This window comes from Triticum aestivum, chromosome 2A (genome assembly GCF_018294505.1).
Source record: "Triticum aestivum cultivar Chinese Spring chromosome 2A, IWGSC CS RefSeq v2.1, whole genome shotgun sequence".
Classification (NCBI taxonomy): domain Eukaryota; kingdom Viridiplantae; phylum Streptophyta; class Magnoliopsida; order Poales; family Poaceae; genus Triticum; species Triticum aestivum.
In genome coordinates this window covers 57,305,367-57,377,455 of record NC_057797.1, presented here as the reverse complement: position 1 = coordinate 57,377,455, position 72,089 = coordinate 57,305,367, and the positions used below count along the sequence as shown (strand labels likewise).

At 46.4% G+C, this 72,089-nt stretch overlaps 1 protein-coding gene and 1 pseudogene across 1 annotated transcript; both read left to right on the top strand.

Annotated features, from left to right (window-relative positions):
• The first annotated feature begins 8,052 nt into the window (after positions 1 to 8,052).
• Positions 8,053 to 10,673, top strand: LOC123187434 (protein ETHYLENE-INSENSITIVE 3-like 2). The gene is made up of 2 exons (XM_044599304.1): positions 8,053 to 8,271; positions 8,522 to 10,673. The coding sequence occupies exon 2, from the start codon at positions 8,626 to 8,628 to the stop codon at positions 10,480 to 10,482; it is 1,857 nt and encodes a 618-aa protein (XP_044455239.1). The 5' UTR covers positions 8,053 to 8,271; positions 8,522 to 8,625; the 3' UTR covers positions 10,483 to 10,673.
• Positions 10,674 to 30,655: 19,982 nt separating this feature from the next.
• On the top strand, positions 30,656 to 68,339 carry LOC123184692 (imidazoleglycerol-phosphate dehydratase 3, chloroplastic-like; annotated as a pseudogene).
• Positions 68,340 to 72,089: the final 3,750 nt, after the last annotated feature.

Genomic DNA, 72,089 nt, shown 5'->3' with positions numbered 1-72,089 from the left:
TCATGAGCAAGGTCTATGCGTAGTTTCTATGCACGAGTAGAACACAAAGTAGTTGTGGGCGTTGATTTTGTTCAATATGCTTGCCGTTACTAGTCTTATCTTGATTCGGCGGCATCGTGGGATGAAGCGGCCCGGACCGACCTTACACGTACTCTTACGTGAGACTGGTTCCACCGACAAACATGCACTAGTTGCATAAGGTGGCTGGCGGGTGTCTGTCTCTCCCGCTTTAGTCGGATCGGATTCGATGAAAAGGGTCCTTATGAAGGGTAAATAGCAATTGGCATATCACGTTGTGGTCTTTGCGTAGGTAAGAAACGTTCTTGCTAGAAACCCATAGCAGCCACGTAAAACATGCAAACAACACTTAGAGGACGTCTAACTTGTTTTTGCAGGGTATGCTATGTGATGTGATATGGCCAAAGGATGTGACGAATGATATATGTGATGTATGAGATTGATCATGTTCTTGTAATAGGAATCATGACTTGCATGTCGATGAGTATGACAACCGGCAGGAGCCATAGGAGTTGTCTTAATTTATTTATGACCTGCGTGTCAACATAAACGTCATGTAATTACTTTACTTTATTGCTAACCGTTAGCTGTAGTAGTAGAAGTAATAGATGACGTGACAACTTCAAGAAGACATGATGATAGAGATCATGATGATGGAGATCATGGTGTCATGCCGGTGACAAGATGATCATGGAGCCCCAAGATGGAGATCAAAGGAGCTATATGATATTGGCCATATCATGTCACTATTATTTGATTGCATGTGATGTTTATCATGTTTATACATCTTATTTGCTTAGAACGACGGTAGTAAATAAGATGATCCCTCATTACAATTTCAAGAATGTGTTCTCCCCTAACTGTGCACCGTTGCTAAAGTTCGTCGTTTCGAAGCACCACGTGATGATCGGGTGTGATAGATCCTTACGTTCACATACAACGGGTGTAAGATAGTTTTACACATGCAAAACACTTAGGGTTAACTTGACGAGCCTATCATGTGCATAGACATGGCCTCGGAACACAGAAGACTGAAAGGTCGAGCATGAGTCATATAGAAGATACGATCAACATGAAGATGTTCACCGATGTTGACTAGTCTGTCTCACGTGATGATCGGACACGGCCTAGTTGACTCGGATCATGTAATCACTTAGATGACTAGAGGGATGTCTATCTGAGTGGGAGTTCATAAGATGAACTTAATTATCCTGAACATAGTCAAAAAGATTTTGCAAATTATGTCGTAGCTCGCGCTTTAGTTCTACTGTTTAGATATGTTCCTAGAGAAAAAAAATTAGTTGAAAGTTGATAGTAGCAATTATGCGGACTAGGTCTATAAACTGAGGATTGTCCTCATTGCTTCATAGAAGGCTTATGTCCTTAATGCACCGCTCAGTGTGCTGAACCTCGAACGTCGTCTGTAGATGTTGTGAACATCTGACATACACGTTTTGATGACTACATGATAGTTCAGTGTGTAATGCTAAATGGTTTAGAATTGAGGCACCAAAGACGTTTTGAAACGTCGCGAAACATATGAGATGTTTCAAGGGCTGAAATTGGGATTTCAGGCCCGTGCCCACGTCAAGAGGTATAAGACCTCCGACGATTTTCTTAGCCTGCAAACTAAGGGAGAAAAGCTCAATCGTTGAGCTTGTGCTCAGATTGTCTGAGTACAACAATCGCTTGAATCGAGTGGGAGTTGATCTTCCAGATGAAATAGTGATGGTTCTCTGAAGTCATTACCACCAAGCGGCTAGAGCTTCGTGATGAACTATAATATATCAGGGACATATATGATGATCCTTGAGATATTCGCAATGTTTGACACCACAAAAGTAGAAATCAAGAAGGAGCATCAATTGTTGATGGTTGGTGAAACCACTAGTTTCAAGAAGGGCAAGGGCAAGAAGGGATACTTCATGAAACGGCAATTCAGCTGCTGCTCTAGTGAAGAAACCCAAGGTTGAACCCAAACCCGAGACTAAGTGCTTCTGTAATAAAGGGAACAGCCACTGGAGCAGAATTACCCTAGATACTTGGTAGATGAGATGGCTGGCAAGGTCGATAGAAGTATATTGGATATACATTATGTTAATGTGTACGTTACTAGTACTCCTAGTAGCGCCAGGGTATTAGATACCGGTTCAGTTGCTAAGTGTTAGTAACTCGAAATAAAAGCTACGAAATAAACGGAGACTAGCTAAAGGTGAGCTGACGATATGTGTTGGAAGTGTTTCCAATGTTGATATGATCAAATATCATACGCTCCCTCTACCATCGAGATTGGTGTTTGCGTTGAGCATAGACATGATTGGATTATGTCCATCGCAATACGGTTATTCATTTTAAGGAGAATAATGTTTACTCTGTTTATTTGAATAATACCTTCAATGGTCTTACACCTAAAATGAATGGTTTATTGAATCTCGATCGTAGTGATACACATGTTCATGCCAAAAGATAGTAATGATAGTACCACCTACTTGTGGCACTGCCACGTAAGTCATATCGGTATAAAACGCATGAAGAAGCTCCATGTTGATGGATCTTTGGGCTCACTCGTTTTTGAAAAGTTTGAGACATGCGAGCCATGTCTATTGGTGTGTATGCATGAAGAAACTCCATGCAAATGGACCGTTTGGACTCACTTGATTTTGAATCACTTGAGACATGCAAATCATACCACATGGGCAAGATGACTGAAAGCCTCGTTTTCAGTAAAATGGAACTAGAAAGCAACTTGTTGGAAGTAATACATTTTGATGTGTGCAGTCCAATGAGTGCTGAGGCGTGTAGTGGATATCGTTATGTTCTTACTTCACAGGTGATTTGAGTAGATGTTGAGTACATTTACTTGATGAATCACGAGTCTGAATTATTGAAAGGTTCAAGTAATTTCAGGGTGAAGTTGAAAGATCATCGTGACAAGAGGATAAAAGATCTATGATATGATCATAGAGATGAATATCTGAATTACGAGTTTGGCACAGAATTAAGACATTGTGGAAATTGTTTCACAACTAATACAGCCTGGAACACCATAGTGTGATAGCGTGTCCGAACATCATAACTGCACCCTATTGGATATGATGCATACCATGATGTCTCTTATCGAATTACCACAATAATTTATGGGTTAGGCATTAGAGACAACCACATTCACTTTAAATAGGGCACCACATAATTCCGATGAGATGACACCGTATGAACTATGGTTTAGAGAAACCTAAGCTGTCATTTCTTAAAAGTTTGGGGCTGCGACGCTTATGTGAAAAAGTTTCAGGCTGATAAGCTCGAACCCAAAGCGGATAAATGCATCTTCATAGGACACCCAAAACAGTTGGGTATACCTCCTGTCTCAGATCCGAAAGCAATAAGGGATTGTTTCTAGAATCGGGTCCTTTCACGAGGAAAAGTTTCTCTCGAAAGAATTGAGTGGGAGGATGGTGGAGACTTGATGAGGTTATTGAACCGTCTCTTCAACTAGTGTGTGGCAGGGCACAGGAAGTTGTTTCTGTGGCACCTACACCAATTGAAGTGGAAGCTTATGATAAGTGATCATGAAACTTCAGATCGAGTCACTACAAAACCTCGTGGGATGACAAGGATGTGTACTACTTCAGAGTGGTACGTAATCCTGTCATGGAAGTCATGTTGCTAGACAATAATGAACCTACGAGCTATGGAGAAGCGATGGTGGGCCTGGATTCCGATAAATGGCTTGAGGCCATAAAATCCGAGAGAGGATCCATGTATGAAAACAAAGTGTAGACTTTGGCAGAATGGCTCGATGGTCGTAAGGCTGTTGAGTACAGATGGATTTTAAAAGGAAGACGGACAATGATGGTAAGTATCACCATTAAGAAAGCTCGACTTGTCGTTAAGATGTTTTCCGACAAGTTCAAGGAGTTGACTACGATGAGACTTTCTCACTCGTAGCGATGCTAAGAGTCTGTTGGAATTATATTAGCGATTACTGCATTATTTATGAAATCTTGCAGATAGGATGTCAAAACATTGTTTCCTCGACGATTTTCTTGAGGAAAGGTTGTATGTGATACAACCGGAAGGTTTTGTCAATCCTGAAAGATGCTAATAAGTATGCAAAGCTCCAGCAATCCTTCTAAGGACTGGAGTAAGCATCTCGGAGTTGGAATGTATGCTTTGATGATGATCAAAGATTTTGGGTGTATACAAAGTTTATGAGAAACTTGTATTTCCAAAGAAGTGAGTGGGAGCACTATAGAATTTCTGATGAGTATATGTTGTTGACATATTGTTGATCAGAAATGACGTAGAATTTCTGGAAAGCATATAGGGTTATTTGGAAAGTGTTTTTCAATGGAAAGCCTGGATTAAGCTACTTGAACATTGAGCATCAAGATCTATAAGGATAGATCAAAACGCTTAATAGTACTTTCAAATGAGCACATACCTTGACATGATCTTGAAGGTGTTCAAGATGGATCAGTCAAAGAAGGAGTTCTTGCCTGAGTTGTAAGGTATGAAGTTAAGACTTAAAGCTCGACCATGGCAGAATAGAGAGAAAGGACGAAGGTCGTCCCCTATGCTTAAGACGTAGGCTCTACAGTATGCTATGCTGTGTACCGCACCTGAAGTGTGCCTTGCCATGAGTCAGTCAAGGGGTACAAGAGTGATCCAAGAATGGATCACAGGACAGCGGTCAAAGTTATCCTTAGTAACTAGTGGACTAAGGAATTTTCTCGATTATGGAGGTGGTAAAAGAGTTCGTCGTAAAGGGTTACGCCGATGCAAACTTTGACACTAATCCAGATTATTCTGAGTAGTAAACTGGATTCGTATAGTAGAACAGTTATTTGGAATAGCTCCAAATAGAACGTGGTAGCTGCATCTAGGAGATGACATAGAAATTTGCTAAGTACATACGGATCTGAATGTTGCAGACCCGTTGACTAAAACCTCTCTCACAAGCAACATGATCAAACCCAGAACACATTGAGTGTTAATCACATAGTGATGTGAACTAGATTATTGACTCTAGTTAACTCTTTGGATGTTGGTCACATGGCGATGTGACCTGTGAGTGTTAATCACATGGCGATGTGAACTAGATTATTGACTCTAGTACAAGTGGGAGACTGTTGGAAATATGCCCTAGAGGCAATAATAAATTAGTTATTATTATATTTCCTTGTTCATGATAATCATTTATTATCCATGCTAGAATTGTATTGATAGGAAACTCAAATACATGTGTGGATACATAGACAACACCATGTCCCTAGTAAGCCTCTAGTTGACTAGCTCGTTGATCAATAGATGGTTACGGTTTCCTGACCATGGACATTGGATGTCGTTGATAACGGGATCACATCATTAGGAGAATGATGTGATGGACAAGACCCAATCCTAAGCATAGCACTAGATCGTGTAGTTCGTATGCTAAAGCTTTTCTAATGTCAAGTATCATTTCCTTAGACCATGAGATTGTGCAACTCCCGGATACCGTAGGAATGCTTTGGGTGTGCCAAACGTCACAACGTAACTGGGTGGCTATAAAGGTACATTACAGGTATCTCCGAAAGTGTCTGTTGGGTTGGCACGAATCGAGACTGGGATTTGTCACTCCGTGTGACGGAGAGGTATCTCTGGGCCCACTCGGTAGGACATCATCATAATGTGCACAATGTGATCAAGGAGTTGATCACGGGATGATGTGTTACGGAACGAGTAAAGAGACTTGCCGGTAACGAGATTGAACAAGGTATCGGGATACCGACGATCGAATCTCGGGCAAGTATCGTACCGCTAGACAAAGGGAATTGTATACGGGATTGATTAAGTCCTTGACATCGTGGTTCATCCGATGAGATCATCGTGGAACATGTGGGAGCCAACATGGGTATCCAGATCCCGCTGTTGGTTATTGACCGGAGAGTCATCTCGGTCATGTCTGCATGTCTCCCGAACCCGTAGGGTCTACACACTTAAGGTTCGGTGACGCTAGGGTTATAGAGATATTAGTATGCGGTAACCCGAAAGTTGTTCGGAGTCCCGGATGAGATCCCGGACGTCACGAGGAGTTCCGGAATGGTCCGGAGGTAAAGAATTATATATAGGAAGTGCTATTTCGGCCATCGGGACAAGTTTCGGGGTCACCGGTATTGTACCGGGACCACCGGAAGGGTCCCGGGGGTCCACCGGGTGGGGCCACCTGCCCCGGGGGGCCACATGGGCTGTAGGGGGTGCGCCTTGGCCTACATGGGCCAAGGGCACCAGCCCCAAGAGGCCCATGCGCCAAGAGAAGGGGAAAAGGGGAGAGTCCTAAAGGGGGAAGGCACCTCCGAGGTGCCTTGGGGAGGATGGACTCCTCCCCCCTTGGCCGCACCCTTCCTTGGAGGAAGGGGCAAGGCTGTGCCCTCCCCCTCTCCCTTGGCCCTATATATAGTGGGGGGAAGGGAGGGCAACCATACCTAAGGCCTGGCGCCTCCCTCTCCCTCCCGTGACACATCTCCCTCCTCCCGCAGCGCTTAGCGAAGCCCTGTTGGAATCCCGCTACTTCCACCACCACGCCGTCGTGCTGTTGGATCTCCATCAACCTCTCCTTGCCCCTTGCTGGATCAAGAAGGAGGAGACGTCGCTGCTCCGTACGTGTGTTGAACGCGGAGGTGCCGTCCGTTCGGCGCTAGGATCATCGGTGATTTGGATCACGACGAGTACGACTCCATCAACCCCGTTCTCTTGAACGCTTCCGCGCGCGATCTACAAGGGTATGTAGATCCACTCCTCCCTCGTTGCTAGATCTTTCCATAGATAGATCTTGGTGACACGTAGGAAAATTTTGAATTTCTGCTACGTTCCCCAACAGTAGGACCCCTAGAGAGTGACATTTGGGTGCTAAGAACATATGTCTAATCGTCTAGTGGTTGTATAGTCCACAAGAGTAATAGGCTGAGATCAGCTCAATCTAACTCTTCAGTGATCCTCAATCACTTTAGCATTTTAGGCTTTGGGTTTTTCCTCACTAGGATTCTCTTAGATCCGTGGGAGAAAAATGGGTTGCTCACACAATCACTTTTTCACTTCGCGTGGAGCAGCCAACTGTCTAAGGATAAAGTGGGTGTTCTATTTATAGCCGATGGAGCAAGCCCGAGGGCCGATACGATCATTGGAGGAGCACTCACAATGTCAACACGACACGTGGCTAACCGTTGGATTTCAAAGCAGCTCTCTCTCTCTCACATGGTTTGTCTTACCGTGCAAGACGGACAACTTATTGCGAAGCAAATTCTCTAGGGAGTACCGAAGATTAACATTTGTACTTAGAAGCCAAATGCACTCGATGTACCACTCAAAGTCTTCACTCGAAGATTTTAGGCTTGGATTGATCATACGCCAGAAGTCTTTAATCTAGCTTTCACTCTGAGCCCCCCTTGATAGTACGGTTTGGCATGCATATTGACTTGGATAGAAGCAAAATAAACTAGTAAACAAAAGTTCCTTTCGATGTAAAGTGGCGGCAGGGGAGGTGGAGGATGCGGATTCAAAGTAAGGGGGAGAAGTAACAAAATGGAAAAAAGAGAGGCCGAGAGAGTGTATTTAGTGGGTCTGCGGTGTCGGAGTCCAACGTGGCTGATGTCCGGACTCCCGCAAACACCTGACCCCCTCCCCCCTTCCCCACACACATACTTTGTCTTCATTTTGCGGGAGAAATTGCGTCTGGACAGCCGAGCGGACAGATACAACTCGTGTTGGATGGCTTCCGTATAGGTGCCTACGCGGGCGGTTTGGTTAAGAACTTTCTTAGTGTTATGGTTGCCTTTAGAGTAGGCCGCAACGAGTTTACCAAAACGCTGTAAACTTCCAGTCGGTTGTACACGCCCTTGAGCGAAAGCAAAACCAAAAAGGAGCACACTCACGCCACCATCACCAGGCACGGAGGAGCATGAGCATCCACCACGTGTGCAACTCAAACCCACCATGGAGACGGGGGAGGCGGGAGACCCGGGTGGATGGCTCGACCGATGGAACCAACTTGCAGGTCATCGCCAAAATCGTCGGTCAAAAAGATCCAGACGCCCGCCATTATATAATGGCCACCCCACTCGCCGCTCTTTCCCCATGCCCATCTCCTGTTTCCGCCCCCAACAAAGCGTGTCCCTCCTCGCCTCCTTCCTCCTTCCTCCTCACCCTCCTCATCCGGCCGCGAAGCCAAGGGAAAGCAAGCAGAGCAACCAGAGATGCAGCGATAGACGCTGTAAAGAGGTACGATCGATCTCACTTTTCGCCTCCCGATCCAACCGAGATCCCGCTCGCTTCACTTTTCGGCTGCTCGATTGCGGTCACGGGGCCTCCCGATCCGTCAGTTCGGCCATTTGTGGGTTGTGGCTCGCGAACTCTGATCCGTGTCCGTTTCTTGGATGCTCTGCTCTGCTGCTGCATGGGCGCGTGTTCTTCCCGCTCTAGAGTCCGTGCTCACTTTTGTTGCTTGCTTCGTCGTGTTGCTTGCGCGCAGGTGGCTATATAGACTTTGGTGCTGCGAGCCTTGCTGAGGAGTGCGGGAGGGGTTGCTTGATTGCTTGCTTCGGGGTCGGTGTGCGGGGTCGGTGAGCGGTGGAGATGATGGGGGGAGGGGTGGCCATGATGGATCGGCGCATGGCGTTCGCGGCGGATGGGGAGGCCGAGAAGGGCTTCGGGTTCTTTGGAGCCGGCTGCTTCGTGGGGGCGGGCGACCTCGTGGACCCGGCGCCGGAGCTGCCGGCGCGGGACAGGTTCCCCGACGAGGAGGAGAGCGAGGAGGAGGAGGAGGACGATGACGTGGACGGCATCGAGGAGCTGGAGCGCCGCATGTGGCGCGACCGCATGAGGCTCAAGCGCCTCAAGGAGCTGCAGCAGCGCCAGAGCCAGAGGCCCGACGGCGGCGCGGCGGCGAGCAAGGGGCGGCCGAGGCGGCCGGCGTCGCAGCAGGACCAGCAGGCGCGGCGCAAGAAGATGTCGCGCGCGCAGGACGGGATCCTCAAGTACATGCTCAAGATGATGGAGGCGTGCAGCGCGCAGGGCTTCGTCTACGGCATCGTCCCCGAGAACGGCAAGCCCGTGGGCGGCGCCTCCGACAACCTCCGCGCCTGGTGGAAGGAGAAGGTCCGCTTCGACCGCAACGCCCCCGCGGCCATCGCCAAGCACCGGTCCGACAACGCCGCGCCGCTCTGCGGCGGGGAAGATGGGGCGGCCGCGGCGGCCGGCCCGCGCTCCCTGCACGAGCTGCAGGACACCACGCTCGGCTCCCTGCTCTCCTCGCTCATGCAGCACTGCGACCCGCCGCAGCGCCGGTTCCCGCTCGAGAAGGGCGTGCCGCCGCCGTGGTGGCCGCAGGGGCCGTCCGAGGCGTGGTGGCCCGAGGCGGGCGTGCCCGACGACCTCGGCCCGCCGCCGTACAAGAAGCCGCACGACCTCAAGAAGGCGTGGAAGGTCGCCGTGCTCACCGCCGTCATCAAGCACATGTCGCCCGACGTCGACAAGGTCCGCCGCCTCGTGCGGCAGTCCAAGTGCCTCCAGGACAAGATGACCGCCAGGGAGATCGTCACGTGGCTCGCCGTGCTCAAGGCGGAGGAGGAGCTCAGCCACAAGCTGCACCCCGGCGCCTGCCTCCCCCCGCGGCCCTCCGCCGGGGCGCTGTCGTTCGACGCCAGCTCCGGCGAGTACGACGTCGACTTCTTCGGCGAGGAGGCCGCGAACCAGATGAAGGCGCGCTCCGAGGCAGCCCCGTTCGTCGACCTTACCATGGACGCTTCCTCGAGCAACGAGTTCATGATCATGCCGCCTGCGCTGATGAAGGAAGAAACCACCGACGCCGACTTCACCCGCGCCCAGAAGCGGAGCGCCGCGGACGCCGAGCCGGAGCTGATGCTGAACGGAAACGCCCGCGTTTTCACCTGCGAGAACGTGCAGTGCCCGCACGCCGGCCACGCGCTCGGCTTCCTCGACCGCAACGCGCGCAGCGCCCACCAGTACGCCTGCAGGTACAACCACCCCGCCGCCGCCGCCGCCCAGAGCAAGCCGCCGTCGGCCTTCTTCCCGGGGGCGCCCTACAGCCCGCAGAGCCAGGCGCTCGGCGGGTTCGACTTCGGCCTGCCCGCGGCCGACCAGAGATGCCTCGCCGGGCTGATGAGCATGTACGAGACCGGCGTGGCCGCGCACAGAGGTGCAGGCGCAGTCAACGACGCCGCCGATCCCAGCATGCAGCTCGGCAGCGGCAACCTTCTGGCGCCGCGTTCGCTTTCTGGCGCGAACAACGTGATGCAGCAGCAGCAGCAGCAGAGCGCGGCGTTCTTCATGGGCGACGACGCGCCGTTCGGCATGGCGGCGCCGGAGCTGGGCAGGTTCCCTCCGGGGTTCGACCTGTCAGCGGCGGACTACGCCGGCGCCATGCAGCAGCCGCAGCAGCAGAAGCACGTTGGGCCCAACTGGTTCTACTGAACACCCAAGGAGGAACCACCCATGATTAGCATGCAGTAGCTCTAGGCCATTAGAATTCATAAGGCTTCCATTCTCGATCAGTCCATGGCGTCTTGCAACTGTAAGGATCCGTCAAATCCAGGCCATGTTGAGAACACTGGAATTTTTTCACAAATCACACCGAAATCAAACTGTCCTTTTCTCTTTCGAAATTCTTCGGATCCGTACGTTCATCCACCTTAAAATCTTTCGAAAATCTTTGGATCCAAACCAAAACACCGACGAACTTTTTCTGTTCTTCTCCTCGCTCGTGAGAGGCGACTTTTGCTGATCTAGAAGACTTCAGCAAAGCGTGCCCTTTCATGGCCACCACGGGGTAGCTTTACACACGCACCCTCTCCCTTTCCGCTCCGCTGTTCATCGATGGCGTGCGGGTTGGTGGCGATCCATCATCCGTCACCTCGCTCGGCGAACATCTCACATGCTCGCCAGGGACGCCATGACAGCGACTTGTCACCTGAGGCAGAGGCCATCGCGAGCCGGGAGACGGGGGCGCCCGCACCGCACACGGCGACACGCGGTCGAAGACGCTGCTGACTTTGACTGACGGGCTCAACACGGCGAAGGATGGTTTCTGTGAAATTCTCGGGGATTTCAGTTGAATCCGGTTAAGTTTTTTGCAGAAATCTGAGAATTTTACTGAGTTCGTACAGGCAAACATAAACGAACAGTGTCAGATTCAGGGACCATCATGTAACTGGAGATGCCTCCGTGGACATTTCATGAGTGGTTTCTAAGCGAACTGGCTAAGCAGGCTTAGGCCACCAAATCTGGGCCCTGCCGGCTCCAAATCATTCTCGAGATCCACCTAATCCGCCCCTTATCTTAAAATAAAGCACCCCTGATTAGCACCTCTGTGCGTCCAGTTGGTTTCTGATGAAACACATGCCATCAGTTGTCTAATTACTGTAGTAGTAGTACCAGACTAAACAAATCAGGAGGCACGCCTGTTTGAAGATTCCCGCGACGTGCAAAAGGGAGGAGCTAACCAACTAACTGGCACCGCGTTGAACTTCTCTCAAGAACAATTCAGTTGGTCAAAGATATTCTGTTTCTGCTCGTCCGCGGTCCTTGTTAATCGGCTAGTGGGAGGAGGAACTTAATTAGGTGGGATCGCCGCTCTTGTGAAAGTAACAAAGCGAAAAATGTTGCTCGAAACATAGAGAGTATTCCACATATATGTTTTGGTTGCCTTTCTGAAACCTTTGACCGTGATATGCAGAATTCAGGCCATATGAAATCCACATCAACTCTGAGATTCGTCTGTTCATCAGCAAGTGTGAGATTTTCTACAGACATGGAGTACTCCGTACTAACCTTGGAGATTGTTTGCCAAATTTGTGTTTCTTCTTCTCTAGAATAGATACGACGCGGACCTCCATCCAAAACGACGATAATGTGGCTATTATGGGCCCGGAGTCTGTGCTGGTACTACGTCGAGAGAAGCAGTGTATCCATCAGCACTGCACTGAAGTCCCCGGCGGGACCCCGACAAACAGACTGAATAAATTCGCGGCAACGTGGGCGAGGACGATAGATGCCGCGTCAGAGACCAGCGGCGGGCTGCCGGCCGGCCGGCTCCACGAACGAAAGCGACGCCGCCCCGCCCGGTCGTCGACGCGGCAGGCGCGGAGGTCGCCGCGGTACAGCGGCGCGGTGGCCCATCAAGCTACACTGAACCTGTGAATCACACGTCGCCCGCCCGCCTGCCTGCGATTGGCGAGGAGGCCGGCGATCATCGACCCCATCGGCATAGCTTCACAGTGCACTCATCACCTGACTGACTGACGGACGGACGGATTGATTCTTGTGCTGTTCCTATCTCGAACATGCCGTGGCACTGTCCAAGCGGCGGCCCGCGATGTGATCGTGGGATGCGATGCGCCTGCACAAATGGAGAGGCAGGCTAGGCGACATCTTGGTGGGCTGAGGGTGAGGGCTCTGTTCCTGCTCTGCGTGATAAGATGAGGGCCTGCTTTCGCATCTCGTGGTAGAATGAAAACTGCAGTGACAATTATCGGTGCCAAGGTTAAAGGATAGGCTAGCCAGGCAGGCCATGAAACCCACCACCCTCCTATTGGCGATCTCCCCGCCGAGCGTGATCTGGTGGTTAGTGTACAACTTAGAGCATCTTCAACAGGTTGTATGTTAGTCTTGTTGATGACTATCATACAGCTAATTTAATAGGTTGTATCCAAGCTATCCAATAGATTGTGAGAAAATAAATGTGACTGCTTTCTATTTCACATTGGGAGCTTGTGCAAAGGTCGTTGTTTAATCTACATACAACTTTGCTCTCTCTCTCTCTCCACATTTAATGCATGCCACATCATCACTATATCCTAGGTGGCAAATTTACCAACACATATCTTACAACTGTTGGAGATGCCCTTAATACAACTGAGCGATCACACAGCTGCTCGACCATTTTCAAACACCGGATAAAAATCATTGAACCGCATAAGCGAAATTTAAGAAATACAAAACATATTTTGCAATTTTCTATACGAAGACTTGAGTTCTCGAATTTGATTTACATGCTCCTCTTCCCCGACACCTTTGTATCTTGTCGTTTCCTTTGCTGTCTTTGGGTGGTGTGGTGTGCCATTGTAGCGTTAGTTGTGATCTTGTAAGCCTGGTCGATTGATGACTTTGTTAATTGAAAGTTGGACTTCTCTCGAGTCTTTTTTCCCTTCTAAAAACAATTGATTTACAAGCAATATGTTTCATTTTCCGGAGCCAATAGATCAAGGGTCACACATAAGCTACATAAGTCTGGTCGCATGGTCGCAGGGGCGAATCCAACAGTCTCATGAAAAACATGGGCCAAGATTTGATTGTTTTGTGTAGTAAGTGTGATTCATAGTTCTATTTCAAGGAAAAAAAACATCATACTCTATCATAATTTCTTCGTTTGTTCTCCGCTATTAATGACTTTGGAGTGACTCTTTGTTGCATGTTGAGGGATAGTTATGTGATCCAATTATGTTAGTATTGTTGAGGGAACTTACATTACCGAAAGTATGAACCCTAGGCCTTGTTTACCATTATTGCAATACCGTTTACGCTTACTTTTATTACTTGTTACCTTGCTGTTTTTATATTTTCAAATTACAAAAACTATTATCTACTATCCATATTGCATTTGTATCACCATCTCTTCGCTGAACTAGTGCACCTATACAATTTACCATTGTATTGGGTGTGTTGGGGACACGAGAGACTCTTTGTTATTTGGTTGCAGGGTTGCTTGAGAGAGACCATCTTCATCCTACGCCTCCTACGGATTGATAAATCTTAGGTCATCCACTTGAGGGAAATTTGCTACTGTCCTACAAACCTCTGCACTTGGAGGCCCAACAAAGTCTACAAGAAGAAGGTTGTGTAGTAGACATCAACCAGCAGGAAAGCTCCTGGGCTTCATTGTCTCCAGTAAAGGGATTGAAGCTAATCCGGCCAAAATCCGAGCTCTGTCACAGTTGGCTATCCCAACGGACCTCAAACAAATCCAGAAACTGATTGGATGTGTGGCGGCTCTCAGCCACTTTATCTCCCGCTTAGGAGAAAAGGCTTTACCCCTTTATCGCCTCCTTCGGCGCACCGAACACTTCGAGTGGATGGACGCTGCCACAGCCGGATTGGAAGAAATAAAAGCCATTTTGGCAACCAACCCAATCCTGGCCACACCAAACATCGGCGAGCCAATGCTGTTGTATATTGCGGCAACTCATCAAGTTGTAAGCGCAGTGCTCGTCGTCGAACGAGAAGTTAACGGACATAAATTCTCTCTTCAAAAGCCGGTATACTATGTATCCACTGTCATCACTCCATGCAAATCACGGTACCCACATTATCAAAAGATAGCTTATGCGGTATTCATGGCATCCCGGAAGCTGCGACACTACTTTCAAGAGTTCGATTACAGTAGCCTCGGAAGTGCCACTTAATGATATTATAAACAACCACGACGTTACGGGCCGGATTGCCAAATGGGCCATTGAGCTCGTCCCGTTCGACATAACATACAAACCTCGGCGAGCCATTAAGTCGCAAGTATTGACCGACTTTGTCGCCGAGTGGACGGAGGCCGAAGTCCCTAAAGAGTATGGCGCATACTCCAATTGGATCATGCACTTCGACGGTTCTAAAATGTTGGCTGGTCTAGGGGCGGACGTCGTCCTGACCCCCAACCGGAGATACCGTTCAGTACGTACTGCAAATATTGTATACAGACTCCAACAACACAGCCAAATACGAAGCTCTGTTGCATGGTCTTCGGATGGCAGTCTCCATGGGCATTCAACGCTTGGAGGTGTGTGGGGATTCAAACCTTGCAATATCCCAAATAAATGGAGACTTTGACGCCAAGGATCTAAAAATGGCGGCCTATCGAAACGCCGTCCTAAAAATGTCAGCTCGGTTCGAGGGGTTCGAATTTCACCATGTGGCTCGGGAAAACAATCAGGCGGCGGATATCCTCGCCCGCATCGGCGCAAAACGCGATGCGGTCGCCCCAACATATTTTTGGAGAGGCTGTTCAAGCCATCCGTAGTATGGGAAGGGGACACCGGTAACAATAGTCCGGACCCGGCCAAAATACCCGATACCGAACACTCGGACACAATCGGAGGCTCCGCCACCGAAATAACACCTTCAGCCCACGTAATAATGGCTATCATTGCCCCGTGGACAGAACCATTCCTGGCCTACCTAACTAGACAGGAACTTCCGGAGGACCAAAATGAGGCACGCTGCATAGTGCGGCGATCCAAGGCCTACAGGGTCCATGAGGGAGAATTGTACAAGAAAAGCACTACCGGAGTCCTTCAAAGGTGCATCTCCGAAGAGAAAGGGCGGAACCTTTTGGCAGAAATTCACGCCGGACTCAGCGGTCACCACGCCGCAGCCCGGGCTCTTGTAAGCAAGGCCTTCCGTACATGATTCTATTAGCCAACGGCCCGGGCAGATGCACATGACTTGGTCCAACATTGCGCCGGTTGCCAGCTCTTTGCAAATCAAAGCCACATGCCACCCACCGCCCTCCAAACAATCCCCATTACGTGGCCCTTCGCGGTCTGGGGGCTTGACATGGTTGGTGTTGGGGAACGTAGTAATTTCAAAAAAATTCCTACGCACACGCAAGATCATGGTGATGCATAGCAACGAGAGGGGAGAGTGTTGTCTATGTACCCTCGTAGACCGTTCGCGGAAGCGTTATATCAACGCGGTTGATGTAGTCGTACGTCTTCACGTCCGACCGATCCAAGTACCGAAAGCACGGCACCTCCGAGTTCTGCACACGTTCGGCTCGGTGACGTCCTCGCCTTCTCGATCCAGCAAGAGGGGCGAAGTAGTAGATGAGTTCCGGCAGCACGACGGCGTGGTGATGGTGTTGGTGAAGAACAATCTCCACAGGGCTTCGCCTAAGCACTACAAAAACTATGACGGAGGATAAACTAGAGGGGATGGGGTTGCCGGCACATGGCTTGGTGTTTCTTGATGTGTCATTGGTGCTAGCCCTACCCCTCTATTTATATGTTGAACCCTGGGGTCGAAACTTGGAGTAAAAGCCTCCTCAAACTCGGTTTCACCCGAAAGGCAAGAGTCCTTCTCGGACTCCAGGGCTAGATGCCAGGGTTCCCGGCGTCTACCCCCTAGACGCCAGGGTTCCTGGCGTCTAGCCTCTGGTCTCCGCAAAACTTCCTTTTACACTTTCCAAAAGCCTTGTGGGCTTTCCCCTTTGGCCCAGATAAAGTGTTCTCGTGCCCAAACATTTCGGGAAACATCCGGAACCCCTTCTGGTGAATTCCGGAACCCTTCCGGAGATCAAACACTACTATCCCATATATCAAACTTTATCTTCGGACCATTCCGGATTTCCTCGTCATGTCCGTGATCTCATCCCGGACTCTGAACAACATTCGGTCATCAACATACATAACTCACATAGTACTATATCATCAACGAACGTTAAGCGTGCGGACCCTACGGGTTCGAGAACTATGTAGACATGACCGAGACACCTCTCTGGTCAATAACCAATAGCGGGACCTGGATGCCCATATTGGCTCCTACATATTCTACGAAGATCTTTATCGATCAGACCGCATAACAACATACGTTGTTCCCTTTGTCATCGGTATGTTACTTGCCCAAGATTCGATCGTCGGTATCTCAATACCTAGTTCAATCTCATTACCGGCAAGTCTCTTTACTCATTCCGTAATACATCATCCCGCAACTAACTCATTAGTTGCAATGCTTGCAAGGCTTATAGTGATGTGCATTACCGAGTGGGCCCAGAGATACCTCTCCGACAATCGGAGTGACAAATCCTAATCTCGAAATACGCCAACCCAACAAGTACCTTTGGAGACACCTGTAGAGCACCTTTATAATCACCCAGTTACGTTGTGACGTTTGGTGGCACACAAAGTGTTCCTCCGGTAAACGGGAGTTGCATAATCTCATAGTCATAGGAACATGTATAAGTCATGAAGAAAGCAATAGCAACAAACTAAACGATCAAGTGCTAAGCTAACGGAATGGGTCAAGTCAATCACATCATTCTCCTAATGATGTGATCCCGTTAATCAAATGACAACTCATGTCTATGGTTAGGAAACTTAACCATCTTTGATCAACGAGCTAGTCAAGTAGAGGCATACTAGTGACACTCTGTTTGTCTATGTATTCACACATGTATTATGTTTCCGGTTAATACAATTCTAGCATGAATAATAAACATTTATCATGATATAAGGAAATAAATAATAACTTTATTATTGCCTCTAGGGCATATTTCCTTCAGTCTCCCACTTGCACTAGAGTCAATAATCTAGTTCACATCGCCATGTGATTTAACATCAATAGTTCACATCACCATGTGATTAACACCCATAGTTCACATCGACATGTGACCAACACCCAAAGGGTTTACTAGAGTCAATAATCTAGTTCACATCGCTATGTGATTAACACCCAAAGAGTACTGAGGTGTGATCATGTTTTGCTTGTGAGAGAAGTTTAGTCAACGGGTCTGCCACATTCAGATCCGTAAGTATTTTGCAAATTTCTATGTCAACAATGCTCTGCATGGAGCTACTCTAGCTAATTGCTCCCACTTTCAATATGTATCCAGATTGAGACTTAGAGTCATCTGGATCAGTGTCAAAACTTGCATCGACGTAACCCTTTACGATGAACCTTTTGTCACCTCCATAATCGAGAAACATATCCTTATTCCACTAAGGATAATTTTGACCAATGTCCAGTGATCTACTCCTAGATCACTATTGTACTCCCTTGCCAAACTCAGGGCAGGGTATACAATAGGTCTGGTACACAGCATGGCATACTTTATAGAACCTATGGCTGAGGCATAGGGAATGACTTTCATTCTCTCTCTATCTTCTGCCGTGGTCGGGTTTTGAGTCTTACTCAACTTCACACCTTTGTAACACAGGCAAGAACTCCTTCTTTGACTGTTCCATTTTGAACTACTTCAAAATCTTGTCAAGGTATGTACTCATTGAAAAACTTATCAAGCGTCTTGATCTATCTCTATAGATCTTGATGCTCAATATGTAAGCAGCTTCACCGAGGTCTTTCTTTGAAAAACTCCTTTCAAACATTCCTTTATGCTTTGCAGAATAATCTACATTATCTCCGATCAACAATATGTCATTCACATATATTTATCAGAAATGTTGTAGTGCTCCCACTCACTTTCTTGTAAATACAGGCTTCACCGCAAGTCTGTATAAAACTATATGCTTTGATCAACTTATCAAAGCGTATATTCCAACTCCGAGATGCTTGCACCAGTCCATAGATGGATCGCTGGAGCTTGCATATTTTGTTAGTACCTTTAGGATTGACAAAACCTTCTGGTTGCATCATATACAACTCTTCTTTAATAAATCCATTAAGGAATGCCGTTTTGTTTATCCATTTGCCAGATTTCATAAAATGCGGCAATTGCTAACATGATTCGGACAGACTTAAGCATAGATACGAGTGAGAAACTCTCATCGTAGTCAACACCTTGAACTTGTCAAAAACCTTTTTGCGACAATTCTAGCTTTGTAGTAGTAACACTACTATCAGCGTCCGTCTTCCTCTTGAAGATCCATTTAATCTCAATGTCTCGCCGATCATTGGGCAAGTCAATCAAAGTCCATATTTTGTTCTCATACATGGATCTCATCTCAGATTTCATGGCCTCAAGCCATTTCGTGGAATATGGGCTCATCATCGCTTCCTCATAGTTCGTAGGCTCGTCATGGTCAAGTAACATGACCTCCAGAACATGATTATTGTACCACTCTGGTGCGGATCTCACTCTGGTTTACCTACGAGGTTTGGTAGTAACTTGATCTGAAGTTACATGATCATCATCATTAGCTTCCTCACTAATCGATGTAGTAGTCACAGGAACAGATTTCTGTGATGAACTACTTTCCAATAAGGGATCAGGTACAGTTACCTCATCAAGTTCTACTTTCCTCCCACTCACTTCTTTCGAGAAAAACTCCTTTTCTAGAAAGGATCCATTCAAAGTAATGAATATATTGCCTTCGGATCTGTGATAGAAGGTGTACCCAACATTTTCTTTTGGGTATCCTATGAAGACGCACTTCTCCGATTTGGGTTAGAGCTTATCAGGTTGAAACTTTTTCACATAAGCATTGCAACCTCAAACTTTAAGAAACGACAGCTTAGGTTTCTTGCCAAACCATAGTTCATACGGTGTCGTCTCAACGGATTTAGATGGTGCCCTATTTAACGTGAATGCAGCTGTCTCTAATGCATAACCCCAAAACGATAGTGGTAGATCGGTAAGAGACATCATAGATCGCACCATATCTAATAAAGTACGGTTATGACGTTCAGACACACCATTACACTGTGGTGTTCCAGGTGGCGTGAGTAGTGAAACTATTTCACATTGTTTTAACTGAAGGCCAAACTCTTAACTCAAATATTTTACCTCTGCGATCATATCGTAGAAACTTTTTATTTTCTTGTTACGATGATTCTCCACTTCACTCTTAAATTCTTTGAACTTTTCAAATGTTTCAGACTTGTATTTCATTAAGTAGATATACCCATATCCGCTCAAATCATCTATGAAGGTTAGAAAATAACAATACTTGCCGCGAGCCTTAACACTCATCGGACCGCATACATCAGTATGTATTATTTCCAATAAGTCAGTTGCTCGCTCCATTGTTCCGGAGAACGGAGTCTTAGTCATCTTTCCCATGAGGCATGGTTCGCAAGCATCAACTGATTCATAATCAAGTGATTCCAAAAGCCCATCAACATGGATTTTCTTCATGCGCTTTACACCAATATGACCTAAACGGCAGTGCCACAAATAAGTCGCATTATCATTATTAACTTTGCATCTTTTGGCTTCAATATTATGAAAATGTGTATCACCACGATCGAGATCCAACAAACCATTTTCATTGGGTGTATGACCATAGAAGGTTTTATTCATGTAAACAGAACAATAATTTATTCTCTTACTTAAATGAATAACCGTATTGCAATAAACATGATCAAATCATATTCATGCTCAACGCAAACACCAAATAACACTTATTTAGGTTCAACACTAATCCCAAAAGTATAGGGAGTGTGCGATGATGATCATATCAATCTTGGAACCACTTCCAACACACATCGTCACTTCACCCTTAACTAGTCTATGTTCATTCTGCAACTCCCGTTTCGAGTTACTACTCTTAGCAACTGAACCAGTATCAAATACCGAGGGGTTGCTACGAACACTAGTAAAATACACATCAATAATCTGTATATCAAATATACCTTTGTTCACTTTGCCATCCTTCTTATCCGCCAAATACTTGGGGCAGTTCCGCTTCCAGTGACCAGTCCCTTTGCAGTAGAAGCACTTAGTCTCAGGCTTAGGACCAGACTTGGGCTTCTTCACTTGAGCAGCAACTTGCTTGCCGTTCTTCTTGAAGTTCCCCTTCTTCCCTTTGCCCTTTTCTTGAAACTAGTGGTCTTGTCTACCATCAACACTTGATATTTTTCTTGATTTCTACCTTCGTCGATTTCAGCATTACGAAGAGCTTGGGAATCGTTTCGTTATCCCTTGCATATCATAGTTCATCACGAAGTTCTACTAACTTGGTGATGGTGACTAGAGAATTCTGTCAATCACTATTTTATCTGGAAGATTAACTCCCACTTGATTCAAGCGATTGTAGTACCCAGACAATCTGAGCACATGCTCACTGCTTGAGCTATTCTCCTCCATCTTTTAGCTATAGAACTTGTTGGAGACTTCATATCTCTCAACTCGGGTATTTGCTTGAAATATTAACTTCAACTCCTGGAACATCTCATATGGTCCATGACGTTCAAAACGTCTTTGAAGTCCCGATTCTAAGCCGTTTAAGCATGGTGCACTAAACTATCAAGTAGTCATCATATTGAGCTAGCCAAATGTTCATAACATCTGCATCTGCTCCTGCAATAGGTTTGTCACCTAGCGGTGCATCAAGGACATAATTCTTCTGTGCAGCAATGAGGATAAACCTCAGATCACGGATCCAATCCGCATCATTGCTACTAACATCTTTCAACTTAGTTTTCTCTAGGAACATATCAAAAATAAAACAGGGGAGCTAAACGCGAGCTATTGATCTACAACATAGATATGCTAATACTACCAGGACTAAGTTCATGATAAATTAAGTTCAATTAATCATATTACTTAAGAACTCCCACTTAGATAGACATCCCTCTAATCTCGTAAGTGATCACGTGATCCAAATCAACTAAACCATAACCGATCATCACGTGAAATGGAGTAGCTTTCAATGGTGAACATCAATATGTTGATCATATCTACTATATGATTCACGCTCGACCTTTCGGTCTCAGTGTTCCGAGGCCATATCTGCATATGCTAGGCTCGTCAAGTTTAACCTGAGTATTCTGCGTGTGCAAAACTGGCTTGCACCCGTTGTAGATGGACGTAGAGCTTATCACACCCGATCATCACGTGGTGTCTGGGCACGATGAACTTTGGCAACGGTGCATACTCAGAGAGAACACTTTTATCTTGAAATTTAGTGAGAGATCATCTTATAATGCTACCGTCAATCAAAGCAAGATAAGATGCATAAAAGATAAACATCACATGCAATCAATATAAGTGATATGATATGGCCATCATCATCTTGTGCTTGTGATCTCCATCTCCGAAGCACCGTCATGATCACCATCGTCACCGGCGCGACACCTTGATCTCTATTGTAGCATCGTTGTTGTCTCGCCAATCTTTATGCTTCCACGACTATCGCTACCGCTTAGTGATAAAGTAAAGCATTACAGCGCAATTGCATTGCATACAATAAAGCGACAACCATATGGCTCCTGCCAGTTGCCGATAACTCGGTTACAAAACATGATCATCTCATACAATAAAATTTAGCATCATGTCTTGACCATATCACATCACAACATGCCCTGCAAAAACAAGTTAGACGTCCTCTACTTTGTTGTTGCAAGTTTTACGTGGCTGCTACGGGCTTAAGCAAGAACCGTTCTTACCTACGCATCAAAACCACAACGATAGTTTGTCAAGTTGGTGCTGTTTTAACCTTCGCAAGGACCGGGCATAGCCACACTTGGTTCAACTAAAGTTGGAGAAACTGACACCCGCCAGCCACCTGTGTGCAAAGCACGTCGGTAGAACCAGTCTCGCGTAAGCATACGTGTAATGTCGGTCCGGGCCGCTTCATCCAACAATACCGCCGAACGAAAGTGTGACATGCTGGTAAGCAGTATGACTTATATATCGCCCACAACTCACTTGTGTTCTACTCGTGCATATGGCATCTACGCATAAAACCTGGCTCGGATACCACTGTTGGGGAACGTAGTAATTTCAAAAAAATTCCTACGCACATGCAAGATCATGGTGATGCATAGAAACGAGAGGGGAGAGTGTTGTCTACATACCCTCGTAGACCGTTTGCGGAAGCGTTATATCAACGCGGTTGATGTAGTCGTACGTCTTCACGTCCGACCGATCCAAGTACCGAAAGCACGGCACCTCCGAGTTCTGCACACGTTCGGCTCGGTGACGTCCTCGCCTTCTCGATCCAGCAAGAGGGGCGAAGTAGTAGATGAGTTCCGGCAGCACGACGGCGTGGTGACGGTGTTGGTGAAGAACAATCTCCACAGGGCTTCGCCTAAGCACTACGAAAACTATGACGGAGGATAAACTAGAGGGGACGGGGTTGCCGGCACGCGGCTTGGTGTTTCTTGATGTGTCTTTGGTGCTAGCCCTACCCCTCTATTTATATGTTGAGCCCTAGGGTCGAAACTTGGAGTAAAAGCCTCCTCAAAGTCGGTTTCACCCGAAAGGCAAGAGTCCTTCTCGGACTCAAGGGCTAGACGCCAGGGTTCCCAGCGTCTACCCCCTAGACGCCAGGGTTCCTGGCGTCTAGCCTCTGGTCTCTGCAAAACTTGCTTTTGCACTTTCCAAAAGCCTCGCGGGCTTTCCCCTTTGGCCCAGATAAAGTGTTCTCGTGCCCAAACATTTCGGGAAACATCTGGAACCCCTTCCGGTGAATTCCGGAACCCTTCCGGAGATCAAACACTACTATCCCATATATCAAACTTTATCTCCGACCATTCCGGAGTTCCTCGTCATGTCCATGATCTCATCTCGGACTCCGAACAACATTCGGTCATCAACATGCATAACTCACATAGTACTATATCGTCAACGAACGTTAAGCGTGCGGACCCTACGGGTTTGAGAACTATGTAGACATGACCGAGACACCTCTCTGGTCAATAACCAATAGCGGGGCCTGGATGCCCATATTGGCTCCTACATATTCTATGAAGATCTTTATCGGTCAGACCGCATAACAACATACGTTGTTCCCTTTGTCATCGGTATGTTACTTGCCCGAGATTCGATCGTCGGTATCTCAATACCTAGTTCAATCTCGTTACCGGCAAGTCTCTTTACTCGTTCCGTAATACATCATCTCACAACTAACTCATTAGTTGCAATGCTTGCAAGGCTTATAGTGATGTGCATTACCGAGTGGGCCCAGAGATACCTCTCCGACAATCGGAGTGACAAATCCTAATCTCGAAACGCCAACCCAACAAGTACCTTTGGAGACACCTGTAGAGCACCTTTATAATCACCCAGTTACGTTGTGACGTTTGGTGGCACACAAAGTGTTCCTCCGGTAAACGGGAGTTGCATAATCTCATAGTCATAGGAACATGTATAAGTCATGAAGAAAGCAATAGAAACAAACTAAACGATCAAGTGCTAAGCTAACGGAATGGGTCAAGTCAATCACATCATTCTCCTAATGATGTGATCTCGTTTAATCAAATGACAACTCATGTCTATGGTTAGGAAACTTAACAATCTTTGATCAACGAGCTAGTCAAGTAGAGGCATACTAGTGACACTCTGTTTGTCTATGTATTCACACATGTATTATGTTTCCGGTTAATACAATTCTAGCATGAATAATAAACATTTACCATGATATAAGGAAATAAATAATAACTTTATTATTGCCTCTAGGGCATATTTCCTTCAGTTGGACCCCTTAAAGGGGGAACCCACAAGAAAAAATACTTACTAGTCATGGTGGATATGATGTAGGGTAGAACCCTAGTGGCCCGATCTTTCACGACAGGAGCGGAATCCCGCGAAGAACATGAAGAACACGAGGTGTAAAGAGAGGGAAAACACAAGGGGAACACAAGAGAAACACTAGACCAACAAGAATAAGTCACACATGTGCTAGATCCTCGAATACATAAGAGAAGATACACGATCCACGGATAACTAAGGACGATACAAGGGTAGCCGGTCTTCTCCGTGAGGAGGTCTTGAATCCACGGGGGATCTTCCCTTAGAAAGGGGGCTTGAATCCAAGGGATCTTCTCTGAAGAGGCCGCGGTCTCTCGCACGGAGGAGATCCGATATAGATGAGCGTAGCTCTATCTCTCAAATGAGCTAAACCAACGCCAACCGTAGTATGGAGCTAAGGGACAAGTATATATAGTCCAAGGGGTAAGTTGAGGGATACATGGGGTGAAACCCCTTTCACTGCGCACAGGCAGGGCGGTAGTACCGGTCATGGGGACGGTTGTACCGCCGGACGCTCAGGTACGGGTTCCTGGAGGTGCTTCCGGATGTGCTCAGCGGTTGTACCGGTGCTTGGGGCAATTGTACCGATCAGGTGGCTGTTACGGGGATAAACCGGTGCTGCACCGGCCTTGCACCGCTCGATCACAGAAGCTTGGCCGGTTGTTGGGCGGTGGTCGAGCGGTTGTACCGCTTGTGGGCTTTCAGCGGTAGTACCGCTTGGTGTGGGCGGTAGTACCGCTCGGGCTGTAGCAGCTGGCTCTCCTTCCCTTTCTCCCGCGCACACTTGGCCTTGGTCCTTAGGCTCTCCATGGTCTCCTTGGATGGACCTGAGTATGCATAAGGTCAGCGCTTGAGGTAGCATCCATGTCTTACATGCGGAAAGGGAAGATTCGGAAAGGAGCGAGTTCACCTTGTGTCCAATGGTGTATGCTTGAGGTCTCAACATGTGGGCACTAGGGGCTTGGGGAGAAGTCGTAGTGTACATGGGGATGATCATAGGATGCTCCACATCAGGATACATTCACCAAATGGATAGAGGCCAAACCTGTTAAAACAGCCGAATCCGGACCGGTGATAGACTTCATATCCGGGGTCGTACACCATTATGGCGTCCCCCACAGCATCATCACTGACAACGGCACGAACTTCACGGCCGATGAGGTAAAACTCTGGTGCAGCAAAATGGGCATCAAGCTCGATTATGCTTCAGTCTATCACCCACAAACCAACGGCCAAGTTGAGGAAGCAAACGGTCTTATAATGAGCGGCATTAAACCCAGATTAGTGTGTTCCTTAACGGAGTCTAACATGCACTGGGTAGAGGAGCTCGACTCCGTAATCTGGGGGCTGCGGACCACGCCGAATCGTAGTACCGGATATACACCCTTCTTTATGGTGTACGGCACAGAGCCAGTCTTGCCCTGTGACATAATTCATGACTCACCTCGAGTGTGCATGTACGAAGAAAGAGAAGCCGAGCTCGATCGGCCGGACAATATGGACACCCTGGAGGACGAGCCCGACATAGCAAAAGCCCATTCCGCATTTTATCAGCAACAGGCTCGCAGATACCAAAGCAGAGAAGTACGGGCCAAAACTTATAACATTGGAGAACTAGTTCTACGCCTGCCGGATAAGAAAAAGAACAAGCTCGAGCCCAAATGGGAAGGTCCCTTCATTATTGACCAAGTTCTGACCGGTGGAGCGTACCGACTGTGGGATGCATCGACTAATCGACTCGAGCCGAACCCATGGAACACGGCCAGGCTCCGAAGATTCTACGCCTAGCGCCGGACTCTATGTTCGTCCCCTTCCTCTGTCCATTTTTTGCATATACATTATCTATCTTGTTTTCCTTTCTTTCTTTCTTTTTATTCTTTCTCTAGGCCTTCAAGGGCCAACTTGTGCCTCGCTTGCACATTATGGATGCACTAGCCGCGATCATCATACCTGGGGGCTTCTTTCACAGAATCTTAATTATTTATTTGGGCCTCATGCCCCACACATGTATTATACTTCCGCATGTACCTTTTTTCGCCATTATATGCATCGATATGACCTACGTTTTGGCCAAGATGGGTTGCCTGGCTCTTGTATTTATGCCCTACGTTCCCATTAATTCGGCTAGGGCATAAGGGGAGCACCTCTGTGATTGTTACTGCCGGGTTAGCCGGATGTGTACCTCAAACTGGGTGAAGCCAAAAGCTAGCGTTCTTAAGGGAATATTCGGTTGGTGAACAAAAGATGATTTCTATTTATTTTCCATATGTGCCCCCAGATGTGTTTTCCTGTGTTTCCTATCGCAGTCCGGACATGCACTTTAGGGCATGCATACCTAGGGAAAGGAACCCTTAACGGAACTATTCTCCCTGGAAGATGTTTCTTACTGCCCATGTAATATAACATAACTAGTTGGGCACTTGTCTGTTCAAGCACTAATGACCCCTACGCCTGGTCTCCACGCATACCCCGGTTCTTATATAACTGAGCGGGTATTCGGATACACTCCGGACTATCGGGTCCTGAGGTTGAAGCGAAAAGGTCCGCCATGACAAATGATCTACAATCCGGCTAGAAGGCATTACACATGTCACTTTAATTACATAGTCATGCAGACTGACTAAATTCCTCTTCTATACCATCCAACAGGCGGTCTAGCCTACAATCCTGTTGGGAATACTTTGCGGCTAATTCTACTTGCCCATAAACTAAGCAAACGGGGATCTCTTTTCCGCCGGGCCCCACAGGTCTGACCTCGGCCATGTGATTTGGGTCAGCCTTGGTATACCGCGTCTTCACCATGGCCCAGGCTTCTCTGGCACCTTGATGGCAGGCCGATATCTTCCATAATCGGAAGCGCCGCCGCGCTCCCTTGAGCTTCTCCGTAAGCTCTGCAACGCCTTTTGGTAGGGAGACGGATGGCCACAAGGCCTGAGCAACACCTTGCATCACCTGCCGAACTTGTTCGTGCAGATGTGAGAGCTCGGATAGAAGATCACCCGCAGACCCGGGCATTTCCTCCGCGGGACGACCCGTCAGCATACCTACAGACATAACGTTGTTAGTCGGCTTCTTCGCCGAACTCCTTCAAAAGGATTCGTTCAAGCACTTATTGAAAATGCCGCGTCAAAGCCACTTATTCTCCTTCTCGGAGTCTGCAAGCTGGGCTCGAACGTCTTTTAGTTCCACGCTCAGCTTGATATTGGCGTCTTGGAGATTGTTTTTCTCCTGCCTAACCTCAGTCAGCACGCATTTGCTAGCCTCTAGCTGTCGCACGACATGCTGGTCCTCCGGATTTTCTCCGGATTCATCTGCAACATCTATTGTTAGATCTGCAGCCACGCCACACACTATAAGGAAACCATCATTCTTTAAAGTAAATGTTACCAGCGGGCGACTTTTTCGGTTCCTTCAATGTGGCAACAGCGGCCCGCAGTTGGGTCTTGCATTCCTCCAGCTCCTGTGACAGCCTAGTATTCTTCTCTGTAAGAACCTGCACAATAAAGATGATCCTTAAATCAGTTCTGCTAACCGTTTCAAGTCTCAGGGGCTACTGATACACATAAATTGTCAGATTTACTTACCCGTACATCCTTTACATACTGATCCGTGGCTGTGGCTAGACCATCTTGAGCAGCACGGAGGTACGCCTCTCCAAAATTGAAGGCATCAAATGCCTCTGGTGAGAAACAAGCGTTGCGGAGTATGGCCCGGCAGCGCCTATGATTCATGGCGCTTTCCACTTCTGAGTTTGTAGCGGATAATCTATCCGCATCCTCTGTAGGGGGATTATCCGGCGCCCACCCCATATCGGCTTCCGTCTCTATGTCTGGTCCTAGCGCCCGACTGGTGGAAGCGTGATTAGCAACATCACCGGACATATTCCGGCGAGCATTTTTTTGGTTAAAGAAACACAGGAGTCGTTACATTTCGAGAAAGACGACAACCACGGAGCGGGGTTTCTATTATACCTTTGCGCCGACGTCTCCGTCCTGACCGCCTTCCTTTTTGGCCTGCCCGGCCTCGCTGCCTCTTGTTGGCGAGTTGCTGCGGGTTTGGCAGGGCGTCCCGAATGCCTTCCCTGTAAAAACGCCATATGCATATGGTAGGTGAAGTGTCTAACAGCGGATCCTAGTTTTTGGAGTTGGGATTTTTTGGTTTTCTTACGTGCGATGCAGGAAGCAGTCCGGGATAGTCGGCTGTAATGGCCACCATGGCATCATCGCAGCTTAACTGATAGAACTGCCGATCTATCAGCTCCACGAATATAACCGGATCTTCTTCGAGTCCGGAGTCGAGGGCCCGGTTAGGGTCCTCGGGTTGTGGAGAAGGGCTGCTAACCTCCTTTATGGCTTTTCGCAGTTCCTACCACAAAGTGGCAAGGTGAATATTTACGACAAAGAATGCGGGAAAAATGGGAGTAAGGAGATATAACTTACCCAGCTTGGAGGATTGTACATGGAGAATCCATCCCGTGGCTTGATGTGGATGAACTCCTCTTCCTCTCCCTTGAACAATTCGGACATAATTTTTGCTAAAGTGGCAGCATTGTCCGGACCCTTACGCCCGCAGCGGGTGGCATCATCCGTCCCGTTAAAACACCACAAGGGGTGCCCACGATATTGAAGTGGTTGCACTCCCCGCATTATGCAAATTGACATAACTTCGATTACTGTCAATCCTGATTGAGCCAGTGCTTTAATCCGGTTCATCAGGTAGAGGACTTCTCCATTGTCTTCCACCTGGGGGCTCCATTGGAGCCAACTTCGGCGTTTCTTCAAAGGGGCATTGCTGAACTCAGGAAGACCCCGCCGAACAGGGTCCGGAAGGGGAACGTCCTCCATATAAAACCATTCCGAAGGCCAGTCTTCGGACGACTTCTTCGGGGTGCCGGACAGGTATCCGGTACCGGCGATGCGCCATATTTCGGCTCCGCCCACTTGATAAAGTGACCCCCTCTGTGTGCGAGGGACGAGGCAAAATAGCCTTTTCCATAGCTCGAAGTGAGCCTCGCAGCCCAGGAACAACTCGCAGAGAGCAACATAGCCGGCGATGTGTAGAATGGAGGCAGGGGTGAAATTGTGTAGTTGGAGGCCGTAGAACTCCAGGAGCCCGCGGAGGAATGGATGAATTGGAAATCCGAGTCCCCTTAATAAATAGGGAACAAGGCAGACCCGCTCCCCCGTAGAGGGACTGGGGAAGCTCTCCGCTTGCTCCCCGCCATTGTAGGTGGCAAGCCCGGCTCGAACGGGCACCATGTATGCTGGAGGGAGGAATCCCTTAGTCTGTAGTTCAATTAATCGACTGTGTGGGATGGAACACCTCTCCCAATCACCAGGCTTAGGGCTACGGGGGCGGGAGGAGGAGCTACGGAGGTCGGCCATGCTGGAATGGACCTTTTCGAAGCATGCTCTGATGGATTCTCGCTGGGGGAGGATGGTGTGGATCGGATCTGAGAATCCCCGTCCTTTTAATAGACAATTTATTTATATGGCTAGGGGGGCGAATGTAAAAACGCCCTGGCGCCTCGTATTCATTCGACGCATGGAAAATAGCCCTTATTGGGCACAAAAGCCAAGAGGTCCAAACATTTATGGGGTCGAACACTGCTTTGCAAACGTTCGAAATATGGAGAAGAACCCGCCCTGCAATGCCGAAGACAACACTGCGCGCCAGACTCGTCGTCATTGAAGCCTGGTTTGGGGGCTACTGAGGGAGTCCTGGATTAGGGGGTATCCGGACAGCCGGATTATATCCTTTGGCCGGACTGTTGGACTATGAAGATACAAGATTTAAGACTTCTCTCATGTCCGGATGGGACTCTACTTGGCGTGGAAGGCAAGCTAGGCAATACGGATATGTATATCTCCTTCTTTGTAACCGACCTTGTGTAACCCTAGCCCCCTCTGGTGTCTATATAAACTGGAGGGTTTTAGTCCGTAGGACAACATACAATCATACCATAGGCTAGCTTCTAGGGTTTAGCCTCTCCGATCTCGTGGTAGATCAACTCTTGTAATACTCATATCATCAAGAATAAATCAAGCAGGACGTAGGTTTTACCTCCATCAAGAGGGCCCGAACCTGGGTAAAACATCGTGTCCCCTGCCTCCTGTTACCATCCGCCTTAGACGCATAGTTCGGGACCCCCTACCCGAGATCCGCCGGTTTTGACACCGGCAGCCGCCGACGACCCCTGTTCCTCCTCCGGTCCTCACTCGAGCACACTCCATCGCTGCCCCGAGGTTCTCCGGGCTCGATGCCGCCCCTCCCCGTCTCTCGACAGCCCCACCCCGTCTTCCCCAGCTTCGGATTCTGTCCCGTCACCGCGTTGTTGCCGAGCATATTCGATCCGAGCTTGAGCTCAGTGCAGCTTCGCCCGAACTGCCCGGTCACTAGCTCCAACCCCAGCCCAGGCCCGGTGGATTTCGCGCCCGCCGCGGGCTCTCGTTGATGACCACCACGACGTCTGTCTCCCCCTCCCTCTCCCTCTCCCCACTACACTCCGAGCGGGCCTTTCCGTTCCCCAGATCCTCGGCGAGGAGCCGAGCCGGGGTCGCCTTCCCCGCTCGGTCGTACGGGCCATTGCTTCACCGGAGGACGCCTGCCATGTCTGCCGGCGGCGTCGGCGTGAACGGCTCTCCGGTGGCGCCTGAAGACTACGCAGGTTATTTCTGTGCCATTGATTTGATTTCTCCTATTTCTGCTTTGCTGCAGCCTCATGATAAGATTTGTGCCTAGTTGAAAGCCTAGTTTATATTTGATCATCTACTTTGTGTCGTTCAGTTTCCCTACTAGCGTCTTCTTATTGCTTTTGAAAATTTCAGTCTCGCCTTGTACCTTGACGACACCGGCATTGCCAACTGCGGCACAGGGATATCGTTCTTGCATCACATGCTTGATGTGAGTATGATTTACTCCTTTTGTCTGCAGTTGTGGGGTGAGGTTTTCTTTATTGACGGCATATGCTTGTGGTAGCGTAGGTATTTTGTTTTTTGACCTTTGGGTTTGTTTGAGGCAAGAATTTGACATGTCTCGCATCTAGCTGAAAAAGTATAGTAACTTCTTCATGCAAAGAAGGGCAAAACGGAACTTCGTAATCATGAAATATATGGCCTTGTGTGACGCTCCCGATTTGACCGTACACTAATCATACATGCAAATGTGTATGATTAAGATCAGGGACTCACGGGAAGATATCACAACACAACTCTACAAATAAAAATAAGTCATACAAGTATCATATTACAAGCCAGGGGCCTCGAGGGCTCGAATACAAGAGCTCGATCATAGATGAGTCAGCGGAAGCAACAATATCTGAGTACAGACATAAGTTAAACAAGTTGGCCTTAAGAAGGCTAGCACAAACTGGATACAAATAGAAAGAGGTGCAGGCCTCTTGCCTGGGATCCTCCTAAACTACTCATGGTCATCGTCAGCGGCCTGCACGTAGTAGTAGGCACCTCCCGAGTAGTAGCAGTCGTCATCGACAGTGGCGTCTGGCTCCTGGACTCCAGCATCTGGTCGCAGCAATCGGGTATAGAAAGAGGAAAAAGGGGGAGCAAAGCAACCGTGAGTACTCATCCAAAGTACTCGCAAGCAAGGAACTACACTACATATGTATGCATTGGTATCAAATGGAAAAGGCGTAACATATGTGGACTGAACTACAGAATGCCGGAATAAGAGGGGGATAGCTAGTCCTATCGAAGACTACGCTTCTGGTAACCTCCATCTTGCAGCAGAAGAAGAGAGTAGAAGGTAAGTTCACCAAGTAACATCGCATAGCATAATCCTACCCGGCGATCCTCTCCTCGTCGCCCTGTTAGAGAGCGATCACCGGGTTGTATCTGGCACTTGGAAGGGTGTGTTTTATTAAGTATCCGGTTCTAGTTGTCATAAGGTCAAGGTACAACTCCGAGTCGTCCTTTTACCGAGGGACACGGCTATTCAAATAGATAAACTTCCCTGCAGCGGTGCACCACATTTCCCAACACGCTCGATCCCCTTTGTCCGGACACACTTTCCTGGGTCATGCCCGGCCTCGAAAGATCAACATGTCGCAGCCCTACCTAGGCACAACAGAGAGGTCAGCATGCCGGCCTAAATCCTATGGCGCAGGGGTCTGGGCCCATCGCCCATTGCACACCTGCACGTTGCGTACGCGGCCGGCGAGCAAACCTAGCATCCCTTATACAAGAGCAGGCATTCCAGTCCAACCCGGCGCACGCCGCTCAGTTGCTGACATCACGAAGGCTTCGACTGATACCACGACGTGAGTGCCCATAACTGTTCCTGCGTAGTTGGTTAGTGCGTATAGGCCAGTGGCCAGACTCAGATCAAATACCCAGATCTCGTTAAGCGTGTTATTTTGAAATAACCGCGGACGCCGACCAGGGCCAGGCCCACCTCTCTCCTAGGTGGTCTCAACCTACCCTGTCGCTCCGCCACAAAGATCCACTCAGAGGGCCGTCGGGACAAACGTCATTTCAGACCCAATCCGTGAATCACTCGCGGGTACTCTATGAGCCGACCCGACTTTAGTCACCACAAGTATCATATAATATGTACATAAGTATAAACCCATGATCACCTCCCAAGTGATCACGGCCCGATAGTATAACATGGCAGACGGACAAGAATGTAGGGCCACTGATGATAAACTAGCATCCTATACTAAGCATTTAGGATTGCAGGTAAGGTATCAATAACTGTAGCAACAATGACAGGCTATGCATGATACGTCCATTTTGCATCATGCTTTTATATCGATATTTATTGCATTATGGGCTGTTATTACACATTATGTCACAATACGTATGCCTATTCTCTCTTATTTTACAAGGTTTACATAAAGAGGGAGAATGCCGGCAGCTGGGATTCTGGGCTGGAAAAGGAGCAAATATTAGAGACCTATTCTGGACAGCTCCAAAAGTCCTGAAACTTCACGGAAGGTGTTTTCCAAATATATAAAAAATACTCAGTGGAAGAAACTCACCAGGGGGGCCACACCCTGCCCACGAGGGTGGGCGCGCCCTACCCCCCAAGGCGCGCCCCCCTACCTCGTGGGCCCCCCGGTGGCCCTCCGGTGGCCATCTTCTGCTATATGGAGTCTTTCGATGGGAAAAAAATCATAAGCCATCTTCTCGGACGAAACTCCGCCGCCACGAGGCGGAACCTTGGCGGAACCAATCTAGGGCTCTGGTGGAGCTGTTCTGCCGGGGAAACTTCCCTCCCAGAGGGGGAAATCATCGCCATCGTCATCACCAACGCTCCTCTCATCGGGAGAGGGCAATCTCCATCAACATCTTCATTAGCACCATCTCATCTCAAAACCCTAGTTCATCTCTTGTATCCAATTCTTGTCTCCATGTCCGGGATTGGTGCTAGTAGGTTGCTAGTAGTGTTAATTACTCCATGTAGTTGATGCTAGTTGGTTTAATTGGTGGAAGATCATATGTTCAGATCCTATATGCATATTAATACCCCTCTGATTATGAACATGTTTATGCTTTGTGAGTAGTTACTTTTGTTCCTGAGGACATGGGAGAAGTCTTGCTATTAGTAGTCATGTGAATTTGGTATTCGTTCGATATTTTGATGAGATGTATGTTGTCTCTCCTCTAATGGTGTTATGTGAACGTCGACTACATGACACTTCACCATTATTTGGGCCTAGAGGAAGGTATTGGGGAGTAATAAGTAGATGATGGGTTGCTAGAGTGATAGAAGCTTAAACCCTAGATTATGCGTTGCTTCGTAAGGGGCTGATTTGGATCCATATGTTTCATGCTATGGTTAGGTTTACCTTAATAATTTTGTTGTAGTTGAAGATGCTTGCAATAGAGGTTAATCATAAGTGGGATGCTTGTTCAAGTAAGGGCAGCACCCAAGCACCGGTCCACCCACATACCAAATTTCCAAAGTACCGAACGCGAATCATATGAACGTGATGAAAACTAGTTTGACGATATTCCCATGTGTCCTCGGGAGCGCTTTACATCATATAAGAGTTTGTCCAGGCTTGTCCTTTGCTACAAAAGGATTGGGCCACCTTGCTGCACTTTATTTACTTTTGTTACTTATTGCTTGTTACAAATTATCCTATCACAGAACTATCTATTACCACTTATTTCAGTACTTGCAGAGAATACCTTGCTGGAAACCGCTTATCATTTCCTTCTACTCCTCGTTGGGTTCGACACTCTTACTTATAGAAAGGACTACGATAGATCCCCTATACTTGTGGGTCATCAATGCATCAGGATAGGATTAACGGAAAGCGGTATCATGCTACACTACTCTAATGCAAGCAGTATAGAGAAGAGTAGGCGATATCTGGTGATCAAGGGGGGGGGGCTTGTCTGGTTGCTCTGGCAAGGAGGGGTCGTCAACACCGTCGTCGATCGGGGGTACCGGCAGCGGTCTCGGGGTCTACTGGAAAGAATTAACGGAGGGGGAACACAATAAATAACAGAGCAAACAAAGCAACACAAAGCATAACATGGCAATGTGGGGTGCTAGGGTGACCTAACACAGTATGAGGTGATACCGGTGAAGGGGGGAACATCCGGGAAAATATCCCCGGTGTTTCGCATTTTCGGACAGATGAACCAGAGGGGGAAAGTTGCATGTTCTCTATGCTAGGGATGCGTGGTGGATGAACGGGCGGCGTATCCAGATTCGTCTCATCGTTCTGAGCAACTTTCATGTAAAAAATCTTTCCATCCGAGCTACGGTTTATTTTATATTGATTTTAAAAAATTTAAATTAATTTCAGCATTTATTTAATTATTTTAATTTAACATTATCCAGAACAGTGCATGCTGATGCCAGCATGACATCAGCAGTCAACAGAGATGTTGACTGGGTGGCTGATGTGTGGGTCCCGCATGTCATAGGTATAATTACCTAATCAACCTATTAATCAGTTTAATTAGTTAATTAGGTACCTAATGTTTATTTAGTTTAATTAAACAGAATTAATTAAGTTAATTAATTTATTTATTTAACATTTTATTTACTTTTTATTTATTTATTTTTAATTTCTTTTTTTAAAATCGTTTTCGTTCTAGGCAAGGCCCACATGTCATTAGCACATGGGGGCGGGGCCCAGCCGTCATAGGCCCAGAGGGCCTTAGCGGATCGGGCGGTGCGGTTACGGGCGTGCGGCGCTAGCCGCCCGATGGGGCAAACCCGGGCACGAGGACGACGACCGCCGGGACGCGACGGGGTGCCGGAGTTGGTCGTCGGCGCGGCACCGGCGCAGGCGGGCGGCGGCGTGGCGCTTGGAGGAGGAGGCGGGTGCAGGGAGCGGCCCGAGCGGCAGAGCTCCGGCGGGCGCGGTCGCGAGGCAGAGGCGGGGCGCGACGGGCGGATGCAGCGAGCGGGCGCGGGATGGCGCAGGGGGGAGCGGGGCGTGATACGTCTCCGTCGTATCTACTTTTCCAAACACTTTTGCCCTTGTTTTGGACTCTAACTTGTATGATTTGAATGGAACTAACCCGGACTGACGCTGTTTTCAGCAGAATTGCCATGGTGTTGTTTTATGTGTAGAAAACAAATATTCTCGGAATGACTTGAAACTGCACGGAACATCTTAGATAAAATAATAAAAAATCCTCGCCAAAGATGAAGACCAGGGGGCCCACACCATGTTCACGAGGGTGGGGGGCGCCCCCCCCCAGGGCGCGCCCCCCTACCTCGTGGGCCCCCTGGATGCCCTCCGACGCCAACTCCAACTCTATATATTTGCTTTCAGAGAGAAAAAAATCAGAGAGAAGAAATCATCGCGTTTTACGATACGGAGCCGCTGCCAAGCCCTAAAACCTCTCGGGAGGGCTGATCTGGAGTCCGTTCGGGGCTCTGAAGAGGGGGATTCGTCGTCGTCGTCATCATCAACCATCCTCCATCACCAATTTCATGATGCTCACCGCCGTGCATGAGTAATTCCATCGTAGGCTTGCTGGACAGTGATGGCTTGGATGAGATTTATCATGTAATCGAGTTAGTTTTGTTAGGGTTTGATCCCTAGTATCCACTATGTTCTGAGATTGATGTTGCTATGACTTTGCTATGCTTAATGCTTGTCAATAGGGCCCGAGTGCCATGATTTCAGATCTGAACCTATTATGTTTTCATGAATATATGTGAGTTCTTAATCCTATCTTGCAAGTCTACAGTCACCCACTATGTGTGATGATCCGGCAACCCCGAAGTGACAATAATCGGGACCACTCTCGATGATGACCATAGTTTGAGGAGTTCATGTATTCACTATGTGCTAATGCTTTGTTCCGGTTCTCTATTAAAAGGAGGCCTTAATATCCCTTAGTTTCCAATAGGACCCCGCTGCCACGGGAGTGTAGGACAAAAGATGCCATGCAAGTTCTTTTCCATAAGCACGTATGACTATACAGAATACATGCTTACATTACATTGATGAATTGGAGCTAGTTCTATGTCACCCTATGTTATGGATAAACAAAACTACATTCCTTAATGGATTTACGAAAGAAGAGTTGTATACGATGCAACCAGAAGGTTTTGTCGATCCAAAGGGAGCTAACAAAGTGTGCAAGCTCCAGCGATCCATTTATGGACTGGTGCAAGCCTCTCGGAGTTGGAATAAACGTTTTGATAGTGTGATCAAAGCATTTGGTTTTATACAGACTTTTGGAGAAGCCTGTATTTACAAGAAAGTGAGTGGGAGCACTACATCATTTCTGATAAGTATATGTGTATGACATATTGTTGATCGGAAATAATGTAGAATTATTCTGCAAAGCATAAAGGAGTGTTTGAAAGGAGTTTTTCAAAGAAAGACCTCGGTAAAGCTGCTTACATATTGAGCATCAAGATCTATAGAGATAGATCAAGACGCTTGATAAGGTTTTTCAATAAATACATACCTTGACAAGATTTTGAAGTAGTTCAAAATGGAACAGTCAAAGAAAGAGTTTCTTGCCTATGTTACAAGGTGTGAAATTGAGTAAGACTGAAAGCCCGACCACGGCAAAAGATAGAAAGAGAATGAATGTCATTCCCTATGCCTTGGTCATAGGTTCTATAAAGTATGCCATGCTGTGTACCAGATCTATTGTATACCCTACCACTGAGTTTGGCAAGGGAGTACAATAGTGATCTAGGAGTAGATCACTGGACAGCGGTCAAATTTATCCTTAGTGGAATAAGGATATGTTTCTCGATTATGGAAGTGAAAAAAGGTTCGTCGTAAAGGGTTACGCCGATGCAAGTTTTGACACTAATCTAGATGAATCTAAGTCTCAATCTAGATACATATTGAAAGTGGGAGCAATTAGCTAGAGTAGCTCCATGCAGAGCATTGTTGACATAAAATATTTGCAAAATACTTATGGATCTGAATATAACAGACCCGGTGACTAAAATTATCTCACAAGCAAAACATGATCACACCTTAGTACTCTTTGGGTGTTAATCACATAGCGATGTGAACTAGATTACTGACTCTAGTAAACCCTTTGGGTGTTGGTCACATATCGATGTGGACTATGGGTGTTAATAACATGGTGATGTGAACTATTGCTATTAAATCACATGGCAATGTGAACTAGATTATTGACTCTAGTGCAAGTGGGAGACTGAAGGAAATATGCCCTAGAGGCAATAATAAAGTTATTATTTATTTCCTTATATCATGATAAATGTTTATTATTCATGCTATAATTGTATTAACCGGAAACATAATACATGTGTGAATACATAGACAAATAGAGTGTCACTAGTATGCCTCTACTTGACTAGCTCGTTAAGCAAAGATGGTTATGTTTCCTAACCATGGACAAAGAGTTGTTATTTGATTAACGGGATCACATCATTAGTTGAATGATCTGATTGACATGACCCATTTCATTAGCTTAGCACCCGATCGTTTAGTATGTTGCTATTGCTTTCTTCATGACTTATACATGTTCCTATGACTATGAGATTATGCAACTCCCGTTTGCCGGAGGAACACTTTGTGTGCTACCAAACGTCACAACGTAACTGGGTGATTATAAAGGAGCTCTACAGGTGTCTCCAAAGGTACATGTTGGGTTGGCGTATTTCAAGATTAGGATTTGTCACTCCGATTGTCGGAGAGGTATCTCTGGGCCCTCTCGGTAATGCACAACACTTAAGCCTTGCAAGCATTGCAACTAATGAGTTAGTTGCGGGATGATGTATTACAGAATGAGTAAATAGACTTGCCGGTAACGAGATTGAACTAGGTATTGGATACCGACGATCGAATCTCGGGCAAGTAACATACCGATGACAAAGGGAACAACGTACGTTGTTATGCGGTCTGACCGATAAAGATCTTCGTAGAATATGTAGGAGCCAATATGGGCATCCAGGTCCCGCTATTGGTTATTGACCGGAGACGTGTCTCGGTCATGTCTACATTGTTCTCGAACCCGTAGGGTCCGCACGCTTAAGGTTTCGATGATAGTTATATTATGAGTTTATGAGTTTTGATGTACCGAAGGAGTTCGGAGTCCCGGATGAGATCGGGGACATGACAAGGAGTCTTGAAATGGTCGAGACGTAAAGATCGATATATTGGACGACTATATTCGGACATCGGAAAGGTTCCGAGTGATTCGGGTATTTTTTGGAGTACCGGGTAGTTACGGGAGAAGCAATGGGCCTTGATGGGCTTTAGTGGGAAGAGGAGAAAGGGCCAAGGGGCTGCTGCGCCCCCCCCCCCCTCCCCTCTGGTCCGAATTGGACTAGGGAAAATGGGGCCGGCCACCTCTCCTTCTCCTCCACTTCCTTCTCCCTTCCTCCCCTCTTGGTGGACTCCTACTAGGACTTGGAGTCCTAGTAGGACTCCACATCCTGGCCGCACCAATTGCCTTGGTCGGCCTCCTCCTCCTCCATCCTTTATATACTGAGGCAAGGGGCACCTCAGAGACAGAAGTTGATCTTCGTGATTGTTCCTTAGCCGTGTGCGGTGCCCCCCTCCACCATATTCCACCTTGGTCATATTGTAGCGGTGCTTAGGCGAAGCCCTGCGACAGTAGTACATCAAGATCGTCACCACGCCGTCGTGCTGACGAAACTCTTCCCCGACACTTTGCTGGATCGGAGTCCGGGGATCGTCATCGAGCTGAACGTGTGCTAGAAGTCGGAGGTGCCGTAGTTTCGGTGCTTGATCGGTCGGGCCGTGGAGACATACGACTACATCAACCAAGTTAACGCTTCCGTTGTCGATCTACAAGGTATGTAGATCACACTCTCCCCTCTTGTTGCTATGCATCACCATGATCTTGCGTGTGCGTAGGAAATTTTTTGAAATTACTATGTTACCCAACATGCATCACCATGATCTTGCGTCTGCGTAGGAAATTTTTGAAATTACGACGTTCCCCAACAGTGGCATCCGAGCCTAGGTTTTATGCGTAGATGTCATATGCACGAGTAGAACACAAGTGAGCTGTGGGTGATATAAGTCATACTGCTTACCAGCATGTCACACTTTGGTTCGGCGGTATTGTTGGATGAAGCGGCCCGGACCGGCATTACGCGTACGCTTACGCGAGACTGGTTTTACCTCCGTGCTATGCACACAGGTGACTAGCGGGTGTTAGTTTCTCCAACTTTAGTTGAACCGAGTGTGGCTACGCCCGGTCCTTGAGAAGGTTAAAACAACACTAACTTGACAAACTATCGTTGTGGTTTTCGATGCGTCGGTAAGAACGGTTCTTGCTAAGCCCGTAGCAGCCACATAAAACTTGCAACAACAAAGTAGAGGACGTCTAACTTGTTTTTGCAGGGCATGTTGTGATGTGATATGGTCAAGACGTGATGAGATATAAGTTGTTGTATGAGATGATCATGTTTTGTTGAAGTTATCGGCAACTGGCAAAAGCCTTATGGTTGTCTCTCTATTGCATAAGATGCAAGCGCCAAATAATTGCTTTACTTTATCGCTATGCGATAGCAATAGTTGCAAGAGCAATAGTTGGCGAGATGACCATGTGATGACACATTGATATAGATCAAGATGTTGGAGATCATGGTGTCATGCCGGTGACGATGGAGATCATGATGATGCTTTGGAGATGGAGATCAAAGGCACAAGATGATGATGGCCATATCATGTCACATATTTTGATTGCATGTGATGTTTATCTTTTATACATCTTATTTTGCTTAGTTCGACGGTAGCTTCATAATATGATCTCTCACTAATTATCAAGGTACAAGTGTTCTCCCTGAGTATGCACCGTTGCGAAAGTTCTTCGTGCTGAGGCACCACGTGATGATTGGGTGTGATAGGCTCTACGTTCAAATACATCGGGTGCAAAACAGTTGCACACGCGGAATACTCGGGTTAAACTTGACGAGCCTAGCATATAACAAATATGGCCTCGGAACACGGAGACCAAAAGGTCGAGCGTGAATCATATAGTAGATATGATCAACATATTGATGTTCACCGTTGATACTACTCCATCTCACGTGATGATCGGACATGGTTTAGTTGATTTGGATCACGTGATCACTTAGAGGATTAGAGGGATATCTTTCTAAGTGGGAGTTCTTAAGTAATATGATTAATTCAACTTAAGTTTATCATGAACTTAGTCCTGGTAGTATTAGCATATCTATGTTGTAGATCAATAGCTCGCATTGTTGCTTCCCTATGTTTATTTTGATATGTTCCTAGAGAAAAACTAAGTTGAAAGATGTTAGTAGCAATGATGCGGATTGGATCCATGATCTGAGATTTATCCTCATTGATGCACAGAAGAATTATGTCCTTGATGCACCGCTAGGTGACAGACCTATTGCAGGAGCAGATGCGGACGTTATGAACGTTTAGCTAGCTCAGTATGATGACTACTTGATAGTTTAGTGCACCATGCTTAACGGCTTAGAATCGGGACTTCAAAGACGTTTTGAACGTCATGGACCATATGAGATGTTCCAGGAGTTGAAGTTAATATTTCAAGCAAATACCCGAGTTGAGAGATATAAAATCTCCAACAAGTTCTATAGCTAAAAGATGGAGGAGAATAGCTCAAGCAGTGAGCATGTGCTCAGATTGTCTGGGTACTACAATCACTTGAATCAAGTGGGAGTCAATCTTCCAGATAAAATAGTGATTGACAGAATTCTCTAGTCACCATCACCAAGTTAGTAGAACTTTGTGATGAACTATGATATGCAAGGGATAACAGAAACGATTCCAAAGCTCTTTGTAATGTTGAAATCAACAAAGGTAGAAATCAAGAAAAATATCAGGTGTTGATGGTAGACAAGACCACTAGTTTCAAGAAAAGGGCAAAGGGAAGAAGGGGAACTTCAAGAAGAACGGCAAGCAAGTTGCTGCTCAAGTGAAGAAGCCCAAGTATGGTCCTAAGCCTGAGACTAAGTGCTTCTACTGCAAAGGGACTGGTCACTGGAAGCGGAACTGCCCCAAGCATTTGGCGGATAAGAAGGATGGCAAAGTGAACAAAGGTATATTTGATATACAGATTATTGATGTGTATTTTACTAGTGTTCGTAGCAACCCCTCGATATTTGATACTGGTTCAGTTGCTAAGAGTAGTAACTCGAAACGGGAGTTGCAGAATGAACAGAAACTAGTTAAGGGTGAAGTGACGATGTGTGTTGGAAGTGGTTCCAAGATTGATATGATCATCATCGCACACTCCCTATACTTTTGGGATTAGTGTTGAACCAAAATAAGTGTTATTTGGTGTTTGCGTTGAGCATGAATATGATTTGATCATGTTTATTGCAATACGGTTATTCATTTAAGTAAGAGAATAAATTGTTGTTCTGTTTACATGAATAAAACCTTATATGGCTACACACCCAATGAAAATGGTTCGTTGGATCTCGACCGTAGTGATACACATATTCATAATATTGAAACCAAAAGATGCAAAGTTAATAATGATGGTGCAACTTATTTGTGGCACTGCCGTTTAGGTCATATTGGTGTAAAACGCATGAAGAAAATCCATGTTGATGGGCTTTTGGAATCACTTGATTATGAATCATATGATGCTTGCGAACCATGCCTCATGGGCAAGATGACTAAGACTCCGTTCTCCAGAACAATGGAGCGAGCAACAGATTTGTTGGAAATCATACATACTGATGTATGTGGTCCAATGAATATTGAGGCTCATGGCAGTTATCATTATTTTCTGATCTTCACAGATGATTTGAGCAGATATGAGTATATCTACTTGATGAAATACAAATCTGAAACATTTGAAAAGTTCAAAGAATTTCAAAGTGAAGTGGAGAATCGTCGTAACAAGAAAATAAAAAGTTTCTACGATATGATCGCAGAGGTAAAATATTTGAGTTAAGAGTTTGGCCTTCAGTTAAAACAATGTGAAATAGTTTCACTATTCACGCCACCTGGAACACCACAATGTAATGGTGTGTCTGAACGTCATAACCGTACTTTATTAGATATGGTGCGATCTATGATGTCTCTTACCGATCTACCACTATCGTTTTGGGGTTATGCATTAGAGACAGCTGCATTCACGTTAAATAGGGCACCATCTAAATCCGTTGAGACGACACCGTATGAATTATGGTTTGGCAAGAAACCTAAGCTGTCGTTTCTTAAAGTTTGAGGTTGCAATGCTTATGTGAAAAAGTTTCAACCTGATAAGCTCTAACCCAAATCGGAGAAGTGTGTCTTCATAGGATACCCAAAAGAAAATGTTGGGTACACCTTCTATCACAGATCCGAAGGCAATATATTCATTACTTTGAATGGATCCTTTCTGGAAAAGGAGTTTTTCTCGAAAGAAGTGAGTGGGAGGAAAGTAGAACTTGATGAGGTAACTGTACCTGCTCCCTTATTGGAAAGTAGTTCATCACAGAAATCTGTTCCCGTGACTACTACATCGATTAGTGAGGAAGCTAATGATGATGATCATGTAACTTCAGATCAAGTTACTACCGAACCTCGTAGGTAAACCAGAGTGAGATCCGCACCAGAGTGGTACAATAATCATGTTCTGGAGGTCATGTTACTTGACCATGACGAGCCTACGAACTATGAGGAAGCGATGATGAGCCCAGATTCCTCGAAATGGCTTGAGGCCATGAAATCTGAGATGAGATCCATGTATGAGAACAAAATATGGACTTTGATTGACTTTCCCAATGATCGGCGAGACATTGAGATTAAATGGATCTTCAAGAGGAAGACGGACGTTGATAGTAGTGTTACTATCTACAAAGCTAGAATTGTTGCAAAAAGGTTTTCGACAAGTTCAAGGTGTTGACTACGATGAGAGTTTCTCACTCATATCTATGCTTAAGTCTGTCCGAATCATGTTAGCAATTGCCGCATTTTATGAAATCTGGCAAATGGATAAACAAAACTGCATTCCTTAATGGATTTATTAAAGAAGAGTTGTATATGATGCAACCAGAAGGTTTTGTCAATCCAAAAGGTACTAACAAAATATGCAAGCTCCAGCGATTCATCTATGGACTGGTGCAAGCATCTCGGAGTTGGAATATACGCTTTGATAAGTTGATCAAAGCATATAGTTTTATATAGACTTGCGGTGAAGCCTGTATTTACAAGAAAGTGAGTGGGAGCACTACAACATTTCTGATAAATATATGTGTATGACATATTATTGATCGGAGATAATGTAGATTTATTCTGCAAAGCATAAAGGAATGTTTGAAAGGAGTTTTTCAAAGAAAGACCTCGGTGAAGCTGCTTACATATTGAGCATCAAGATCTATAGAGATAGATCAAGACGCTTGATAAGTTTTTGAATGAGTACATACCTTGACAAGATTTTGAAGTGGTTCAAAATGGAACAGTCAAAGAAGGAGTTCTTGCCTGTGTTATAAAGGTGTGAAGTTGAGTAAGACTCAAAACCCGACCACGGCAGAAGATAGAGAGAGAATGAAAGTCATTCCCTATGCCTCAGCCATAGGTTCTATAAAGTATGCCATGCTATGTACCAGACCTATTGTATACCCTGCCCTGAGTTTGGCAAGGGAGTACAATAGTGATCTAGGAGTAGATCACTGGACATTGGTCAAAATTATCCTTAGTGGAATAAGGATATGTTTCTCGATTATGGAGGTGACAAAAGGTTCGTCGTAAAGGGTTACATCGATGCGAGTTTTGACACTGATCCAGATGACTCTAAGTCTTAATCTAGATACATATTGAAAGTGGGAGTAATTAGCTAGAGTATCTCCATGCAGAGCATTGTTGACATAGAAATTTGCAAAATACTTACAGATGTGAATGTGGCAGACTCGTTTACTAAACTTCTCTCACAAGCAAAACATGATCACACCTCAGTACTCTTTGGGTGTTAATCACATAGCGATGTGAACTAGATTATTGACTCTAGTAAACCCTTTGGGTATTGGTCACATGTCGATGTGAACTATGGGTGTTAATCACATGGTGATGTGAACAATTGATGTTAAATCACATGGCGATGTGAACTAGATTATTGACTCTAGAGCAAGTGGGAGACTGAAGGAAATATGCCCTAGAGGCAATAATAAAGTTATTATTTATTTCCTTATATCATGATAAATGTTTATTATTCATGCTAGAATACTATTAACCGGAAACATAATACATGTGTGAATACATAGACAAACAGAGTGTCACTAGTATGCCTCTACTTGACTAGCTCGTTGATCAAAGATGGTTAAGTTTCCTAACCATAGACATGAGTTTTCATTTGATTAAACGAGATCACATCATTAGGAGAATGATGTGATTGACTTGACCCATTCCGTTAGCTTAGCACTTGATCGTTTAGTTTGTTGCTATTGCTTTCTTCATGACTTATACATGTTCCTATGACTATGAGATTATGCAACTCCCGTTTACCGGAGGAACACTTTGTGTGCCACCAAAGGTCACAACGTAACTGGGTGATTATAAAGGTGCTCTACAGGTGTCTCCAAAGGTACTTGTTGGGTTGGCGTATTTCGATATTAGGATTTGTCACTCCGATTGTCGGAGAGGTATCTCTGGGCCCACTCGGTAATGCACATCACTATAAGCCTTGCAAGCATTGCAACTAATGAGTTAGTTGCGGGATGATGTATTACGGAATGAGTAAAGAGACTTGCCGGTAATGATATTGAACTATGTATTGAGATACCGACGATCGAATCTCGGGCAAGTAACATACCGATGACAAAGGGAACAACGTATGTTGTTATGCGGTCTGACCGATAAAGATCTTCGTAGAATATGTAGGAGCCAATATGGGCATCCAGGTCCCGCTATTGGTTATTGACCAGAGAGGTGTCTCGGTCATGTCTACATAGTTCTCGAACCCGTAGGGTCCGCATGCTTAACGTTTCGATGACAGTTATATTATGAGTTTATGAGTTTTGATGTACCGAAGGAGTTCGGAGTCCCGGATGACATCGCGGACATGACGAGGAGTCTCGAAATGGTTGAGACGTAAAGATCGATATATTCGACGACTATATTCGGACATCGGAAAGGTTCCGAGTGATTCGGGTATTTTTCGGAGTATCGGAGAGTTACGGGAATTCGCAGGGGAGTATATGGGCCTTATTGGGCTTTAGGGGAAAGAGAGAGGAGAGGTTGGGCGCACCCCCAAGGCCTAGTCCGAATTGGACTAGGGGGAGGGGCTGCGCCCCCTCCTTCCTTCTCTTCTCTCTTCCCTTGCCTTGACTCCTACTCCTACTACTTGGAAAGGGGGGAATCCTACTCCCGGTGGGAGTAGGACTCCTCCAGGGCGCGCCATAGGGGCCGGCCCTCTCCCCCCTCCTCCACTCCTTTATATACGTGGCCAGGGGGCACCCCATAGAGACAACAATTGATCCTTGAGATCTATTAGCCGTGTGCGGTGCCCTCCTCCACCATAATCCTCAATAATATGGTAGCGGTGCTTAGGCGAAGCCCTGCGATAGTAGAACATCAAGCTCGTCACCACGTCGTCGTGCTGACGGAACTCTTCCCCGACACTTTGCTGGATCAGAGTCCGGGGATCGTCATCGAGCTGAACGTGTGCTAGAACTCGGAGGTGCCGTAGTTTCGGTGCTTGATCAGTCGGGCCGTGAAGACGTACGACTACATCAACCGCGTTGTGCTAACGCTTCTGCTTTCGGTCTACGAGGGTACATAGACAACACTCTCCTCTCTCGTTGCTATGCATCACCATGATCTTGCGTGTGCGTAGGAAATTTTTGAAATTACTACGTTCCCCAACATTAATATCCCTTAGTTGCCAATAGGACCCCGCTGCCACGGGAGGGTAGGACAAAAGATGTCATGCAAGTTCTTTTCCATAAGCACGTATGACTATATACGGAATACATGCCTACATTACATTGATGAATTGGAGCTAGTTCTGTGTCACCCTATGTTATGACTGTTACATGATGAACCGCATCCGGCATAATTATCCATCACTGATCCGGTGCCTACGAGTTTTCCATATACTGGTTTACGCTGATTTACTTTCCCGTTGCTACTGTTACAATCACTATAAAATACCAAAAACATTACTTTTGCTGTCTTTACTTTTGTTGCTGCTACCACCACTATCATATTATTGTGCTACTAAACACTTTGCTGCAGATACTAAGTTTCTAGGTGTGGTTGAATTGACAACTCAGCTGCTAATACTTGAGAATATTCTTTGGCTCCCCTTGTGTCGAATCAATAAATTTGGGTTGAATACTCTACCCTCGAAAGCTGTTGCGATCCCCTATACTTGTGGGTTATCAAGACAAATTTCTGGCGCTGTTGTCGGGGAGCATAGCTCTATTCTTTGAGTCACTTGGGATTTATATCTGCTGGACACTATGAAGAACTTGAGAGATCCAAAAACCAAGATCTATCCCTCAACTACGAGGGGAGGTAAGGAACTGCCATCTAGCTCTGCACTTGATTCACCTTCTATTATGAGTAAGTTTGTGACACCTACACCTGCTTCTGCTATTCGTTCCGATATGTCGCATGTTATTGATGATGCCACTTCTGCTATGCATGATACTTATGATGAAACTGCTTCTACGCCTGATACTACTGTGCCCCTTGGTGAAGTTCTTGATGAACAAATTGCTAGGGCTAGAGAAAAAGAAATTATTATATCTGAATACGATGATGATAGTGATGATGAAAATATGCTTGTTATTCCTGAGGGCTATCTTTTTGATATGGAATCTTCTACCGCTATTTTAGCTTGCAAAGATAGATATGATCTCAAGAGGTTATTAGTTAAATGGAACAAAGAATCGCTTAGAGATAAAATGAAACCCGACCCTGCTTTTGCTACTTCACCTATTTGTGTTCCTGATAAGGATTATGAATTATGTGTTGATCCTGATATAATTACTTTGGTTGAATCTGATCCGTTTTATGGCTATGAATCTGAAACTGTTGTGGCACATCTTACTAAGTTAAATGATATTGTCAGGACCCTGATTCTAAGTCACACCGATCTAGCCTGTAACACCTCATATCACTTTGCGGCCTCACGCACGGTATTCCCACGGGTGTCGCCTTACCATGGCCCGGGACCGTTTGTGCCTTTTGGCTCACGTATATGATAGTGTCGCTAGCATCCATATGACAGAGAACCCGGGTCGACATGACTAGTCGTGAACCCAAAGTGGCACTAACTTACGGGGACAGGCATACATGAATCAACATCGAGCATGTCGGTCAGCAGCGTGTGAATCCGGGCTGTAGCACTGGGCTAACAAGACTCCGGGAACCCGGGCTGTAGCAGGCTAGGCAGGACTCCGAATGTCACCGCGTGACATTTCCCCGAAGGGACAGACACAGGAACGAAGTGAATCACATGCCGGCCAGTCAAGTGTTCCGGAGCTGTAGTGCTGGGCTAGCAGGACTCCGGTGAACCGGGCTATAGCGGACTACTATGGCTCATCGAAGCACAAGACTACATTTCCCCATAAGAGAGGCTACCAAGGATAAACAACCAGGTTGTCAGATCCCACACATACCAAGCATTTCAATCATACACACAATATTCTTGATATGTGTAAATACAACATGGCATCACAACATAACTCTACGACTCAAATATTTATTCATTAGGCTCCGAGGAGCGAGATATTACAAACATGGGTCTCATGACCCAACATTCAGAGCATACAAGTCAAAGCACATGCGGAAGCTTAACATGTCTGAGTATAGACATCTACAAATGAAAAAGGCTGAGAAGCCTGACTATCTACAAGACCCTCCCAAGGTACAAGATCGTAGCTGAGGTAACAAGCTAAACGTCGAAGTCCACGTGGAACTACTAGCGAGACTGAAGTCTCTTTGCAAAACATAAATTAAGCAAACGTGAGTACAAATGTACCCAGCAAGACTTACATCAGAAGTAACTACATATGCATCGGTATCAACAAAGGGGGTGGTGGAGTTTAACTGCAGCAAGCCAGCTTTGACTCGGTGGCTATCCTGAACTACGACTGCCAGTAACTCTTTTGAGGCGGCGCACACGAGTCCACAAATTCACCATACCAATACACCACTATGGATCCGCTCCCGTCTCCCTGCGAGAACGCCATCCATAGCACTCACGCTTATCTTGCGAGTTTTAGAGTATCCACTTTCACTTGTCTATGAACTATGCAAGGGGTCCAAGTTTCCATATCCGAGGAATCCGGCTATTCGAATAGATAATGATAACCTTGCAGGGGTGTACTTCTTCACACACGCTCTCGCCACTTATCGCCCCGTACACGTCATGTACCTCGGCAACCTTCAAGCGGAAGCCGGGCAAGGGAGTCGGCCACGACCTGACTAACCAACAAGTCTCTAGTCCAGGTTTATCGCCTATTCGGGTTCCATCTGCAAGGAGGTCTGGCCGGGGTGTCGCTCACGGCCCCAAACGATGTGAGCAGGGTTCCCAAGCCCACCATCCGGGTGCCACTTGGTACACCGTGCCACTGTGCCTAGTCTGTCCCAAGCCCACCTGTACCGGGTGCCACTTGGTAGACTACTAACACTACCTACAAACACCAGAAACTAGTTGCAACTCCTGGACAGAGATCGTGTTGATTAATAAGCCGAGAGGGGCCGAGTTACCGGAACCCAATGTGTGGTAGTAACTGTTCATGGATCACAAACACAGAACTCAGTTCCTGAGAACGGCTGCAATGAGACAACCCACCATGTACTCCTACATGGCCTCTCACCGCTACCTTTACCAAATCGTGTTCACACACTTAGCTCTCAACGGTAGGACATGTTCACCACATTCCAATTCATCCCCGATGAATCAGACCTGACTCAACCCTAAGCAGTAGCAGGCATGACAAACAAACATGAATGAGTAGGCACATTAGGGCTCAAACAACTCCTACTCATGCTAGTGGGTTTCATCTATTTACTGTAGCAATGACAGGTCATGCAGAGGACAGGGGTTCAGCTACCGCAACATGTAACAGTTGAAACGTTGTTGTCCTAATGCAGTAAAAGAGAGCAGGAGCGAGAGAGTGGGATTGTATCGGAATGAACAAGGGGGTTTTGCTTGCCTGGCACTTCTGAATATAGTATAGCTCTTCATCGGTGTCATTGATCTCATCGCCGGAACAACATCTACCAAAGGGGGACAATTACCGGCAAACAGAGAAGGACACAATCAATGCAATGCAACAATATGATGCATGATCATGTCATGGTAATATGCTTGTGTTTTGGCCTAATGCAACTAGCAACACAATTAAATGAAGTTGATTTGAACCCAAAGTTCAAATTCAAACTCCACATGTGGTTATTTAAATGTCATTCATTTTATTTGTCCTAAACAGTGGCCTTAAGTTGTTCTAACATGCATGAAAATGGTACAGATGGATATATTGGATTTTTCTGATAATTTTTCATATATAATTTATTTAATTCTGAGCTACGGTTGATTTTATATGATTTTTTGAAGTTTGTAACAATTTTTGGAATTTTTTGAATAAGTTTAAATGCAGAAAATTCTTTACTGCGTCAGCATGATGTCAGCAGGTCAACAGACCCGGTCAGGTCAAACCTGACGTGTGGGTCCTACATGTCAGTCTCACAGTGACTAAACCAGTTTAATTAAATGTAAACTAATAAGTTAATCAGGGTCGGGCCCCACATGTCATTGACCCATAGGGTCAATTAGGTTAGTGCTAATTAGTGGTTAGGCCTAATTAAGCTAGAGCCATGTCAGCATCGCCGGATCTACGCCGGCGATGGCCAAACCGACGGTGAGAGCTCGCCGGACTCGCGTTAGGGACGGCAGTTCGTCGCGCTGCTGGCACCAGGGAGGTCCTCTCGCTCGTCCGCATCCAAAGGACCGGACAGGAGGCCGCGGGGTGGCCAGAAACAATGTCGGTGACGAGGTTTAGCGGCGGCCGAGCTCGGGCTCGAGCGGGTGCGGGGTTTCAGCATGAGCTAGAGCAAACGGCGCGCGTGCTTGCTTCCCGGGGACGCAATGAGCATGTTGGTGGTGCTGGGGCGAACGGGAGAGTGCAGGAGCATCGAGCTCGTCGGCCATGGCGGCGGCCGGAGTTCAGGCGCAAGTGGCGCGGCGGCTACAGCGTGCGGGAGGAAAAACGGAGGGAGGGAGAAGAGTCCGTGGCTCACGACGGTTGCGACGGCCGCCGAAGTGGGCTTGGGGAGGTCGGAGCTGAGCGAGGCGGCGTGGGGGATCTCTGGCGACGGTAGTCGGGGACGGGCTCGGTGAGGCCATAGGAGCGTGCCCGGCGTCGAGTGGCGGAGCGAGGAGGTCGAGGACGTTGAGGAGGAGCTCATGGACACGTCGTAGGGGTGAGGGAATGGCTCAGGGAGCGGCAGCGGCGAACGGTGGTGACGGTGGCGCTCGGGTGTGGCGCGGGGGGAGAGCAGAGGATGGGGAGGAGCGCCGAGAGAGAGGAGGGGAAGCGAGAGGGGTAGAATGCGCTGTTGGGATGAAGGGGAGCTCACCAGCGCGAAGCAGGAGCTAGCACGGCCGGCGTCGTGCTCTGGTTCGCCTCTGCCTTCTGGCAGGGGTAGAAGACAAGGATGCCCTTGTGGGCTGGGCCTCCTGTGCTAGGCCAGGTGGTTGTGCCGGGTGGGCTATAGGTAAGCACTTCTCTCTCTCTTTTAATTTTGTTTTTCTATTTATTTGCTCTGTTTTAATTTAGTAAAAATACTAAATCATTTTATATATTCCTGAAATAAATTGTGGGCACTGTTAAAATTACTTCCAACAACCCTCAACCACTTCCAGAATTATTTGGGCATTTTAATATAGTTATAGCATTTAAATGCCCAAATTCAAATACTTTATGATTTAATTCAAAAATCCAAATTGATATAGAAAAATGTCACCATTTTTGTCAGAGGTGCTGGACCAATTCAAAAATGATGAACATTTCTAAAGGGCATTTTGGGATCATTGAAAAGATTTAAGTTTGAACCTAGTTGAATTTCATTTGCTGCTAGGGTTTATCATCCCCCCATTTCAAAGTTTCATAAAAATTTAGACATGATGCATGGAGGCTAAAGCAAGACAGGCAAGGCCAGAACTGGGCTGTGACAGATATAGCTGCCCTGTTCACTAATGATGAGAGATCGCGTTACTTCTATATACTCAAAATATTTCCGTTCTCATTAAAGGGTGATGCTAAGATATGGTTTAATTCTCTTGATCCTGGTTGTGTGCGTAGTCCCCAGGATATGATTTATTACTTCTCTTCTAAATATTTCTCTGCTCATAAGAAACAAGCTGCTTTGAGGGAAATATACAACTTCGTGCAAATTAAAGAAGAGAGTCTCCCACAAGCTTGGGGGAGGCTTCTCAAGTTACTTAATGCTTTGCCTAATCATCCTCTTAAGAAACCCGAAATACTTGATATCTTTTATAATGGACTAACCGATGCTTCCAGAGATTACCTGGATAGTTGTGCTGGTTCTCTTTTCAGGGAAAGAACACCGGATGAAGCTGAAATTCTATTGAATAATATGTTGACAAATGAAAATAATTGGGCACCTCCTGAGCCACCTCCTGAGCCACCTCCTGCTCCAATTACTGAGCCTATTCTTAAACCAACTCCGAAGAAGAGAGGTGTTCTATTCCTCAGTCCCGAAGATATGCAAGAGGCAAAGAAATCTATGAAAGAGAAAGGTATTAAAGCTGAAGACGTTAAGAATTTACCTCCTATTGAAGAAATACATGGTCTTAATATACCGCCTATTGAATAAACATATGATCTCAATTCTTTATTTATTGAAGAACCTCCTAATCCTGATATCCCGACACAGGTAGTAAAGGTAAATTCTCTCTATAGATATGATAAAGCTGAAGTTCCTCCTACTAAAATTGCTAGTCAATGCTTGGATGAGTTTGATAACTTTATGTTTAAGCAAGACGACTTCAATGCTTATTTTGGTAGACAATTAAAATAAAATGCTTATATGATTAGACTCTTGGGTGATTATATGGCTAATATTAAAGGTGAACTTAAACTTGTTAGCAAACATGCTTCTATGGTTACCACTCAAGTAGAACAAGTACTTAAGGCTCAAAAAGAAGTGCTTGCTTAGGAACCTTTGTATCCTGAAGGCCACCCTAAGAGAATCGAGCAAGATTCTCAAAGAAATAATATTGATGTTCCTAGTTCTTCTAAAAAGAAGAAGAAGAAAAATGATAGAACTGTGCAAACTTCTAGTGAACCTATTGCTGAACCACCTGATAATCTGAATGATATTTCTATGTCTGATGCTGAAACACAATCTGGTAATGAACATGAACCTAATGAAAATATTAATGATGATGTTCATGATGATGCTCAACCTAGTAATGACAATGATGTAGAAATTAAACCTGCTGTTGATCTTGATAACCCACAATCAAAGAATCAACATTATGATAAAAGAGACTTTGTTGCTAGGAAACATGGTAAAGAAAGGGAACCTTGGGTTCAGAAACCCATGCCTTTTCCTCCAAAACCATCCAAGAAAAAGGATGATGAGGATTTTGAGTGCTTTGCTGAAATGATTAGGCCTATCTTTTTGCGTATGCGATTAACTGATGTGCTCAAAACAAATCCTTATGCTAAATATATGAAGGATATCATTACTAATAAAAGAAAGATACCAGAAGCTGAGATTTTCACCATGCTTGCTAATTATACTTTTAAGGGTGGAATACCAAAGAAACTTGGAGACCCCGGAGTACCTACTATACCTTGCTCCATTAAAAGAAATTATATTAAAACTGCTTTATGTGATCTTGGAGTCAGTGTTAGTGTTAGGCCTCTCTCTTTATATCGTAGACTTGACTTGAATAAGCTGACACCTACTGAAATATCTTTGCAAATGGCTGATAAATCAACTGCTATACCTGTCAGTATCTGTGAGGATGTGCCTGTTGTGGTTGCAAACGATACTATTTTAACGGACTTTGTTATACTTGATATTCTCGAGCATGATAGTATGTCTATTATTCTTGGAAGACCTTTTCTTAATACTGCAGGGGCTGTTATTGATTCAACAAAGGCAATGTCACTTTTCATGTTAATGGTAATGAGCATACGGTACACTTTCCGAGGAAACAACCTCAAGTTCATAGTATCAACTCCATTGGAAAAATTCCATCAATTATAATTGGAGGTTTTTAATTTCCTCTTCCTACTGTCAAAAAGAAATATGATATACTTATTATTGGGGATGTGCATATCCCCGTTGAGGTAACTTAGTGTTATTCGAAATTTCTCCGGTTTCATGATTATCGGAATGAGTTTGTTAACAAGACTTGATCAACCTTGTTAGTGGATTCTTTTTGATGAGCATGAGATAGATGAAACTAGAAGCACAAACTTCTGTACCCTCTCTATACTTTTTGTTAATTAGTAGAAATAAAGTAAAAATAATATTTTTATGTCTGTTTCCTGACTTATCCGTGCAATATAAAAATATCCCGAAAATAAAAGTCCTCAGAATGACATGCCAATTTAATATGATTTTTTCGGGAATATTTGAGGATTTAGTGTGCAAAAATTACCGCAGGAGGAGCTGCCACCTGGCCACGAGGGTGGTGGGCGCCCCCCCTTTAGGGCGCGCCCCCTGCCTCATGGGCCCACGGTGGCCCTCCTCCACTTATCCCAGCACCCTTCTTCTTCCTCTGTCTCGCACAAACCCGAAAAACCAACTCAAGCACGAGTTCCAGTCACTTTTGCTGTGATTTTCGATCTCCTTGCTCAAAGCATCTCTCGCAAAACTGCTTGGGGAGATTGTTCCTTGGTATGTGACTCCTCCATTGGTCCAATTAGTTTTTGTTCTAGTGCTTTATTCTTTGCAAATTTGTGCTGCATAGGTGACCATGTTCTTGAGCTTGCATGTCAAATTTATATGGTTCCAAGTAGTTCTAATGCTTGATATAGGCTCTAGGCACTTGTAGGAGTAGTTGCTATCAGTTTTATTGAAGTTGGTTCACTTTTGTTTGAAGTTACTAAAAATTTCATAATTTTTCAGAGAAAAACAATATGCTTAGGAAGATGTTCCAAGGTGGTTCCTCTAAGAAGCAAGGACCCAGGATTGCTATGTGCGATGCTGACAAGGATCCACCAAGAGACGCTCCAGTACGGCCTTGCGAATGGCCGTCGGAAAATTTTATGGACCGTGCGGGAATTAAAGAAGAATTCAAAGCATATTTGCGCAATGCCGGTCTTGAGGATTTTGAGGCTAACAAATGCCCCCAGTATCGTGATCTCACAAGTTCATTTGTGAGGAGGTTTGAGTATTCATCTTCGCATAATTCTCCTTCAGTCATGTTTGATCTCTATGACAAATCTTATACCATGGACTTAGAGGATTTCACTTCTGGTTGCAAACTTCCATCATGGGGTAGTGTTAGGGATCCCCTAAATCTGAATTTAGAAACTTTCTTGCTAGTATAACTGTGGGGGAATCTAGAGATATAACGCAGGCTACCATAGGGAGCATTCACTTTCCTGCTATACATTATTTTGCTCTCTTCATTGGTAGATGCATAAATGCTAAGGATGAAGCATGTCACATGTGTGTCCCTGATCTTAGCATTTTTAGGAGTGCTGTGTTAGGAGACCAATCTTATCATATGGGAGCCATTGTAGCTCGTAGGTTGCGTCATAATAGACATAATGGAGATTTCTTTGGAGGAATTTATGCAACCCGCTTAGCTCATTTTCTTGAGATAGACATTCGTGAAGGTGATACGGAGTTGCATCCTGCATATTTAGATTATAACTCTATGGCTTCGCACTAGTTTGTCGAGAGGCTTGAATCACCTCTTTTATATCGTTTAATTTTTGATAAACGACGTGTTTTCCGTATTACTCTCCCTGCTCCTGCCTTCTTTGATTCACAGACAAAAAGAAGATATGTTATTACCAGAGAGGAGGCAGAAGAGTACGAGAGGAGAGCGGAGGCAGCTCGACTCCACGCGGCAGTCTAACTATTAGTGGGATCCGGAGATGATTGCCAGCCAGTGGCAATCGGAGCCTTCTTCTTCCTCATCACAGTACGACCTCAACAACTATTATTATGGATATCAGCCAGGCCAGCCGTGGCCATAGACCAACTTAGGCCAAAAGCCTAAGCTTGGGGGAGTACGTATTTCTCACTGACATTACATTTATGTTCACACACACTCATTGCTAGATGTCGGTGCTCATACTTTTTCACTGTAATATCCATGCTAGTTTAGTTTCTTTTTCCTGCTTTCTTCTTGTGTGTTTGTTAAACCTTAAGAAAAACCAAAAAAATAGTAGTAGTTTATTTTTCTGTTGTAGTAGTAATAATTAAAAAGAAAACCCAAAAATATTTCTCGTTCTTCTTTTGCTTGTTGGGAGCTTTCCCGTGTAAATAGTTTTATTTCTTTTCTTTTCTTTGGGGGTCAGTAGGAGAAGACCATAATTAAATTGTTGAAGTGGCTCTTATATGCATTATTGTTGATTTAACCAAGAGCTCATATTGCCTTGTCTTCTCCTGTTTATTGAATGCTCGCAGAGTCCAGCTTAGTCCAATGCACGTACACTCTTATTATTATTCACACCATTCGGTCGTGCAAGTGACAGGAAATTATGATGATATATGATGGACTGACTGAGATGAGAAAAGGTGGTATGAACTCGACCTCTTTTGTTTTTGTAAATATGATGAGTCCCTCGTTCTTGATTCAGCTTATTATGAATAAACATGTTTGCAATGACAATTAGAGATCATAGTTGCTTGTGCCATGCTTGATTAGCTATGAGTTATAATGGTTTACCTTGTGTGCGAACATGCTATTGAGATGATTATGATGTGGTATGATGGGGTGGTATCCTCCTTTGAATGATTTAAGTGACTTGACTTGGCACATGTTCACGCATGTAGTTGAAACAAATCAACATAGCCTTCACGATATTTATGTTCATGGTGGATTATATCCTACTCATGCTTGCATCCAATGTTTATTAATTTTAATGCATGTACATGGCTGTTGTTGCTCTCTAGTTGGTCGCTTCCCAGTCTTTTGCTAGCCTTCACCTGTACTAAGCGGGAATACTGCTTGTGCATCCAATCCCTTAAACCCCAAAGTTATTCCAGATGAGTCCACTATACCTTCCTATATGCAGTATCTACCTGCCGTTCCAAGTAAATTTGTATGTGCCAAACTCTAAACCTTCAAATAAACATTCTGTTTTGTATGCTCGAATAGCTCATGTATCAACCAAGGATGTCCTTATCTTCCGTGTTAGGCAGGTTATCTCAAGAGGAGTGGACTCCGCTCCTCACTCACGAGAAAATGGCTGGTCACCGGGATGCCCAGTCCCATGCTTTATGCAAACTAAATCAAAATTAATTGCAAATGAAACTCCCCTGGGACCTGATGTATGTTGGAGGCACTCGTTGTTTCGAGCAAGCCATGGATTGATGCTTGTTGGTGGAGGGGAAGTATAAACTTTACCATTCTGTTTGGGAACCGCCTATAATGTGTTTAGCATGGAAGATATCGCCATCTCTTAGTTGCTACATTGACAATGAAAGTATACCGCTCAAAATACAATTTATCTCTATTGCAAAAATGAGCTATGACACCTCTACAAATCCATGCTTCCCTCTGCGAAGGGCCTATCCATTTACTTTTATGTTGAGTCATCACCCTCTTATTAAAAAGCACTAGCTAGAGAGCACAGCTGTCATTTGCATTCATTACTATTAATTTATATCGGGTGTGACTATGATTGGATCTCTTTGACCATGAATTACAATGTCTAGTCAGTCCTTGATCTTTAAAGGTGCTCTGCATTTATGTTATGCGGTCTCAGAAAGGGCTAGCGAGATACCATCTTCTTATATCATATTATGATTGTTTTGAGAAAGTGTTGTCATCCGAGATTTATTATTATGGCTTGCTAGTTGATTATGCTATTGATATGAGTAATTATGAGACCTGAGAATTATTGCAAATGTGGTTAGTTATGATCTATGCTGAAAACTTGAATACTGGCTTGACATAGTTACAACAACAAGAGCAAACAGAGTTTGTAAAAGTTTTTCTTTCTTTCTTTCAGTTTGTCAACTGAATTGCTTGAGGACAAGCAAGGGTTTAACCTTGGGGGAGTTGATACATCTCCGTCGTATCTACTTTTCCAAACACTTTTGCCCTTGTTTTGGACTCTAACTTGTATGATTTGAATGGAACTAACCCGGACTGACATTGTTTTCAGCAGAATTGCCATGGTGTTGTTTTATGTGCAGAAAACAAATATTCTCGGAATGACCTGAAACTCCACGGAACATTTAGAAAAAATAAAAAATCCTCGCCAAAGATGAAGACCAGGGGGGCCACACCCTGTTCACGAGGGTGGGGGCGCACCCCCCTAGGGCACGTCCCCCTACCTCGTGGGCCCCCTGGATGCCCTCCGACGCCAACTCCAACTCTATATATTTGCTTTTGGAGAGAGAAAAATCAGAGAGAAGAAATCATCATGTTTTACGATACGGAGCCGCCGCCAAGCCCTAAAACCTCTTGGGAGGGCTGATCTGGAGTCCGTTCGGGGCTCCGGAGAGGGGGATTCGTCACCGTCGTCATCATCAACCATCCCCCATCACCAATTTCATGATGCTCACCGCCGTGTGTGAGTAATTCCATCGTAGGCTTGCTGGACGGTGATGAGTTGGATGAGATTTATCATGTAATCGAGTTAGTTTTGTTAGGATTTGATCCCTAGTATCCACTATGTTTTGAGATTGATGTTGCTATGACTTTGCTATGCTTAATGCTTGTCACTAGGGCCCGAGTGCCATGATTTCAGATCTGAATCTATTATGTTTTCATGAATATATGTGAGTTCTTGATCCTATCTTGCAAGTCTATAGTCACCCACTCACTACTAGGGAAAACCTTATACATAGAAATTTAGCAACATCGCGAGTTAAAAAAGGGCGCTAGAGCTAGATAGCAGTAGCGGTTCAGAATAAACCGCGCTGCAGATACGATTCTAGCAGTAGCGCGTGTGCCCGTAAAAGCGCTACTACTAATATTCCCATTGCTGGAACATGGGCTACGCATAGCAGTAGCGGCCTTGCAGGAGGCGCGCTACCGCTAGGGCATGAGTAGCAGCGCGTTTCCCTGTAACAGCGCTACTGCTAATGGAAATACAATAAAATGAAAAACAAATAGAAAAGTAAATGAAAATGAAAGAAACAGAAAAAGGAGAAAGAAAAAAAATAAAATGTAAAGCAAAATAAATGAAAAAGCGAAAAAACAGAGAAAGGCTTAGCTGTAGCGTGTGTTAGTAAGAGGCGCTGTAGCTAACGCAGCTGTAGCGGGTTTCGAGGACCCCCGCTATAGAAACAGAAAAGGAAATAAAAAAGAGAGAAACTTACATATGTATAGCAGTAGCGCGTTTTGGAAAAAGCGCTATAGCTACCTTAGCTATAGCGCGTTCTGCGAAACGCGCTACCGCTAGTTTTGACTTAACCAAAAAACCGTTTCCCCCCCCCCCCGGCCACCACTTGCCTCCCAAATCTCTCGACCCACCCCGCCGCCGTCTCCCCGATTCGTCGTTGCCCCACTTCACCGCCGTCTCCTGCCGACGTCGACGCCCCCGGAGCCACCAGAGCCGTGCGCCGTCCACGCCATCGGAGCCGCCCCCAACGCCACGGAGCCGCGCGGCCTCATCAACGCCACCGGAGCCGCCGTCGACGCCACCGGATCCTCCCTCGCCAGAACTGCCTCCCTCGCCGTCACCGGAGACGCCCCTGCCTCCCTCGCCACCACTGCCTCCCTCGCCACCCGGAGCCATCCTCTGTAAGCCCCCACCCCTCCTCTCTCTCTCTCATGCATAGGTTAGCTAGTTTAATTATGTTAATTATCTAGGTTAGGGCAAAAATTTAGTTAGGGCTTTGACAGAGAAGTAGTTAGGTTAACTAGTTTAATTAGGTTAATTACCTAGGTTAGTGCAAAATTTAGTTAGGGCTTTGACAGAGAACTAGTCAGGTTAACTAGTTTGATTAGGTTAATTATCTAGGTTATTTAGGCAAGTTTTATTTTAAAGATGATCCCTTCCTAGACTTTTATTGTTGATTATATCTTTTCATTGAAGTGGTCATGTTGTTTGTGCCCAAGTGGCTTTGTTGTTTCAATGAAGCTGAGTGGCCTATATATATTTTGCGGGAATGTTGATTCATTTCCGTTCCGGCAAATTTCAGGTTCTCGATTTGTCCACTTTTTAGCAAAGGTCATGCCGAAATTTTCCGTGAATTTCGGCATGACTTGTGCTACAAACTAGGACATATCGAGTGCCCGTGTGATTTGCCGCACCAGGAAGGAGTCAACGTTCCTGCAAAACAATAGGCCTTTTTTATGTCATTATTCATTTTATTAGGTCTAGAATTAATTGACTAGATTTAATCATAGGAAACATGGCTAGCAACGATGAAGGACAGGGTTCTGGTGATTGCGACGACGCCTATCGGGCGGCAGACGAATTTTTTAGCCTTACCGATGATCAACCGATGTTATTGCTGGGCCCACCGGTGGCATCGGGGACTGAGACCGACACGCAGACCGGTGCTGAGACTGAGACCGGCGCTCAGACTCAGACAGGCATCGAGACCGGCGCTGAGACTGAGACCGGCGCTGCCTCGGGGAGCGGAGCCGGTGTAGAACCGAAAGCAAAGAGGCAATGGGTTCCTAACAAACTCAGGACTACTAGAGTGGTGGTCACGGAGGTGGACGACGGCAATTTTGAGCCAACGGCGCCCGAGGAAGCGCGTCGATGCTACGGCAATCAAATAGGCTGCATCGTACGGACAACCGCCACCATCAACGATGAGAAACTACAGAAGATAGAAAATATGAGGAGCTCCCTCCTAAAGAAGTTTCACCAGATATTCTTGTTCCCGGGCCGGAATGAGAAGGATTATAAAGATCCAGATGAGGACCCGGCAATGAAGAAGATAAACAAACACGCCATGACCAAGTTTAGCGACGCGTTGGCCGCCTGGAAAAATCGAGTGAAAGCAAGGATCATCGACAAGAAGGAACCCTACTCCGAGATTGTAAAGGATAATCCGACAATCACGGAAGAGCAGTTTCAAATATTCAAGGAGGCTTGCGAGGCCGAAGATGCCAAAAAAAGTCTAAGTACATGAAGGGGCTTCAAGAGAGGAACATTGGGAGCCACCACCTCGGAAGCCGTGGTTACGGCGGAAAGAGGTCCAAATGGGCCAAGGAGGACGCGGAAGCCGCGAGTCTGGGCATCCCAGACCCCTTGGCGGAGTTCACCGTCCCGCAGGAGCGTGACGTCCTCAGGGCCCGGCACCGTTGGGACCCAGTGAAAAAGGTTTACGAGACAACACCGGTCATTACGGAGTTCATGAGACTGCTGGTAATTTTAGTTTCTGATCAATTCGACTGCACACGTTAGTCATATTTGTAAACGATCGTTGTGCCTTTTGCAGAGAGAGCAGCACAGGATTGCGGCCGAAAGCGACTCGCCGTCTGAGGCATTGGCGAGGCCCAAGTGGGACACTCCATTCAACCGGGCGTTGAACATATTGAAACAACAACCGGTGGATACTCGACCGTCGTATGGACGCGTGCACGGTGTCGGAGATGGCGCCACGTGGAAGAAGTACTACCGTGAGACCACGGAGGAGAGAAAGGAAAGACGAAGGTTAAATGAAGAAAACATCGACAAGAGGGTTGAGATTGCGGTTGAGAAGAAATCAACTGAGACAGTCGCAACAGCGGTAGCTGCCGCAAAACAGGTGGCTTTAGATATTTCTACTACCTTGGTTCCGGCCGTTTTCAATTGGACCAGGCAAAATCCAAAAAAAGATGCAGCGGACTTTCCCCTTGCTGACTTCTTGGCGGGGAGCAGCTCGACTAGCGTTGCACCAGCACCTGCAGCTGCACCTGCTCCCGCACCGGCTCCCGCACCGGACGTGCTAGGCGGTGCTTCATCTTTGGCTGAGCTCGACGCCCTCACGGTATCTGTCACACCGGCCCCCTTCAATATAAATGTATAATCTCCGTTTTCGTTGCCTTTCGGATGTCTCACGTCGCAGACTTTTCTTTGCAGGCCGACGAAACCCCGTGCACCATATTGTACACCATCGGCGACCAGAAGGTGGACGTGGGGAAGGCGACGATAATGGAGCCGAAGGAACCATTGTTCCACAGCCGGCCGATCCCCTCGAACGTCTTCAAGGTTTCCGTGGCCAGTGTCAAACCGGGCCACGAGAATTTGCCTCCTCCAGTACTACTGGGGGATGACGACGAGACACCGCGGCGGCTTGGTGATTGTTGCAATGCTGGGTGGGTCCTGTTGTGGCCAAAGAGTCTGCTTCGTCTGGAGGCGGCCGGGAGCACACCCACGAGCACGCAGCCTCAACAAGGTATGAACATCAACACCCCACCTACCCAATTATCGTCGGGTGTCAGGTTGGGTGATAGCGGACGGGGTAAGGAGGAGGCTCCATTAGTCGCTGATGACGTCGCCATGGATGAGGATGAGGACGACGATGGCGCTGCTGAACAGTATGTCTATACTGGCGCCTCCTCAGGGTTTGAGCGTCATGAGTCGGTGCCTGAATTGCCGTCTCAACATATTATGGACGACCTTCCGGTAGTAAAGAAGTTTAGGAAGAGAGCGAGGAAAGGCAAAAAAGCTGTTTCTATGATCCAGCCGCCTCAGCAGCCTTGGCTTCAGGACCGTATAGATATCCCCGGTGCGGATAAATGGCATATCCCCGGTCAACCAATCCTACCTGCAACAGCGCTACGGGCCAGATTCGGCGATCTAAAGAGACTTCATGACGATGTGCTGCGGGTAGAGAAAGACCTCATCGCCTCGAAAGATCCAGGATACCCACTCTACGTGGTTAACGTTCCGCGGCAAATGTCGTACGTCGACAGCTTCCCCGCGGATAAGTTCTTCCTCCGATTCGATTACATATTCGACATGTTTCACGTGAAGAAGCTGGATTTTACGTTTGTCCGCCTTTATGCCTTGCACATGAACTACATCATCGGGGTTGAGCAGATATCTCATATCTGTGTCGCTGACCCGTACTACATGCACGAGGGCTTCTTGGGAGTCTGCGCAAATCACCGTGAATACGCGAGGGATTACATCGTCAATTTCATGCTCGCCAATAAGGACAAGGAGGCGATTCTCGTGCCTTATCATCCCGTGTAAGTCATCCGCGCTGCTATCCTTCCTTCGATTTCAATCATTCATTTGCACGGTGGAGGCTAATTAATTTGAGGACTTATTTTGCGCAGCGGCGGGCGCGCCGTCCTCATCATCCTCTACCCCCGATTCTCCCACGCTCTTTACTTGGACTCGTCGAAGAACATTCACAAAAAGGATTACACCCACATCAAGGATGTTCTCGACAGTGCTATGTTTTACTACCAAGCAAGGGGTGGAGAGGTCAGGGACAAGAAGAGAAGGGGCGGCAGGGTCGCCTTCGGCCATAAGACCGACTTCTGCTGCATCCAGCAACCGAACGATTCTCTTAATGATGGATTCTATGTCCTACACCACATGCTAGAGTACAGACGGGATCACCAGAACCTTCGCATGTCACCTAGATCCGGTGATGCCCATATTCTGCAATGGGCAAAGGACATAGGAGATATCGAGGATCATCGACTTCGAGCTGAGTTCTATAACATCCAGCGCGAACTTGCCCAAATCATCATGAAGGAGGTCGTCGGAAAAATAGGGATGTTCTACGGAGAAGGACAAATGTCGCGGGAAGACGTCCGAACATGGATAGCCTCTCAGCGTCTCGACCTGAAGCCTTTCACTAGGCTCGGGGACTACCTCCCTGACTTGGATGGATGGAACGACATGTTGGAGTGATTGTCGATATATGACAATGTGTCCGTTTAGTCCATACTTTCTGTATGACAAAACTTTGAGTTATGCACGGTGAAACTTTATTTGTGATGTAATTAAACCGTCCTCCTCCTCGACTAGCGAAAATCACTCTAGTTAGGGCATTTTGGGGTACGATGAACTTTGTTATTTATGCTTATGATATGTTGTTTTTATTTTTGCCAAGTCTGTCTCTTTCTGTTGCTCAACTATATATGTTGCATATCATCGACTCATGTGATGATGCAGGTGCATAGATCATAGATGGCGAAGAAGTGCTATGCCAGGAGTATATATACGACAAGTGGCCGGAGTGTCAGGCCCTTCCGGTTTCCGAGCGACAGGCAGTAGTTAGTTTAGAGGTTCACGCTAATGCGAAAGAGGGATACGAACTCATGTTCTCAAAGTGATAGCTCTTCTCGCGTATATCATTGTTTAGATGGATGACGATGTATTTGCATATCATTCGAGACTTGTATCGCTATTTTCGAGATGATGACGAGAGACCACTTTGTGTTGGATGATGATTATGATGATGACATGATTTGATGAGACTAATTGTATGTATATGCTATGATTACATTTGTATGTGTATGGTATGCTAAAGATTATTGTATAAAGCCTATTCAAATACAAAACAAATATGCAGGAAAAAAACTAATAAATAAACTAGTAGTAGCGAGGGGGGAAATTTAGCAGTAGCGCCGCATTGTCAGTAGCGCGTCCCAGCAAATAGTGCTGCAGATAATATCAGTAGCACCCTTTCCCAAAGAGCACTACAGCTATTCATGTATAGCAGTAGCGTGGGACAATCAGCGCTACTGCTATACGTTAGTTGTAGCGCCTTATTAGTAGCGCCGATGCCCGCGCTACTGAGAGGCCCAAAACCCTCGCTGCTGGTAGGCTTTTCCCTAGTAGTGACTATGTGTTATGATCCGGCAACCCCGAAGTGACAATAATCGGGACCACTCCCGGTGATGACCATAGTTTGAGGAGTTCATGTATTCACTATGTGCTAATGCTTTGTTCCGGTTCCCTATTAAAAGGAGGCATTAATATCCCTTAGATTCCAATAGAACCCCGCTGCCACGGGAGGGTAGGACAAAAGATGCCATGCAAGTTCTTTTCCATAAGCACGTATGACTATATACGGAATACATGCTTACATTACATTGATGAATTGGAGCTAGTTCTGTGTCACCCTATGTTATGACTGTTACATGATGAACCGCATCCGTCATAATTATCCATCACTGATCCGATGCCTACGAGTTTTCCATATACTGGTTTACGCTTATTTACTTTCCCGTTGTTACTGTTACAATCACTACAAAATACCAAAAACATTACTTTTGCTGTCTTTACTTTTGTTGCTGCTACCACCACTATCATATTACTGTGCTACTAAACACTTTGCTGCAGATACTGAGTTTCTAGGTGTGGTTGAATTGACAACTCAGCTGCTAATACTTGAGAATATTCTTTGGCTCCCCTTGTGTCGAATCAATAAATTTGGCTTGAATACTCTACCCTCGAAAGTTGTTGCGATCCCCTATACTTGTGGGTTATTAGGACGCAGAAGGGCGGCCAGGGGCGTGCCCCGAGCTGTAGCTGGCGACGGGCGTCAGCGGCAGAGGAGGCGGCGTCAAGCGAGGCAGGAGGTAGCAGCGGGGCGAGCGCGCGCGGGACGGACGACGAGCGCGGTGACGACGCTGGGCAAGCGACACAGCGAAGCGGGGTCAGGGCGGGTGGCGTCCGGGCGAGGCGCGTGTGCGCGCGATGGCGCGTCTAGCAGGGGAGGCCAGTGCGGAGCAGGAAGAGGGGAAGGCGAACGGGGCTCACTGCGGGTCATGGGGTTCAAGGCAGCGGGGCTCAGGGAGGAGATGGAGATGACGGGGGACGTCCGGGAGGCAGGCCGGCGAGGGAGGTGTGGTCGAGGCGGCGAACGGCTTCGACGGGCGGGGATGATGACGACTGGGTTCAGCATCGGCGCGGGCGCAGGGCGTCGGGGGCGTCGATTCCCCCGACCGGATCCGTGTAGGAGGGAGGGTTGAGGAGGCGGGCAACGGCGAGGTAGCGCCGGGCGGCGTCGGCGAGGTGGCGACGGGGTCAACGCGGCGGGGTGGCCTAGCGAGCGGCGACGAGGCGCCTGCCCCGATTCAGATCGAGGGGATGCAGAGGGGAGTAGGGCAAGCGACGTGGGAGTGGGGGGAGTGGGTGGACCGACCTAGGTCACAAGGGGAGTGTGGTGGGTTGTAGGCGCGGTTGGGCCGGGGGAGGGAGTAGGGCCGGCCTGGCTGGGCCATGGCCCAGTTGGGCCGAGGGGAGTTCTTTCTATCTTTTTTTTTTGTTATTCTTTTGTGTTTCATTTCTAGTTTTCTTTTATTTTTAGTTTTGTAAAATTTATCACTAGCACCTAACTTAGTATTTGTAAATATACTACCGCCACATTCATCCTTAACCCAAAATAATTTAATATTTTATGAAATTCAATAGGCATTTATTTCCCTTTATTTAATTGTTCTAACTAGTGTTTAATTACTTTAGAGCCTTTATACTCTTTATCACAGATTGGTTTTCTCACCACAATTATCTATGATTTATCCGACACATTTAGAACATTTTAGTTTTACTTTTGGAAAACTTTTGTTGTTTGCCTTAATTTCAAATTTGAATTTGAATCGGTTTTGAACTAACGTGAGATTAACAACAGCAACTATGATGACGTGGCATCATTAACGCAGGATTACTGTAGGTAATTATCCGGGCGTCACACCTTGGTTATTCCACATCGGTGTAAAACTGACAACAGTGGCCACTATGACAAGCCATTACATGTCAAATCAATATATGAAAGAAACTAAAATCAAGTGCCAAAGTAGCCAAACCAATTCAAGCAGCATTTCTTTTTTCTTTGAGAAGTACCTCTTTTGCACAGGTTGCTGTATTTTGAGTGGTCCAGTGTTATGTTATATGTATATATTGTGCTTGACAGTAGAAATTTCTTCTACCTCTTGCTGCGTCAGTGTGCTTTTTTTTCTGGTCAAAGTTAGGCATTAACTTCAGTTTACAACTTACAGCAACTGGCTTCTCATGGATTGTTTGACGTATATGTGAAGGCGACGGGTGACACTCACATTGATGATCATCACTCGAATGAAGATATTGCTTTGGCAATTGGAACGGTGATTGTTGCTTTCCTATCCTATTATTAATATTAACTTGACTCTTGTACTTCTACAATAGTTATATGAATTATTGCTTACCAGAAGTTAGGATATCCATTTTGACCTCATTGCTAATTTGCACGCCATGTTTACCTCACAATGGACTGTCCTGAATTTAGTCTTCTGCAACCTGTATATACGAAAGTTTGCTGGGATGACTGTTATTTTATTGTACTTTCAGGCGTTACTTCAAGCACTTGGAGATCGAAAAGGAATCAACCGGTTTGGGCATTCTACAGCACCACTTGATGAGGCAGCAGTTGAGGTTATACTGGTATGCATAGCCATCTTGTGTTTACATATTATGAATATACAGTTTTTTCAGACTCATCTATCTCACACAAAAATGAAGAGTTGAATGATAATGAAAGAGCTGCAATGATTTTACTTCATATCTTGGCTTACCTATTTTTTGTTCCATAGTGGTGATGCTGTCAATTGTTGTCACAGTGAATATGTAAATCTCTACTAATCAATTGAGTTGCGCCTTGTTGAGCATATATGCTTGTCGGTCATTTCTTTCCCCCTTGTATTCAGGATCTATCTGGTCGACCTCATTTGAGTTGCGGCTTAAGTATTCCTAAAGCGCAGGTTGGCACATATGATACACAGGTAATTTGTGAAGTTTCGCAGCTGTTTTCAGTTTTCTGCGACGTTGATTACAAAAGCCTTTGATGTTCTGTTTCTGTATGTCGGACTTGAGAAATAATATCATTGTCACATCTGGCATATTCAGTTCAAGTTTATCCCTCCAATTTTTTTACATTCAACTCTTCCTCTCTCCAGTGAATAAATTTTGACAAATCTTAACAAGACATATTTGTCGTTTTTAGCTTGTGTGATGAGATCTTGGTACCTGTACATTCCTGGTACCAACTTAGGTGAATAATAATTTATTTGTTTTTGTGGCAGCTTGTTGAGCACTTCTTCCAGTCTCTTGAGAATACATCTGGGATGACGCTTCACATCCGTCAGGTATATGTTGCTTCCGTTTCAATTGAAATCCTCTCCCACAGCAGGGTCAATAATGTGATGGCTTTCCTCTACGATGTCCCCCAGATGAAGTTAGCTAAATTGGCTTAACCCTGGGCTCTATTTTTTTGTTCCTTCCGAAGCTTGCGGGGAACAACTCGCACCATATTATCGAGGCATGTTTCAAAGCATTTGCCAGGGCCCTTCGACAAGCAACAGAATGCGACTTGCGCTGACGTGGCACTGTTCCAAGGTTTGTCCTGAGTCACTGCAAATATAGTTCAGGAAACTTTGTACAGTGCATACGGTTATAGCCTTATAGGTGTTTTAGAAACTATCTCATAGATGTTTCAGAAACTATTTCCTGCCACAAAATTCTTTAAAAAAGAAGCACTTAGCTGTTGGATGATTGCTGGTGACAAGGACCTTAGAAGCATACATAATCTCTAGTGATTTATCATACATTGGCTGGCATTCCTGAGTGTATCTTGCTCGACGTGCCTAATCGCAGCTCAAAAGGTGTTCTGTCAAGGTCGTAGTGTTGTTGCAAGATCAAAAACTGGATGCCCGCCCGCCTGGTGCCGCGATAGGAGGGCACAGATGGACGGTCTCCTTCTACATCTCTGTTGCTACTTGTGCTGGGAGTGGGAATTGGCGTGCCATCCTCTTCTCAGGGTTTATTTATGTTGCTACCACAGGCACTGCAATTCGGTCTGTTCCCAGGACGGACTGTACGTCTGATGATGAAGAAGTGCAAACAGCTTGACATTCTGAAAAGAGATTACGTCTACAAATATGGATTCAGGATAGGTGCGCGTGGTGTCGTGTCTGTAATAATGAGCTGACCATTCATTCAAAAGAATAAAATGATGCAACACTTCTTCTTCGGTACAACGCCCTGGACACATCAACGGTTCAGATTAAAAGATACCTTTTTGTGAGAATAAGTGAGTAGGGGTAGGATGGAAAATTAAGGTGGGGGATGCGTACCGCGGCGTAGCGAGGCGCGTGCCCGTACGGCCCGCTCTACGCCCGTACGTGGGCGGTGTACGCCGCGTGAGGAGGAGGGCGGGCCCACGCGTACTAAACCTAATCCATTAATTCGGCGCGGATTAGGCGAACCATTAACGCCGGCGCAGTGAGTTGTCCCGTCGCCAGCGTCGGTCCGCGGGTGGCGCGGATTCACACGCCATCGCCTGCCGCGCGCCTGCGCACGCCACCGCTTGACCGCCCACGCACGCCGCCCTTATTAATCGCCGGCGCCGATTCGCACGCCGCCGCCTGCCCTTTTGCGCCCTTGACCGCTCGGCTGCCCACCGGCATTGATCGCCGGCACCCCCGCCCCACCCACCACTACGCCCTATAAAAAGCGCCTCGCGCGCTCCGTCGGCTCGCACACCGCCCTCGCCTTGCCTCTCCTTCTCCCCTTGTCGCCGGCGTCCTCCTCTTGCGCCCTTCACCTCCTCGCGCGTCGTGCCTCTCCCTCTCGCCAACGATGACCCGCCCCAACTTGACGATGGAGGAGGCGGAGGAGCTCGCCCACTTCGGCATCCCCGCCGCGCCCGACGTGCGCCTGCCGGCGAGGTGGCGCCTGAGCGTCGACGGCGTCCCCGTTGCGCCGGTGCCCGAGGTCGGCACCCACCTCTTCGCCCGCGCCGTCGGCCTGTACAGGGCTCGCCTGTCGCCGGAGGAGCTCGCCGACCCCCAGTACGCCCCCAACAACCCTGGCTGGGCGGACCGCCTCGCCGACGATCAGTTGCGGCGTCTCCACGCCTACGCCGGCCCGCGCCCGCCCACGAAGCACAACCGCGCGCGGCGGCATCAGCTCTGGGACGGCCGCACCTTCGAGGAGGTGGTCGCGCCGTACCGCACGCAGGCGGTCGCCGGCGTCGTGCCTGCTCCGCCGGGGGATAGCTGTACCGCCGCGGCGAGGCACGCTCGACCCGCGCCCGCCTCGACTTCGGCGCCATGCACCCGCTCCCGCCCCGCGGAGGCCCAGGCGGTGATCGCGGCGCTGTCCGCCTCGGCCCCAGCGATCGTAGGAACGGCGCCGGGTCCAGCCATACCGCGGGCAGGGACGGCGCAGGGTCTAGCCGCGCCCCTCCGCCCGAGCCGCAGCAGCCAGAGCCGGCATTGGTGGCGGAGTACAGGCGGCTGGCGGCGGAGGCCGGCGACCCGGACGACATGTCGGGCTACCTGACGGCGCTCCGGGAGTCGGAGAACATGCCGCAGCCGCCGCCGCTCGTTCAGGAGTACCTTTAGGTCGCCCCGGGCGCCGTCCACCCGGAGGACCCGGAGGACTTTCCCAGGTACCACGCCGCGCTCGAGGACTCGATGGCTGCGCCGGCCGTGCCCGTGGTGCCCCTCGACGACAGCAGCAGCAGCAGCGACGACAGCGATAACGGTGACGGCCTGTATGACGAGGCAGACTTCGGCGGCGTGGAGGACGAGTAGTTTAGGGTTTATTTGAAAATGTCGTTTAGTAATGTTTAATTATTTTCGTAATGTTCTTTAGTTAAGTTTTATTTCTAGTACTATGTAAAATATCTATGAAAACTCTAATGAAATATCGAGTGTTTCAATGGATGGTTTTTAAATGTTGTTGAACAATCAAGTGTTGAAATCGATATTGTTATTTTTAGTTTTAAAAAGAGTTGTATTGTAAAAAAAATGAGAAAAGAATTAAACTAGAAAAGTAAATATAAAACCAAACAATAAAAAATTGACATAATATTTGCAAAACAAGTTAGAAGATTTTTTTTTTAAAAAACTATTGTATTGTAAAAAATAAAATTCAGAAAAAAAGTAAACTTGAATTGAAAAAAACCTATGTAAACTAGAAAAGTAAATATAAAACCAAAAAATAAAAAAATTGACATAATATTTGCAAAACAAGTTAGAAGATGTTTTTAAAAAAAACTATTGTATTGTAAAAAATAAAATTCAGAAAAAAAGTAAAACTGAATTGAAAAAAACCTATGTAAACTAGAAAAGTAAATATAAAACCAAGAATAAAAAATTGACATAATACTCGCAAAACAAATAGAAGATATATGTTTAAAAAAATTGTATTTTAAAAATAAAATATAAAATAAAAATTAAACTTGAATTGAAAAAAACCTATTTAAACCGGTGCGGGCGAGCTCCGGCAGGCGAGGTGCAAGCGGCCTGCCGAGGCGCTGCGCGTTGACTGGCGAGGTGGGCCGCTGTAAGGCGCGCATGCGAGCGGCCTGCCGCGGCGCTGCGCGTTGACTGGCGAGGTGGGCCGATTTCAGTAGGCCTAGTGGGCCGCTGGAAGGCGCGCCTGCGAGCGGCCGAGGACGCAGGGGCGGGGTGGATGGTTTCGTTTAGTCCCACCTCGCCCGCCGAAGGACGCCCAGACCGGCTTATATAGGCGGATTCATGTACCCTATCAGATAAGATAGATAGTAATAATGTGATTTGAGTTTGCATTGCCCGGGCAGCTCTGCCGCAGCTGCCCGGACAGTGTTACACTGTTTGGGCAGCTGCGGTAGTGCTGCTAGTGCATTGTAATTCAGATCACATCATTATTATGTATCATATTTTTGATAGTTTAGCATTTTATGCAAAGTTTGTTTTATTAATACATAAAGTTTTGTAATATTTTTGTCCGGTCAGCGTTTTCGTTGTTTCAAATTCATGCATCATATTAAGAAGGTCAATTTTTTGATACGAAGAGCACGTTGCGTCATGTTCAGTCAGCATTTAAAGTGTTTCGACCGAAAAAATTATAGAAAATTCATAAAATGGCAAAAAGCCACGAAACTTGCCATGCATCTTATTCATGATGGTATAAGACTGTGGAAAAAAATTGGGTTCATTTGAAGGATGTCGAAAAATAACTCGTTTTCGGACAGAGCCTTTGCTCCTTACCCGAACGGTCTACGGAGAAGAAGGTCAATTTTTTGACATCTTCAGAATGGCCTGAAATTTTGCATGTGAGTTAGTATGCCCACTCCCACACATAATCCAAAAATTTATGGTATTTCGATATGAAGAGCATGTTGCGCCACGTCCGGTCAGCATTTAAAGTGTTTCGACCGAAAAAATTATAGAAAATTCATAAAATGGCAAGAAGCCACGAAACTTGCCATGCATCCTATTCATGATGGTACAAGACTGTGGAAAAAAATTGGGTTCATTTGAAGGATGTCGAAAAATAACTCGTTTTCGGACAGGGCCTTTGCTCCTACCCGAACGGTCTACGGAGAAGAAGGTCAATTTTTTGACATCTTCAGAATAGCCTGAAATTTTGCATGTGAGTTAGT

Bases quoted from the DNA above. Each gene is read 5' to 3' on its own strand.
- LOC123187434 (XM_044599304.1), top strand. From the start codon at position 8,626: ATGATGGGGGGAGGGGTGGCCATGATGGATCGGCGCATGGCGTTCGCG.